Source organism: Electrona antarctica (genome assembly GCF_951216825.1).
Source record: "Electrona antarctica genome assembly, chromosome: 4".
Classification (NCBI taxonomy): domain Eukaryota; kingdom Metazoa; phylum Chordata; class Actinopteri; order Myctophiformes; family Myctophidae; genus Electrona; species Electrona antarctica.
The window spans coordinates 25,015,537-25,087,625 of NC_136809.1; the positions used below are offsets into that span (position 1 = coordinate 25,015,537).

At 42.7% G+C, this 72,089-nt stretch overlaps 4 protein-coding genes across 6 annotated transcripts in view; 1 reads left to right on the plus strand and 3 right to left on the minus strand.

Moving 5' to 3' along the window:
* elmod2 (ELMO/CED-12 domain containing 2) overlaps nucleotides 1–479 on the plus strand; it is a 6,450-nt gene extending 5,971 nt beyond the window's left edge. For both annotated transcript variants that reach the window (XM_079500222.1, XM_079500223.1), the window contains exon 9: nucleotides 1–479. This exon is cut by the window's left edge and continues 654 nt beyond it. The gene's annotated coding sequence lies outside the window, so the exon portion shown is untranslated.
* Nucleotides 480–1,771: 1,292 nt separating this feature from the next.
* Nucleotides 1,772–5,806, minus strand: ucp1 (uncoupling protein 1; the record flags this gene model as incomplete). Its single annotated transcript, XM_079499747.1, has 7 exons — nucleotides 5,666–5,806; nucleotides 5,307–5,444; nucleotides 4,824–5,028; nucleotides 4,114–4,311; nucleotides 3,434–3,535; nucleotides 2,568–2,748; nucleotides 1,772–1,886 (listed from the first exon to the last, which is right to left on the minus strand). Exons 2-7 carry the CDS (start codon nucleotides 5,430–5,432, stop codon nucleotides 1,772–1,774), a joined length of 927 nt encoding a protein of 308 aa, XP_079355873.1. The 5' UTR covers nucleotides 5,433–5,444; nucleotides 5,666–5,806.
* Nucleotides 5,807–8,680: 2,874 nt separating this feature from the next.
* tbc1d9 (TBC1 domain family, member 9 (with GRAM domain)) lies at nucleotides 8,681–50,647 on the minus strand. Its single transcript, XM_079499776.1, has 21 exons — nucleotides 49,823–50,647; nucleotides 43,492–43,602; nucleotides 38,343–38,461; nucleotides 37,024–37,252; nucleotides 35,795–36,056; nucleotides 34,170–34,386; nucleotides 33,733–33,939; nucleotides 33,185–33,349; nucleotides 31,826–31,976; nucleotides 21,273–21,487; nucleotides 20,282–20,399; nucleotides 18,279–18,564; nucleotides 16,461–16,590; nucleotides 15,975–16,073; nucleotides 14,761–14,829; nucleotides 14,175–14,415; nucleotides 13,296–13,361; nucleotides 12,195–12,281; nucleotides 12,007–12,075; nucleotides 11,630–11,733; nucleotides 8,681–10,718 (listed from the first exon to the last, which is right to left on the minus strand). Exons 1-21 carry the CDS (start codon nucleotides 49,941–49,943, stop codon nucleotides 9,867–9,869), a joined length of 3,918 nt encoding a protein of 1,305 aa, XP_079355902.1. The 5' UTR covers nucleotides 49,944–50,647; the 3' UTR covers nucleotides 8,681–9,866.
* Nucleotides 50,648–59,631: 8,984 nt separating this feature from the next.
* Nucleotides 59,632–72,089, minus strand: part of rnf150a (ring finger protein 150a) — a 21,940-nt gene continuing 9,482 nt past the window's right edge. Inside the window, exons 3-8 of one of the 2 annotated variants that reach the window (XM_079500015.1) lie at nucleotides 71,154–71,225; nucleotides 70,833–70,915; nucleotides 70,521–70,617; nucleotides 69,495–69,711; nucleotides 68,913–68,994; nucleotides 64,714–64,813 (exon numbers count right to left, since the gene is read on the minus strand). In XM_079500015.1, coding sequence (XP_079356141.1) covers nucleotides 64,810–64,813; nucleotides 68,913–68,994; nucleotides 69,495–69,711; nucleotides 70,521–70,617; nucleotides 70,833–70,915; nucleotides 71,154–71,225 — 555 coding nt within the window. In that variant the 3' untranslated portion in view covers nucleotides 64,714–64,809. Of the gene's footprint in view, nucleotides 64,814–68,912; nucleotides 68,995–69,494; nucleotides 69,712–70,520; nucleotides 70,618–70,832; nucleotides 70,916–71,153; nucleotides 71,226–72,089 lie in introns of both variants that reach the window. The other variant, XM_079500014.1, reaches the window with a different exon arrangement.

Genomic DNA, 72,089 nt, shown 5'->3' on the forward strand with positions numbered 1-72,089 from the left:
TGGCATTCTTGAAGTTAGACAACAGGACTGAAAAAAGTTAATGTAGCTTTGAATTTTATTTAATCTTATATTGAGATGTCTCATATTTATATAAACAATGCACGTGTGTTGTCTTCTTTGTTCTACTCAGGAGGTCAGTATGTCTGTAACAAGAGTAGTAAAGCAATGAAAAATATTAGAATTTCTTATTTGGTGCCCTATTGCTTTAGTGCCCTCCCTTGACACCTGTGCATTATTAAATGTGTCTCAACTGATACCATTAATACCATGTGTTGTACAAGGTGGTGCTGGGTTCATCAAATTGTCTTCCATTTCACACATTTGTATGTGAGTCGTGACCCAGGACATGGTGTTTTTGCCTTTTTTTATTCTGTTTGTATTTGAGGATACTTTTTTTAATATTTCTAGACCAAAACATGAATTACTTTGTAATGTCTGACACCTCTTTGTTCAATGTTAATAAATACGTTTTCATGTTATGCTAGACTGTGTGTTGAGAGAGAGAACCACTGAACAAATGGTTATAAAACCCACAAAGCAAACATGTTTTATTTGTAAAACAAGTCAAATATTATTTAAGCTTTACATTGTGGTATGGGCATCAATAACATTGATTTATGTAGTATGTGAGTGATGGCTGCATGCCTGCATCTCAGTGAAAGGTGCACTAAGCTGTCCTGTTTGTGTGGATAGTTGACGTTGCACGTTTAGACCAATACTGCCAAATCACTCTGCAAAGTAAGCTTAACCCACTGCACAGAACATTTACGCTTTGAAAGGGCTATGACATGTCACAATAAATATAAAGAGGGTAGAACACTTACCTAAAGATAACATGTGATCTACAGTAGTCTAAATTACGTATATGTGATATTGTGTGCGTGTATATACAGTGATTTATATATGGATATATAAAAATATGTCAGTGTTAGGCAGAACCCTTGTAAAGTATCTGCAAAAGGGAATTGAAAATAACCTGTGTTCCAAAGGATCCAGTGTAGTTATTTAGTTACAGGCTCTTTCATTGGTTAAACATTTATAAAACCCACAGACAGACTTAACCACTTTCAACCATGGCATCCCTATTTTGGGATTTTTTTCCAAGCTCACAATGTGTTGCACTGCCGCGATGCAGCACTAATTTATGAAAGAAAAAACATTCCTAATTGTATACATCAGAATATAATCCCAAAAGGGCCCCACATCTTTCCACATACAAGGTTTCTACCTGACAGTGACAATATATTACTTTGTATTTAGCCTATAGCCACATACATAGCCTGTCTGTTATTCCTTTTTGAACAAAGGAATTTAAATGTGGTGTAGTGATTTGCACTTTAAAATCCCAGATACAAGCAGCCAGAATGAGTTTTTTCAGACAGGTGGCTGGAATCTCCCTTAGGGATAGATATGGTGAGACTATGAGTAGAAGAACCACTGCTCCTTTATGTGGAAATGAGCCATTTATGGTGGTTTGGTCATTTAGCACAGATACTTGCTGAATGTCTCCCATGGGAAGCTCCTTTGGTCACATCCCACTGGGAGGAGGCCCTGGGGCCCCAATGGTAGACCGAGGAGGGTGGATTATATCCATACTGACCAGCATGAAGTGGCTAATGTTGCCCGGGAAAGGGAAGTCTGGAGCTCTCTCCTAGAACCTTTGCGCCTGCGATCCGGCTCTGCATAAGCGGTTGAAGATGGATGGATGGAATTTAAATGTATTTAGGTTAAAATGTGCCGGGTCAAGCAGACTTCAGCTGAAACAGGATTGTCAGTTGGTATGCTCAAGGTTCTTCTTTGTGACCATCATTGCCCTCTTGATCTGCTCAAATGACACGAACATCACTACGTTCCAAGACCCCAGCCTCAGAAATGACGGTACAAATCTGCACATGACAGGGACAAGTACAGAAGTCGGTCAGTGGTTCACTATTTACACCTGTGAACTGTGGAACCAGAATGGTGCTTTTATAAACTTGCCTCACAAGTTGTAGAGAGAATGTTATAGTCCAGCAGCCAACAGGCTTCTTTTGTTAAAAGTGGGAAATTTGGTATATAGTCTTTTTTATTGACCTAAAATATTGTCTATATACATACATTCATGAATCCACTTGCTGACCGGCTGTCAATATTGGGCCATATTTTTTACATTAACATCCTATGGCAGGCAAAATTGTCAAATGTCAAACTTTCACATTTCACAAAAGTTTCACATTTTTGACATGTTTGCCTGCCTCACAATATGTCACATTATGACACATTGTGAGCTTGTAGCAGAGAACAGTTTTGATTAATAATGTGTCTAATTAAGTAACTACTATAGGCTGTCAAATGTAGTGGAGTAAAAAGTACAGTATTTGCCTCTGAGATGTACTAGAATGGGAGTATAAAGCATCAAGTAAAGTAGAAGTGCCTCGAAATTGTACTGCAGTAGGTCTACTTGAGTAAATGCACTTAGGCCTATGTAGTTACTTTACAGTTTACACCACTGGTGGAGAGGGAGAGAGCATAAAAGAGTGTAAGACAGTTACAGTAGCAGACTGGGAGAGGAGAGAGAAAATATTTACCCTTTGTAGAAAGCTGTTGGCCCCTCTTTGGTCAACATGGTCCATGAACAGTTGATGGCGCTGCGGTACTGCCCGGGTGGGGAATTCATGTAGCGTGTCTTCACCACGTCAACCGGTGAAGCAATCACTGTGGTCACAAAGCCAGCACCGAACGCAGACACAAAATGACACGGAAGAGTGTCTGCAGAGAGATCATTTAAAGATGTTAGTAACTTCTTTTTCTTATTATTACATATTGAAAAGTAGTTGACAGACTTTCCAATAGAGGTCAGTATGGACTGGAGATTCATTAATATGGGGTCTTTGTTCTCAGCTGATCTACCTGTATACAGCAAAACAAGGTCATTATGTAACACTGATAGGGCAATATTCTCCCAGGAGATAGGCCTAAATGTTTATTAACTATTTACAACACTACTGTACCAGGCCGTGTTCTGTTATCAGCTCAGGGGATACAATAGTCAAAAGGACAAGAGGGTGTGTATAATGTGGACCAATCAGCTGTCTCACTTGGGGTTGCCAACCGTCCCTTGAAATAAGGAATCGTCCCTTATTTGGAAACTAAAAGACTGTATCGCTTATTGAACTGATAACAAGGAAACACTTTGTTCCTTATTTTTGGCGATCAATCAGTGTCTCAGAAGTTCAAACAGCTCATATAGTATACGTATAGGCTACGATAATACAGGGAGTTAATATAATAAATAAATAAAACTACATATAGTGAGATTTGATCTTTTTCTGAGTGTCCCTTATTTTATCTTGTAATAAGAGACACCCCTTTAAATTTCAGGTAGTTGGTAAACTTGTGTGTGCGCATGCGCATGTGCGTGTGTGTGTGTGTGTGTGTGTGCATGCACACTAACCAGACATAAGTTTATGGTTCAGGAGGGCCTCCTTGATGAGGTCGTAGGTGACCAGTTCTGTGCAGTTGACCAGAGCATTTCTTGTGATGTTGGGTAGTGTGCCTGGAGAAGCAGTATGGCATAAACACCAATCATTCGACATCTGATGTAGTATACATACTACTTCCTCTGTAGTCACCTACTCCTGTAACAATCACTAAGCAATGGGCATGCCACTGCTGCACTAAACCAGTACTATGTGGGATTATTGATATGCTTCACTATAGCTGAAATCTGAAAATCTCCTTTTCCCCCCTTGTGTACACAAATGCTGAGAGGGAGAGTCCACTTTCGTGGCTACAAAAGTGGAGAGATAAGAGGAGAGATCACTTGTAATGCAGAGTACGTCTTAATTATCCATAACAAACAACATCTGGCACCAGTAGAAAACAGCCCCTTTGTCTTTTATGTGAAGTTAGGTTTTTAGTTTTTACACATTGTCTGCTCCTTTGACTGTTTTAGTGCATTTGATTTCAATACATGACATTTTAAATGTGTGAAAATAAAGAACAAGTAAGCAGGCAAAGGTTTCACTGGTTCATGTACATTGTAAAATGAAATACACATTGACACTACGCTACATCCTATCAGTCGTGTGCTGCCTCTCCAATGTTCTGTGTGACCTCAAGAGCTTGCAGTACCTTTCCAGAGCCCGCGCATGCCCTCGTTCTGGAAGATGTGTTTGTAGGCCTGCATGGTGCCGTTGTAGCGCCGGGCCACTCCGTCCAGGTTCATTTGGGCCTGGAATCGAACCTTCACCACATCAGTGGGCTGGGCGAATGACACGGCCATGGCTCCCGTGGTGCAACCAGCCAGGATACGTATCAGTATGTTTGCATCTTCGGAAGTGGAAACATAGATTGAGTCCCTCATGTCATGACACGTGAAGTTTCTTTGCAAGTCAACAAAGGTTGCAGACCCCTGTATCCTGTATTAGCTCCCTCTCATGATTGGATGAAATTGGTATCCCAAACTGAATTTTATTTTGGGGAGACTCGTTGCTGACCAAACACTCTATAGCAGGGGTTTTCAACTGATTGTGAACCAGGGACCACCACCATCTTTATAAGACTGTTTCTCAACCAATTGTTCATGGACACATATTCTTAAATAATAACTGAAATATTATGCTAGTGAGCAGAGCATTTTTTGAGTGAGCGAGTGTTGGAATTTCTTGTACTTTATCCAGCCTCTGTTTGATGACACTTTTCTGTCATCAAACAGAGTCATGATATTCACGATTATCCGGATAATCGAAATTCACCACAACAAAATAATTGTAATGTTTTTATCACAATAAAATATGAAATATTATACTCCCATACCTAATGCTTACTGTGTTGTCACTTACTGTCTTTGCCACCAGTGTAGAAATCCTTGACGTTGTCATAAAGGCCGATTCTGATGGAGGCGAAGCACACTTGTCTCTGTAGCCCAGCAACCAGGCCATTATAGAGAGACCTGGGGCCCTCCGTCTTTATCATGGTACTAAGTGTCCCAAACACCCCTCTGTAGCGGATGTTTTTGGCCGCTTCCACACTTTTCTCTCCCTGAATCTGGAGGTAATGATCAGTATTAGACAGAGGAGTAGTGATTGAAATTATACAACATTTGTAGTGTATGACAGCAGAGTAATCTGTGACAACTGTATTGTCAGCTTGCCATTACCGAGTACAATAATTAGTCAAGGGCTTTATATGAAAATGGACTGTTCTCTAAAAGTAAACAGTTTTTCAGTCAGTCTGATAAAAAAAAATTGCTTATAAGATGGATGGACAAATATTTCCTCCTTCCTAAGGGAGGGTATACTGACTGAGCAGATAATGTAGCCTACCTGTAATCTGACTTTGGCTGTGTCAAGAGGGAAGGTGACCAGGTCCCCTATGCAGGCAGCTAACCCAGCACTCGCCATCTTCACCCCCAGGGGAGGGGGCACATCTGAGGGCTTAAATCCCACCATGGTTCCCTGTAACTAGGAGGGGGACATGCACATTCATACATACAGCATATGGGGTTCTCTAGGGTTGTTACAAAACACACATCATATACAAGTTCTTAGCTTATAAAACGGTCGTAATTCTGAGTCAAAAGCTAGTATTACTTTAATAGTCTCTAATTTGTTGTAGTATACTGTAGTTTCAACATCAAAGTTCAAAGCCATGTCATAAAATAATAAAACAGAAACACACTTACACGTTAAAGTTTCTCTTAAGGTGTTAAATCCTTAAAATCCTTCCTTGTGTTTTACTGGGAGGATTCCATACAGCAGAACATAATCCAAAAAGGGCCCATCATCTTTCCAATCTGTATTTATCCGGTCTAGCTCACTTTTTTATGACATACTCAGAGAGGCGGTACTGTGTACAAGACCTGGACAAAATCAAAGTCCATCTTCTGTCAGAAAGTCAATGTTCAGTTTAAACCCACAGTGCCGCACACTACAACCTTTTTCCTTTTATCAGAGTACACCCTCTGTAAATGATGCTAGTATGGCCCAAGTACTTACTCCAATCCAAGTGCTAAGCAGGGACACATTGGGGATTGAACACCAATATTGTACCGATGTCAGGGCGGACACTAACCACAACCAAGGAGCAAATGAGACAAGGTTCACTTGCTTCATTTATACAAAAAAACAGTTCAACACCTCACCCCTGCTCTATTATAGCAATGAGTATCATGGGAATATAGAACTACATAATAACAGTTATTAAAAAAGAATGAATAAATCACTCATCACTGTAAATACATTACCGGTGATTACTTCACATTCCCATTGTGCTCAACATTACAAATTAATATAAAGTATATAGGCTACACTGAAAACTGACTTATGTTATGATACATGCACTATTGATGTAGAACTAGGTAAAATCCCAAATAAAAGAAGTTTAAAAGTGAGCTTGCAATAAATGCCAGGAGGTAGAGTCTATTTATTATACTAGACCAGATATAGATCTATATGTTTGTAATGAGGGTATGCGCATGCTTAAAGTGAATGGCACATCGAGTGGCAAAACGAGTGGCAAAGCAACAGGCAAAGTGAGTTTAATATTGTTTAACGTTGTTTAATGCAATCAGATAGGACTTTTCTGTTTGGATGCATGGGCTGTCAAGGCCAGAACGTAGTTTTTTGCCACTCAGTAGGCGTTCTTGCATAACTTCCGGGTTTGATGATGATGTCACACGCATACCCTCTATTGACAACCAATAAAATGTTGTCGCTTTACTCACTTCAGTTACTCTTATCCTGAGTGTCTTGCAACACGTGAGCGGGTAGGGGTTCAGTGTCTTGCAACACGTGAGAGGGTAGGGGTTCCGTTTCTTGCAACATGTAGGTTCTTGAAATATATGAAGGGTTCAGTGTCTTGCTCAAGTACAATGAACAGTACATATAGACCATAGCAGGGGTCGAACTGGTGACCTTTCTGTCTTCGTGCAACAGTAGCTTAACTTAAGCTACAATCTACTGTAGTAGCACCGATTTGCACAAAAAACACAGGTAAAAAAAAGAATAAGCGTACAAAATTGACAGAGGAAAAACATTGGTCAACAGAGAGCTATGACGTGAATATGCGTCTGAAGTTCATTCAGAAGCAGATAAGAAGCCTTGCATCATAGTGTTACTTTCACTTAGCAGCTCAGCTGTCTGTGCAGCACAGATAGTACTAAACCGTTAAAGAGGGAATTTGTGGCTGAAGATGAAAGGGGAGATTGTACATGGTAAAAACCTGAGTACTACAAATGGATAAATGAACACTGAGCATTTTACTGTGTAACGTAGAGGGGGGGGGCAGATGAATAAGTACAAATAAAAAGCAACCATGAGGAAAATATTGATAAAAGACCATATTAATATTAGCTGACATAAATCTTAGAAAAGGGGAGTGGTGAGGCTGAGGCCTGATCTTTCGCAGGTTGAAGGGGTTTAAGTGAAAGAGGATGATTGAACAAGAAATTATAGCACAAATGGCTGCACAAATGATATACACTATAGGTCATAGTTATAGACAAATATATAAATAACAGAATAGAAAAACACTTTGTTGTCTTACTATTCCAATCAGTTGCATTAACAACTTTGTACTTATCCTTTAAGCTTCTTTTGATCATATTATGAACTTCTTTGACCCTCAGATAAGAGGCATCTTATGACCTGTGGAAGGAGAGGTCAATTCATGACATAACAGACTGGTCTAAACAAATGACATCAACACTCAAACTTGTTTCTGAACATTTAGGTTGCAGCTGGTGTTTCTGATGAACCATTTTCAAAAATACCCCATCGATAAGCTCACAACACGCCACGATGTGTCATGTTGTGACACATCGTGTCACAACAGAATTATCCTTTTTATCCTTTTATTCGAGCCCATGTTGAAAGTGGTTAATGATTGCCAACCACGATCTCGGAGGGTCATACCTAGAACTGGGCAGAATCAACAGATAGTCAGCTGTGATTGGTCAACGTCAGCCACATCCCCAGATGTTTGGCACAGAGATAGACTCGGAATGAGAAGAGAAAGGGAGAAACACATAGTGGGGGAGAAAGTATAACTTTGTAATTATCAGCTCTGCATGGCTAACTCTCTCATTGTCACTTACTGTATAGTGTAACAATAACAGGCACATGCATTAAACTGTTGACAGAATACCTCACCTCCATCTTCTAATAATATGAGCTGCGAAGAGGTGAAAATTATATTTACACAAGACACATTTCAACATCATTTTTAAGCAGGTGGTAAGCCATGGTAAATGCACCTGCCACTAGAAGTAAAACGTGCAACATTCATTTTGCTTCTGATCAGCATTATGCTTGTGATAAATGACTATTGGAAATGAGCATAGATAAATGTACAAAAACTAAAAGATTTCTAAGTATGCATACACTCATGATAGGCTTCTTGTCCCTCCATACAGGAAATAATCCTGTGGCTTGGACATACCTTACAGTATACAGTACTTTGTTGTCTGGGGTCCATCAGGGGGTCATCCTTGGTGCGACATATTGTGAGCTTGTAAATTGGCTATTTTCACAGACTGTTTGCCCATTGTGACATTCCCAGAAGAGCAAGGGCTAGGGTTGATGGTTAATCTTACTGCATGTTACAGGGGATATAAATTAAATTCCAAATTCTACCACCAGACGGCACTGGTGGTTTAACGCTGCCACTTTACCCATGAAAAAAATGCTTTGAGGCAGTGTTATCATGTAGCATAGAATCAATCCTACTATACTTTTAATAAGTGGTACAGGATGCTTCAGAATTATGAGCATGTACAATTGGACAGTTAACACACACAACATAAAAAAAACCAGCAGTGTAAAAATGTACAAATAAAAAAAAAGGGTACAAATATGTTTCAAAACAAAAAGAAATAAAGGGGGAGCCACCTTTGCAGTGCAGTCAACATCAATAGTGTGGCACAAGGCAAGCAGGATACAGTACATATTCGTGGAACTCCTGTGTTGTAAACATTTCTTTTCCTTACAATTACAGAAAGTGCAGGTGCTGGTTAAAGCAATATTTCTCTTTAGTATCATATTTTATTTCTTGGCATGTATAGTAGTATAACTAGGCTCCATATGAGCTCCTGAAATGCCATTAATATCTGGCCAGCGTAGCCTCCATTATTGACAGTCATACATGTGTTAACGTATACTAGTAATGTGAATTATGGTGAACATTGTATTATTTCAGTGGATCAGCTTTTTATATCAGTTACACAATTACAGAAATTCAGGAACTCGTGTGACGGTATTACGGTGTACTTTTAACCACGGCGAAATATCAATTTAAGAAGAGGTTTAAAATTTTATTGTGATAGTCCACTGAACTTTCACAGCATCATTCATATTTCTGTATTGTCATCTAGTGACAGCCAAAACTTAAGCTGATAAATAGTGAACAAAACCTTAATGACAGAAAAACATTAAAAATAATAATAAAACAGTTGACGTTAGCACTGATTGTGAGCAAACTAAATCAAACATTTAGAAGTGTACTGGACTCTGGACATTTTTCTCTAGCCTAAGTGTACACGAGATTACAATATTAATGTTATCAATTACGACTAGCTCGGCTACAATATGCACACCAAGATTTAAATTGGAGCAAAACCCATAGTCTTTTACTGCTTCCCTTGCAGCTGCATTAAGAATCCACAAGTTAATAGTCTTTCTACGTGATGTCTGGCAAAATACACTTCCAAGAGTTTTTCCTTCACATTCATACGGGTATCATACACATAAACTTTATAGATTTAATTTCCCCAAAGGCCTCCTCTAGAACTGATGGGACATTTTCACACCAACAACAGATTGATTGATTCATGTTTCCATAGATGGAAACGGAGTCTTGCATTGTCCAAACAGTCTTGTCAAGAGCGCTCAGCCGGACAGAGAAATCTCATAGTCGCTAGTGGACAGCAGGGGGCGCCCTACCTTCCTAACGTTTTTGGCATTTGTTATGCAGGCTCCAATCTCCACAGGCTTCTCAAAGTACTGCACCAGGGCATGCTCCGTGAGCACAGAGGCGAGGAACTGCTCAAAGGTTATGGCCCAGTCCTTGTCGATGCTGGTGCTGTGCGGCAGCCCGGGTCTCTCGTTGGGTCCGCCCCTACCGTGAGGCCTGCCGCCAGAGCCCGTTCCACCGGCATGGGGGCCGAGCCCGCCGCTGCGCACCAGCACAGTATCCTCGGCGATGTCCTCGCAGTGCAGTTTGTCGTCCAGCTCATGGGATCCGGCGCTGAGCACCGAGTAGGACGACATGGACGTGTCGTCCTTGGTCTCGTCATCCGAGATGAGCATGGCCGACGACGTCCCCGTGTCTTTCAAAGACGAGTCCTCCAGCTTGATGTCTTGCATGGTGGATGTGGCGGGCAGCTGCTCGCAGCCTTCGCCTGACACGTTCCCCCCACTGCCACAGATAGGCATTGGCTTGCTCTCCTCCACGCCCCCGGGGAGGAAGCGGTCCCTTTGGATGCTCTGCGGCAACACTCCAGTCTCCTGGCGGAGAATGGAACCCTCCGTGGCATCGCTCATGTCAAGCTGTCGGTTCAGGTCCAGGTTGCCCTCGTGGTCATGGTGGTCCTTGCCGGTGGAGCTGCAGAACAGCTTGCCCACCTCGCCCATCTCCAGCAGCAGGCTGGTGACAGTGGCTGTGGCATGGTACAGCTGCTGCTCAGCCATGTCCTCGCTGAACATGCTGTACAGCGTCTTGCACAGCTCGATGAACTGGGTCTGAGGGAGAGAGAGGGAGAGAAAGAAAAGTTCACTTCATGACGCACAGAAGTGGGCTCACCAATTACAGGCGCATTATAAGTGGCAGGGAATACAGAAATATGACTGCTAGCTAGTAGGGATGTTAACAATTAATTGATAAGAAGAATGAGATGCATCTTAATAAAGTGTAATTTTTTACCCTTTTATTTTAAAACGATGTTTAAATCTATTTCAAGTGTGCCCTGCTTCATACTCAAGCATTTACACACATTCACACCTGGGAGCTGTTCAGCACAACCACAGTTGTATATTTTTAGCCATTGAGCAGCTCCACTGGAGCGGTTTGGGGGTTAGGTTACTTGCTCAAGGGCAGTTTTACTGTTTGTTGCCATTCCCATTTCACAATGGATTATGTTATGTGTTTTTCCTGTCAAGGTAGCCTACATATACACAAAAATTACTGTTTCTCAAATGGTACAATAAATCTTTGATTAAGGACTATAACATGCATTTAGCATCCTGTCATTTTCATGTTATAGATAGACCTTAATTGATCCAGAGGGAAATTCAGATTCTCAGGAAAATCACCTATTATCAATTAATCAATGGTTAATAACTACGAATTAATGGAATTCCCTGATATTTGCATTCATAGTAGCTAGCGAATTATGTATTGGTAAAAACACTAGCAGGTGAGATTACCCACTCAAACCTATACAATACTCGACCAGGCCCCTTACCCTCCTTTTCCCCTCTACACTGAAGTTCTTCACCAAAAATAGCCAATCTACAAGCTCACATCGCATTGCACAATGCACTGTGAGCTTGTACATTTACCATCTTCGTAGAATGTTCACATATTATTTATGACATGCTTAGAAAAGAGACGTTATACTGTATCATAGAGTGGTACAGCAGACAAGGCTTACCTGGTTCAATTTCGGGAGGTCTTTTGAGTTTTCTAGTTTAGGCTTGGTCTCTTGGTTCCACAGTTTGAGATAATGGCGGTAATCAGGGGTGTGTAGTTTTTTCACTGTAACATGTATACAGGACATGGTATTCACAATGGGTGTTAAATTAATTGTCATTTCATGTACCGGTAATGAAGACATCTGTAGTCTGCTTGTTTTTGTTGCACTGGCGAAACTGTTGGCTAACAGGCACATTTCTGGGAAAACATGGACTTGTTCCCCAAGAACTAAATTCACCTATCCATTTCATGACTGACGTTAATTAAATGGATGACGATGGTACTGCTCCATAGGCTACACTGCATCGCAAATGTCTGTTTTAACACCCGTCTCACCTTTTTCATTCTTAAATGTAACTCTGACAAAGCCGTCATCCTTCTCATTTTTGCACTTTGGGTCATGACCTGTGGACAGTGGACATAAGGGTAAACATGACAGTTAGCCCAGACAGGATAAACATACTATCATAAACGTGTTTGTTTTCCCATTGAGCTGATCATATTGTGTTTCATGGCATCCTTACCAAGAGAGGTTTCTGGGGTGATGTCTTCAAAGAAGTACTGGGTTGCCTCAAAGGCAGAGTCAGGCTCCCCGTGTTCATGGCTGACCTCTGGTAGAACAGAGCATGGAGTCACATTGATTGATTTTCACGACTGAAAAATTGTGTCCCAACGTGTGACAGTGTGAAAGGAGCTAGCGCTGTTTACCAAAAGATTAACACAATCTATCTATAAATGCACCAAGTCTCTGTCTGTACGTATGTACGTACGTGTGTAATCCACGTAACTCGAGAACCGTTCGCCCCACCGTCTTCCCACGGTTGTCCAGAACCGCCCCAAAAAGGCCTTTGCCCTGGTCAGACGCATTGAGGGCTTGTACTGTATCTGCTACTTTTGCTGCGCAACATGCTTCCATTGAAGACATGCTGGCTTCTATGGAATCCACAAGACTGAGAACTTTATTCCATGGCTGCAGTCATTGTTTTTATGATCATTTTCGGGAGTTTCAGCTTTCTACTGGACAACACAGTGAAGAATGATGCAAGATGTGAATGTTAAGTGTGTTCAGAATGTGTTTTGTTGTGTGTCTGTGTGGTAACTTAAGGATGCTAACCTTCCAAAACACCCTGTACTGGAGAATGTCACACTGTTAAAAGTTGAATAGGGAAAACACAGGTGGTCACTGAATGACAGCAAAGTTATCAGACTATCAAAACCTTAATGGAGAGGAAGCCACAAGGGTGTGTTTGATTTAGAGATAAATTTGAGGCATACTGTGCTCAGTGAAGCGTATTAAATGTGTGAGCATGTGTGCGTGCATGCATGTGTGCACATTTCACAGGACATGGTGCTGACTACAGAAGTGGAAGTGCTGTGGAAGTCCTTTTAAATGTGTGAGCATGTGTGCGTGCATGCATGTGTGCACATTTCACAGGACATGGTGCTGACTACAGAAGTGGAAGTCCTTTTAAGCAAGTCAGCGACTCATTTCTCTCTCTCTCTCAGATAAACATCTTTCTCTGCTGTGACGGTGTTATAGCAAGTACTTATTATGCGCACACGCACACACCCACACCCCCACCCCCACCCCCACCCCCCCACACACACACACACACACACCTCACCAGGTAACACATGCATCTTGTACAGCAGCTTGAGTTTCTCAGTCAGGTCTCCATGGTACAGAACACCTAGGGAACACGCAGACACTCAGTAAGGAAGGGATGTTTTCGCAAGGCTTCAGAGTCGAGTTGAGTTTATTTGCATGATGATAAAATATAATAAATACAAGTAAAGTATGAAACCCTATATACAATACTTTAGGTCAGAAAGATAGGTAGATATACAGTAGACATCAAAATGTCAAACAAAATGTTCACATGGCGACTAGTCTTAGTTACTATAGAAGGTATGTGCATGCATAAAATGAGTGGCAAAGTGAGTTTAACATCGTTTAGATAGGACCGTTTGGATGGTATGGGCTGTCAGGGCAGAAAGTAGTTTTTTGCCACTCAGTACAGTAGGCGTTCCCGCATAACTTCCGGGTATGATGATGATGTCAATAAAACAGTTCTTGGTCCACATTTCAAGGACATAGATGATAAATACTGTACAAACAGTACATATTGTTCTCTCTTTAGAAGCGTTAATATTCTAAACGAGATGCAAATTAGGACAGAACATCAGCGTTATGATCAATGAGGTAGATTCAGAGTAAATAACGAAATTTGTCGGCCCGTAAAGAAGGAAGTGAGTGGCTGCATGCACACGCAAAACATTTCCGGGAGCGCTGGGCAAAGCATTGCCTAGCAACAGCCGCTGTCAGAAAAAAATATTTTAGCGATTTAGCGTTTGATATTGATAAAAAAGACCACACATCCCAGGCAGGTACCCCACGGTTTAATTTGATAGGACATGTGGACACGTCCTGGGCATCATAAGCGAAAATTGACCTGTTCAGTGTACGTAATATCAAAAACTGTGATGATTTTAGAACCACTCACCCAGGCCGTTGATGAACTCGCGGAAGTTGATGAGACCATCTCCGTTGTGGTCCAGCAGACGGAAGAAGTGCAGGGCCAGGGGGTCGGAGTGGGCCCCGTTGGCCCAGGGGAACAGCAGGACGAACAGGCCCTTGAACTGCTCCAGGTCAATGCGGTACTGTTCCAAGTATGGCAAACTTGGGTCATGGCGCTCTGTGGGGTTGCTGCTGCCTCCCCAGTAACAGCTGGTCAGGTGTTCAGCCTAGAGAGAGAGAGAGAGAGAGAGAGAGAGAGATGTGAACCATCTGAATTGAGCAGACTGGGTGTGGAATTGGAAATGTATCTTAAGGTGTATTTTTGCACCGACTAATTTGTTTACTGTAATAACCTGCATCAAGCCATTCGGCAGAGAGGTACTGGTGATGTTTCCATCTTTAAATATGTTGTCACCTTGTGACAATTTCAAATGTGAAAAAGCACACAATCTCGGCTGAACAAATTAACATTATGTCCTGGCATCTCATGTTCTGTCCTGTTATGTACACGGCATCAGCATTGTGACCAACAGTTCACACAAGAAAAACAAAGATTGATGGAGAATCCTCACCTTGAAGAGGACATATAGCTCCTCCAGTTCATCGATGCTGAAAGCAGTCTCTGTAACAATAGTTCTGACCTGAGACACGGAAATATTACAATATAAGATCATGTAAGAATTGAAAAGGGGACATTGGTAACAACAAACAACATTAGTAACAACATGTTTCTATATTTTACTGTAGCTTTGGGTTTTTTACGCCAAAGCCCATAACAGCCTATGCATGTATATGCACCAACTACATTGGCCTGGCTGGAAACAAGTTCTTGAGCTTAGCCCAGATACCCTGGGTAAATATAGATTTCATTTCATTTCATTTCATTTCATTTCACATGGCAGCCTACTGTACATGTACAGTGTACATGCACCAACTACATACGTTTTCATGTCAAGGACCCTCAAATGAATATGTATTTGGCTGCGGACAGACATCTGAATTATTTTGTGCTAGGGACACCCATAGAAGACTTCATGTTATCCAGATTGTTCAAATTCTTTCAAGTTTATAAGCTTGTAGATCAGCTATTTTCAAATAGCCGATGCATATACGCTTAAAGTTATTATTTCTATCAATTACACACCCATTTATGGAGATTTTGTTTTTGTCGCATTCCTGAGCCAATAATCTATCACATTATTGGTTTAGCAAAAAAAAATCTAAAATCGCCATTGATCATTGAACTACTCCTTTAAACAGATTTTGATGCTATATAATCTTTTTCTGGTGGCTCACCCTAACAAAACTATGGCAGGTACTCTGATTGTTAGTTAATCCAAGGCCATGTCATCGTGACCTGTGAGTCCGTGACTCTGTGACCATAAATAATTGGCCTTTACATCAGGGGTCTTCAATGTTTTTCAGTCCAAGGACCACCTAGCTGAGAGCAGGGACCCCTCACTACATATTGTATCAAATTGTGTTGCAGATTAGCTTGTAGATCCACTATTTTTGGCAAAAAAATCCCCTCAGAATAGGGACGCTAGGGTTCAAGTGGTTAATGTACAAAAAAATAAATATCCTATCACACAGAGATTTGGCGGCCCCCCTGCAGAACCTCTGTGGACCCCCTAGGGGTCATGGACCCCCTATTGAAGACCCCTGCTTTACATGAAGGCAAACAGCAGGTCTTGAGCATTTTCACAAATGTTTGCCGTGAGTCTGTATTAATGTGAGATGATAATATGACATGACATGTCACATGCCAGTGAGATGAGGTGTTTACCACGTTGCGTTTGATCGTATCCTCAATGGTCTGGATCACCTTCAGTCTTTGTTTGAAACGCATTTGTTCGATCACATCTGCACGGATAGATCCGAACTTCTGATAGAGACAGAATGGGAAGGGGATGTCAGAAAGGTTGTTTGGTGCTGTCACTTGGACATTTAGCCATCAATGGGAACAGTCAGAAAGCAAGCAACATCAACACGTGAGTAGTAGGTGATGTGTGTTTGGCACACACAAAGAAACCAATAGTTATATATATAAACTTTATTACAGGCTCGTAATACCCACAAGGTAAGACAGTACATCACATATACAATCGCCAGGGCTATGATACATCTGCATAGAGAATCATTTGAGTACACACACCATGTTAGTACTTTTATTCAAAATATTTTGATCTGGGTTGGATCTACATCAGATCAGAAACTGGACACATACATACATATTGACTTACATTCATTCCATATCCACAATTTAACTTACATCGTAGGAGCTGCGGACCAGTTTAAAGATGTCCACCTCAGCATGTGGTTCTCCGTTGTCAGTCAGGAGGGAGTGGAGGTGGGGAATGGGAGGCAGGGTGCTGTCCTTATTGGTCACACTGTCCAAGTACCTACAATACAACCAACAGTCAGGAGGGAGTGGAGGTGGGGAATGGGAGGCAGGGTGCTGTCCTTATTGGTCACACTGTCCAAGTACCTACAATACAACCAACAGTCAGGAGGGAGTGGAGGTGGGGTATGGGAGGCAGGGTGCTGTCCTTATTGGTCACACTGTCCAAGTACCTACAATACAACCAACAGTCAGGAGGGAGTGGAGGTGGGGAATGGGAGGCAGGGTGCTGTCCTTATTGGTCACACTGTCCAAGTACCTACAATACAACCAACAGGGAACTTACCACATGCTTAATACAGAATTTACACACATCTTCTTCTCTGAATCTTTTATGCTATCCTTTTGCCTTAATGTATTATTTTTGTATGTAAACAGCACAGCACCTCTGTGCTGTTTACATTTGTGACTAATAAAGTATTCAATAAATAAAATAAAATGAAGAAACATCCCCACTCAGCGGCGTCGAGTCCGGGGTTGCTTGAGGGCTGAAGCCCCCACTGACACAATGGGCGCGTTCGGAAATAGCGCACTGAGCGCACTGTGCAATGCAAACGAATAGGTGAGTGCGCTCCCGCAATGGGGGGCAGGGCGGGAGGGCACCCACTGCCGTTATAAGAACTTTCCACGCCTGTCCCCACTGCTTTTACCCATCTATGACACATTGAAATGTCTGCTTAGGTGTATCCAATTTGAAAACTGAATGCTGTGTATTACGTCTGAGTTTTTATCTATAGTCAAAAGTATCTTGTGTATCCCCATGTTGAAGTACCAGTAACAGTACAATCAGGTCAACCGTAGAATTATGTCACCACCAGAGGGCGACTGTCACTAAGATTTGTCATACAGTAGAAGCCAGTGGGATTCAACATAATAGGTTAAGATATTCTGGTCATATGGTTTTGTCTTTTGGAGATCATTAATACCTACCGGTATGTAAGGGGAAATTGATACAGACAAGCTTTAGGAAGAAGACACCTAATGAAAACTGTAACTCTGTTTAAGTACATCAGCAGAACCCCTGAAATATAAACAATTTAAAAGAATCCTCTCTCACTCTAGGACAGTGGTTCTCAAACATTTTTGGATCAGGTCAAGGTCACCCCTGTAAATAACCTTCTCATCTACGGCACCCCTGAATTACGTTGTTACTTAGTGTATAGCACCGTATGTCACGGTACGTAAATATGTAAATCTAACCTCCAAAATACATACAGTATGTCATGAGGAAAACATGAGAGAATATGAATATCCATATCCATTAGGACAGATTGAAAATAATTGTTATACTTGGCGTTAAGCCCTTCCATATTCTGTCGCGAGGTCGGGGACAACATTCACCAAAAACAGCCGATCTGTAAGCTCACAACGCCTTGCAAATCTGCTATATTTGGTGAAGAGATTTGGTGTACTTCCTTGTGTATGTATGTTTTTAATGCTTTGTTTTCTAATGTAAGGTACTGTTTGTTTTGTTTTATGTTTTTATGTGGGGACAGTGGATGAGAATTGGCATTTTTGCTAAATCCGGTGTATTTACATTGCATTTATATATATGCATTGTCCCATCTAAATAAACAAATAAAGTAAGGTAAACCGTAAAAGTATGTACTGTAGACTGAAAAAGAACGCACCAAGTACAGTGCACATGACATTGATTCATAAGTATTCTGAGGTCTTCACCCTCCTCACCTGCCCAGTACGGTCATGGCCTCGCCGTCATCCTTGCAGCCCAGCAGCTGGTGGATGTTGGCGTGGAGCACAGACAGAGCCAGCTGGAAGATGACCTTGATTCCCTCGTAGAAGAAGCAGTCCACCACCACCACGGCGCTCTCGAAAGGCATCACGGACAGGAAGAGCGTGAGGAACCACGACAGGGAGATGGTGGAGATCACGCCCAGGTCCTGCATGCAGTCGTACAGCTGGGGGACGTACTCCCTAGCCAACTCCTCAAACACGCCCTGGTCTACAAGGGCTCCTAAAGGGATGGGATGTGGGTTAGTACACCCCCTGGTCTACCAGGGCTCCTAAAGGAATGGGATGTGGGTTAGCACACCCCCTGGTCTACCAGGGCTCCTAAAGGGAAGGGACACAGGTTAGTACACCCCCTGGTCTACCAGGGCTCCTAAAGGGATGTGATGTGGGTTAATACACCCCCTGGTCTACCAGGGCTCCTAAAGGGAAGGGACACAGGTTAGTACACCCCCTGGTCTACCAGGGCTCCTAAAGGGATGTGATGTGGGTTAGTACACCCCCTGGTCTACCAGGGCTCCTAAAGGGATGGGACGCAGGTTAGTACACCCCCTGGTCTACCAGGGCTCCTAAAGGGATGGGACGCAGGTTAGTACACCCCCTGGTCTACCAGGGCTCCTAAAGGGATGGGACGCAGGTTAGTACACCCCCTGGTCTACCAGGGCTCCTAAAGGGATGGGACGCAGGTTAGTACACCCCCTGGTCTACCAGGGCTCCTAAAGGGATGGGACGCAGGTTAGTACACCCCCTGGTCTACCAGGGCTCCTAAAGGGATGGGACGCAGGTTAGTACACCCCCTGGTCTACCAGGGCTCCTAAAGGGATGGGACGCAGGTTAGTACACCCCCTGGTCTACCAGGGCTCCTAAAGGGATGGGACACAGGCTGTCACGATCAAAAATGTAAGTTGATGATGAATTGTCACACAACTAATTGCGATTAACGATTTGCGATTAACGTGTTTTTTGCATTGAACCACTGGGTTAGTATATCGTTGCCGTCGGGCGGAAACCTTATAGGCTATGTTCACTGTCCAGAATGGTTACTTTTCACCAATGTAGTCATTATTTAGTCACCAGGTCTTGTTAATACTGTTCCTTAGTTTAAATAGGCCTATTGATATAACCAAAAAACAGACAGACTTTCTGTACATCTTTGTGACACTGTCTCCAGCGTTCTTTTCTATGCTGTGGTGTGTTGGGGAGGGAACGCCAGACAGAGGGACACAGCCAGACTAGACAGACTGATTAAGCGAGCAGGCAAGGTGACAGGGACCAAGCCTGACTCTGTGGCGGTGATGGCAGAGAAGAGGACTCTGGCCAAGACACTAGCCATCCTGGACGATGTTAGTCACCCACTGCACACAGCACTTTATTCTCAGAAGAGCAAATTCAGATTACATTTTCTATCCCAGACATGCAGCACAGATAGACTTAAGAACTCCTTCATCCCAAGGGCCATTAGACTAGACTATAATGAATCAATGGGGGGGGGAGACGAGGAGGGAGTGGGTTGGTCAGTTAACGTATTTGCTTTGCTTCTTCTTTATTTACTGATGTAATGTATTTGTTCATCATGCTCTTTTTATTCTGTATGTATGTTTTACACTGGAGCAAATTTCCTTTGGGATCAATAATGTATATCTATCTATCTATCTATCTATCTATCTATCTATCTATCTATCTTACAACAAAGTTTTAAATAGGGCATCAATTTATGAAATCTTAGTTTTTCTTGCCCTACAGCGCAAACATGAAGCATGTGAGATATAAAAAAAAGGAACATGCCCAAAGTCATTTCTATTGAAAATAACATCTCATGGAACATGTCATTGTGGGAAAAAGACCCTTTTCACCATCAACACGCACTGGCTGGCAGGCAGGCAGGCAGGCAGGCAGGCAGGCAGGCAGGCACACACACACACACACACACACACACTACTGACCTACAACTCTGGTGTTGTAGTAGTCAGGCAGCATTCTCTCACAAAGTGCCACCAACAGCCAGAAAGCCTCCTCTTCTTTGGCGTAGAGCAACAAGACTGATGTGACGATATTCATAGCCTGGTGAGGAGAAGCACAGCGTTAGACAATGGGACACAAACACAATGTTACCAATGTTATCTAAATGTGCGTTCTTTTGGATGCAGAATATCCATTTGCCTTATGTTTACCTGCAGAGTTTTCAAAACACTACAACTATTATCATTTGCACGGTAATCTTTCAAGGTAGCTGAGCTTTTCAATGCAAAGAAAATCTGTCAGACTCATCAGTGGATATTTGGATAGAAGCTCTCCTAGGTGGCAGATCAGTTTCTTCTAGGGATGCGCCGATATATCGTCAACATATCGGTATCGGCCGATATTTGCCGTTATCGTTATATTTGTCAATATCGGTATCGGCAAATGAAGCATATTTTAACCGATGGCATTAGCCGATATGTATCTATTGTTGATAAGCATCAATTTTGCGCTGGCTATGTTGTTGTGTTGTTTACTTGTAGTCAACCAAGCTGCAGATTCTGAACAGTTATTTCTTATAATGAAGATTGATTTGTTTTCCTGGCACAAAAGGGGGACATAATAACACTAAACATTAAATAAACAAATATTGGATATCAGCTAAATTGTTATTTTAAACATTAGTAAGGGCCACAAATTTCCATACCGGTGCACCCCTACTTTCGTCCTGCTATAGCCTATAGCAGTTAGAAAGCTAAAAATGTACATTTGCCAGGGGTGCAGCTAAGCCCTGGTTTCCTGTTATTCAGGTATTGAAACAATCTTGCCTCCAGAGGTTATTTTTGAATGCAAATTGTGTGTGTATGCGCGTGTGTGTATGTGTGCCTGCATGTGTGAGTGCGTGTGTGTATGTGTGTATGTGTGAGTGTGTGCACGTGTGTGTGCGCGCGTGCGTGCGTGCGTGTATACGCGTACCTGACAGTATCCTATGTTGGGGTTCCTGAAGGCATACGCAGTAAGCACTCTCCGGAGGGCGGCGATTCCCATCTCGTTCTGGAAGGCCGGGTGCTCGGGCAGAGAGCGATGGAGGTCCCTCTCGATCTCCTCGGTTGCCAGGTTGTACTTGCCCATCGACTTCTCCACGAGGTCCTCGTAGTAACCTGGATGGGTGGCCATCTCATTGATCGCCCCTTAGGAAACACAGTGGAATGGTTTGTTAGATTGTTTTTAGTGCCTCTTGTTTAGCATTTTATTTTTAGATTGCATTTATGAAACGTGCCATAATTCTCTTCACATCCCTCTGGCTGCTTCAGTTTATACTGAACGTGAAAAGAGCATTGTACCGGTAACACTACATCTGACTCACATTGGAAGCTGTTTTTGTAACTTTTTCCATTCATTGTCTTTAAATATTGTATCTGAAACTGAAGGATGATCAAATAAACTAAACTAAACTAAACAGAACACTACAGTAAAATCCTCAGTGTTAATGCATCCATTTGTAACTCAGAGAATGTACGAGTGTAAGTAAAGTAAATGAACACAGAGGACTGTACTGTGTTAAGTGTTCTCCTGAGAGCAGGGCAACAGACGTCTGTGAACATCTCTCTTGGACAAGGATTAAAAGAGCTGCTGGAACAAGCACAGGGGCCCGTTGAACCGGTCCCTGACATTCCACCCACCACACCTTTTCCCACACTCTTTTCCCCCAAAGGGACAATGAGTCTCAGTACCTTGATCGTAAGCTTTAAACCTGACCAGGCGGTACAAGCATAATGCAACATTATGGGTTTGCATGACTGACCACAATCAAAGTGGATTATTCTATTGCTATTTATAACGATCACAATTCCTTTTTTTAGGTCACAAATTCACAATAACACCATGCAGTCACTATGGGCAACCTTTGAAAGACAGTACAGACTTTGCAAATAAAAAAAAATAGATCATTGTATTTTTTATAATACATTTTTTATAATACTATCCTCAAAAACATTATCTGAATAAATATTATTCTGACCAATCCCTATACGGTATTCATTCCTGGAGAAGATTCAGAGTGGAGGTGTCAAGCCTTTCACTTGTTTCATGATATTTCATGTTCGATCGCATGCTTGAACGAGGTTAGCAAAGTATGCACTGTACGCTCTCACTTGAGGACGCTAGGGTTCATGTGGTTAAGGTGAAACACCCTGCATCTATGGCAACCGCAGATGTCAGTGCAACAGGAACAATAAACAACTCATAAAGCTTACCTGGTCAAAACAGGTTACACAACTTAAAACTGAGATAAACACTGCCCGTAAGCGCCATGACACAACGCACGTAAACAGGAAGAAGAGAGGTTTTCATTCAATAAACCAACTAAATCTGTTTAGTATATTGCTGCAGTATTAAAGCCTTTTATCTCCATATTTGATATGACGAACAGTAGCCAAGTAGCCGATCTATTGAGGTAAAGTGAGAAGTGGTTAAGTCTGTGTGTGTGTGTGTGTGTGTGTGTGTGTGTGTGTGTGTGTGTGTGTGTGACTGTATGTGTGTGTGTGCGCACATCCCCATTTGTGACGGTTTTAGTTACCTGTACTTTGAGTCAACAAAAGGCAAGGATGGTTCTGTGATTATAATGCAATTTCAACATCTTTGACATGTATGCTGTTGACATGGACAGCATAAACGATGTGATAAATGACAAAGTTTACTCTCATGTTGATCCATTTAACCGTAGAACAATAAACACAATTATATTTTTTGTAATTTTCATAATGTTGCTGATGTCTGATGTGGGTGGGTCTTTCAGTACCTTCATGATGCTCAGTGACATCATAGAAGGTAGTTTGTTTCCCTGCAAACATCCCCGTTGTTTTCTACAGGCAGGTGTTCGGGTGAATTTCACACGTGTTTAGTGATAGTGTGACCTTTATTTTATTCCTTTTCTTCACTGGACCATTCTCACATGTCTTAGGAATGGGTGGACCAAAGGAGAAGTTCCCAACTTCATTTCTCTTTTTTTTTTAGGAATATCACCGATTTTGCCCCCCTATGATAGTTCCCCCCATGATGTCTATTTTTATGTGACAAGTCATGATGAAATATTAAAGAAGAGTAGCTCAAGTTTCCATGTATGCTGTATTTCAATATATTTTGATGAGCAATATTTTTTATGGAATATTTTACATTGGGTAAAATATAACCGTGTTTAGTGATGGTGTAACAAAAAATATGTTTAGTGTTTAGGGTAAAGCCAATGCTTTAATCCCATTAAAGGACTTATTTCAGTGTATTAACATACTGTATGAAGGACTGCACTACAGTAGCAAAACCTTATTACATCATATAATGTAATTATAAGGTGCAACAGAATTGGCAGAAACAAAAAAGATAGTTGCAAACTTGAGATGTATTGTTCATAGTATGACAAATTTAGGAGTTACTTCCCTGTAGATTAATTGCGTGTAGCTTAAAGGACCACTTTTCAACCTATGTTCATATAATTGGTCTTTAGTAATGTTCATGATAAAATACCACCATTTTTTCACCAATGACATCATCGTTAGGCAGATTTCTTTTTTAAACAAGATTTTTTTAAATATATTTCGATTTTTATTATCGTGAGAACGACGGCTTCTATTACCGCATTTCAACTTTTCAGGAATAGAAAGCCTGCAGTTTTTATTAGCTTGGATTCCCTGTCATGTTCTATTTCAGAACATACTGAACTTTTCTGTGTTTTTGCGCCCTCTGGTGGACACTATTTAACTTTGGGGTTTGGGTAAAATATAACCGTGTTTAGTGATGGTGTAACAAAAAATATGTTTAGTGTTTAGGGTAAAGCCAATGCTTTAATCCCATTAAAGGACTTATTTCAGTGTATTAACATACTGTATGAAGGACTGCACTACAGTAGCAAAACCTTATTACATCATATAATGTAATTATAAGGTGCAACAGAATTGGCAGAAACAAAAAAGATAGTTGCAAACTTGAGATGTATTGTTCATAGTATGACAAATTTAGGAGTTACTTCCCTGTAGATTAATTGCGTGTAGCTTAAAGGACCACTTTTCAACCTATGTTCATATAATTGGTCTTTAGTAATGTTCATGATAAAATACCACCATTTTTTCACCAATGACATCATCGTTAGGCAGATTTCTTTTTTAAACAAGATTTTTTTAAATATATTTCGATTTTTATTATCGTGAGAACGACGGCTTCTATTACCGCATTTCAACTTTTCAGGAATAGAAAGCCTGCAGTTTTTATTAGCTTGGATTCCCTGTCATGTTCTATTTCAGAACATACTGAACTTTTCTGTGTTTTTGCGCCCTCTGGTGGACACTATTTAACTTTGGGGTTCCTTGCATTTACCTTCATTCACAAGCAAGACGCTAGTCGATGCGGTCACACAGTTCAACTGCTTATACAGTATTCTTATACATTTTCTGTTCATGTCCTGGAAAGTATCGTCTGTGAGTACTATGACTGCAATCAGTTCTGAGGTGTATTGTACATTCTGTAGCCTTGTGCTTTGTTTGGATTTCCCCATTGTATTTGTGTTTGGTGCTGAGCATAGATTGCCTGCTCATGCTAAGCTAGCGCTAGCTTCCATTCATTCCTGTACATTGACATGTGGTGCTAGTTTCACAGTTTGGCTAACACTAGCTTTATGCAAACTAGAAGCATTCCAGCATTGTTTCATTCTGACATTGTGTCAATTCATGTACATGTGGTACAGCAATTCATATATGTTTTATGATACAGTTCATGGTTCAATTCATTCCAATTCACATTTCAGTTATGTGCAGTGTTATAAAAATGGGTTAAACTATTTACATATATCTACAAGCCATTTACATTATATATGCAGTCATTTCATTTAAAAGTGATATACTGTAGCCTACTCTGTAATGTATGTTTGCAGACATTGTAGCTGTATGTTTTATGCTGTTTATTATTTCATTAGATGTTTGTACAATTAGGCATTATTTAATTGGTGCTTCTTTTGTGTCATATTTTTCAGTTTTACAAATTTGCCTTGATTCCTGGTTTGGAGAAGAAGTAAAAACATCTTCAAACTTTACTCTGCCTCTGACCGTCTCTTCAAGTCAAGTGTTAGCTGTCTGTTAATTTGTGTACCCTCCACACACATTGAGAACAGAACAGTAAAAAGACGTCTTCACGGCGGGCACGGCTGGAAAGGAAAACAGGATACTACAGCATCACTCTGACCTGCATCTTCTCTCAACCACCCGCGAGAGACATTCATCATGTCGACTGCAGGAGACGCAGTCAAGACCACACCTTCCCAGGCTAGTGAGCACGCCTCTTCCAAAGGAAGCAAATCTTCCACTCCCAGTGCAGCAGCCGCCAAGGCACGAGCTAAGGCTGAGGCTGCCAAAGTACGTGCTGCCTTCTCTAAGAGAGAAACGGAATTAATGGTTCAAGGAGCTGAAATGGCACTCAGAGAGGCTCGTATAGCTGCTGAGTTATCTTCATTACAGTATCAACGAGACGCTGCAGCAGCTGAAGCAGAGGCGGAGGTTCTAGAGGCGGCAGTGGATTCTGGAAGTGGAGAAGGCAGCAAGAGAGACATGGAGGACACAACGCAAACTGCCATAGAACGCACACAAGCTTATGTCCAACGTCACTCTCAGCTGCCTCATAGTCACACAGAGCGTCCACAGCAGTCTCCTGGTGAGGAGGAACCCCCGCAGCTCCAACCTTACACACCATCACTTCCTTTCATCCATCCCATTGTAGACTCCCATTCAAATGGAGACCATGACTCGACATCTCCAAGCAGACGGAGACAGCATGACGACTCTAGAGCTGAACGGGACGGCAACGGCCATGGTCATGGTGCGGCACAGCAGCTGAGCATGCCACCACCCGCAGATCACCAACAGGCCACCGTGAGCAACGTCCTCCCAGATGTGGGGCGGCATGCAGGCCGTCCCTCGTTTGCAAAGCCAACCTTCCCTGGTCCTCGCGCCTCACATCACACATATCACACACCCAAGGATGTACAGCACTCTAGAGGCTTCATATACACTCATCATTCTTCTGCTGCTCGGACCCCATCCCCTAATTCACATGCTTCCCAACACAGACCTATGGATGACAGGTCTGGTCTGAGTGACATTGCAAGGTACTTGGTGCGCCGGGAGCTTGTGAACACAGGGCTCATCAAGTTCAACGATCACCCAGAATACTACTTGGCGTGGAAGTCCTCATTCATGAACGCCACAGGAGGACTGGACTTAACTGCAAGTGAAGAGCTCGATCTCTTGTCTAAATGGTTGGGGAGCGAGTCTTCTGAACACATCATGAGAATCCGTTCTGTGAATGTAAACGACCCTGCCGCAGGGCTAGAAATGGCCTGGGATCGCCTTGAAGAATGTTACGGCGCCTCTGAGGTGATTGAAAGGGCTCTCTTTGAGAGGTTGGATAGGATGCCTAAAATCAATCAAAAGGATCCACAAAAGCTCAGGGAACTGGGAGACCTACTGAGAGAGCTGAATGCTGCAAAAAAGGATGGCTACCTGACAGGGCTTGCATGTCTGGACAGCGCTAGGGGCATCCAGCCTATCGTTGAAAAATTACCTTTCAACCTACAGGAGAGGTGGATGGCTCAAGGCTCACAGTACAAGGAAATGCACCACGTACAGTTTCCCCCTTTTTCATATTTCACTACCTTTGTCTGCAGTGAGGCACGCAGAAGGAATGATCCAAGTTTCACCCTCTCAGCAGCCTCTACGGGTCCAAGCTGTTCCTACAGGCCCATCACAGGCTCATCAAAGCCAGAAGCAGTAAATAGACCAGGGAATGTCAAAACCCACATCTCCACTTACAAGGCAGAGCTTGCAACCAACCACTCTGCTCCTGAGTCAGATGAAATAAGGGACATAAACCATCACTGCCCCATTCACAGGAAGCCACATGCGCTTAAAAAGTGTAGAGGTTTCCGGATCATGTCACACAACGAGCGCATCACCTTCCTTAGAGAAAATGGAATCTGCTTCAGGTGTTGCGCCTCTAACACTCACTTGGCGAAGGAGTGCAAAGCGGAGGTGAAATGCAGGGAATGCAACAGCGACAGACACGTTGCAGCTCTGCATCCTGGACCACCACCTTGGAACGCAGAAGGCCCTACAGAGAATGGCGGGGAGAGTGATGGAGAGACGGATCCGCCAACAGTCACCTCAGCATGTACCAAAGTCGGGGACCAGAGCTCCAGGTCCTGTTCCAAAGTTTGCCTGGTGAAGGTCTATCCCAAAGCTCACCCAGACAAAGCAGTAAAGATCTACGCTATTCTGGATGACCAGAGCAATAGGTCAATGGCCAGGTCAGAATTCTTCAACCTTTTCAAACTCACCGGATCCAACTCTCCATACACCCTCCGCACATGTTCTGGGGTTACGGAGACATCTGGGAGAAGAGCTACAGGGTTCACAGCGGAGTCCTTGGACGGAGCAGTAAGTGTGATGCTCCCCACACTCATCGAGTGCAATCACATGCCAGATGACCGGTCTGACATTCCAACCCCAGAGTCCGCACAGCATCACACTCATCTAAAACCCATCGCTCACAAAATACCACGCCTGGACCCAGAGGCCCAGATACTCCTCCTTCTGGGACGTGACATCCTCCAAGTACATAAAGTACGAGAGCAACGCAACGGCCCACACAGCGACCCCTACGCCCAAAGACTGGACCTGGGCTGGGTCGTTATAGGCAACGTTCACACGGGTTCAGACCACAGCCCAGCAGTTGTTACCTCTTATCACACTAATGTGCAAGAAAACGGATGTCCATCCTTCTTAACTCCATGCTCAACCCAGCTTCAGGTCAAGGAGACATTCAGTGCCATGGCACATGTCAAGGTCCAGACGGCCGCAACCTTCAGCTCCACAGTGGACAGACAACAAGCAGACGCCACGTCGACCATCACAACTTCCAGCCAAGCAAGCTACACTTCAGGCCTACTTGTCAACCCGGTCAGCAGCCACATGGAACCAACGGTCACTACAGTCTGCAGCACATCTAGATCACCGTCCACAACATCAGTCACCCCTCCAAATGTGACAGCCCATGTTCAGCCTCTCTGTAGCCCCTTGTCACACTCTGCGTCTGCCCTTCGAAACGACACAGAGTCATTCCTGGAGCTACCACCTCAGGCTCCCACACTACTTCACGAAAGGTCAGCATCAGTCCGTATCAACCCTTTCTCAAAGACAAGCTCTCACTATGATGCCTCGACACAGAGAAGTATTGCCACACAGCCTTCTGATCATCTCTTCCACCCTACAGTCCCACCACCTGCAGACAGGAATCTCCTGCAGCTCTCTGGGAAGGTTGCCGACCAAGAGTATCTGTCTGCCATTAGGACAGCATCCCCTACTCCCCACTCAATACACAGTCCCTCACACCTCACTGATGAGACCCAGGACACCCCCTTTCTCATGTCACTTGTCACCATACTGGCGCACCAGTTGTATGCCCCCCTGCCCCCTCCAGAGACATTCGACGGCGGAGGTTTCCACCGCCAGCGGTGGAGACAGGTACATTGTCTCGCCAACGTCTTTTAGAATAGACTGTCGCAAGAGTACCTTCCAAAGCCCTACTGCCCTGGTCAAAAGGCCTGTCTTTGAGACAGTCCTCCTTATGTCAGTTATGGTTCTGGACTCACTTTAGTCACCTATCTTTGGACAGTACTGCAATGTTTCATTTGTTTTGTTTGTTTAGTGGCATTTGATAACAAATACCAGGCGAGGAGTGTCATGTTCTATTTCAGAACATACTGAACTTTTCTGTGTTTTTGCGCCCTCTGGTGGACACTATTTAACTTTGGGGTTCCTTGCATTTACCTTCATTCACAAGCAAGACGCTAGTCGATGCGGTCACACAGTTCAACTGCTTATACAGTATTCTTATACATTTTCTGTTCATGTCCTGGAAAGTATCGTCTGTGAGTACTATGACTGCAATCAGTTCTGAGGTGTATTGTACATTCTGTAGCCTTGTGCTTTGTTTGGATTTCCCCATTGTATTTGTGTTTGGTGCTGAGCATAGATTGCCTGCTCATGCTAAGCTAGCGCTAGCTTCCATTCATTCCTGTACATTGACATGTGGTGCTAGTTTCACAGTTTGGCTAACACTAGCTTTATGCAAACTAGAAGCATTCCAGCATTGTTTCATTCTGACATTGTGTCAATTCATGTACATGTGGTACAGCAATTCATATATGTTTTATGATACAGTTCATGGTTCAATTCATTCCAATTCACATTTCAGTTATGTGCAGTGTTATAAAAATGGGTTAAACTATTTACATATATCTACAAGCCATTTACATTATATATGCAGTCATTTCATTTAAAAGTGATATACTGTAGCCTACTCTGTAATGTATGTTTGCAGACATTGTAGCTGTATGTTTTATGCTGTTTATTATTTCATTAGATGTTTGTACAATTAGGCATTATTTAATTGGTGCTTCTTTTGTGTCATATTTTTCAGTTTTACAAATTTGCCTTGATTCCTGGTTTGGAGAAGAAGTAAAAACATCTTCAAACTTTACTCTGCTTCTGACCGTCTCTTCAAGTCAAGTGTTAGCTGTCTGTTCATTTGTGTACCCTCCACACACATTGAGAACAGAACATTCCCCATCGACTATGTCAATGGTGGACGGGTTTCTGAACTGCCCACAGCCCTCCTATGAGACACAGACAAATATAACTGATTCTTTTAAATTACGCAGTGTGGCTTGAGCAACACTTCAGTGGTGACTGCAGCAATGTAGCTGGCCACACTTAGTCGTGTCATGTACTGTAGCTTTTGTCACATCCATAACTCTTGCTGTGCTTTTTACCTTTGCTTGTGGTGTGATCACATCGGACAGTACGGTACAAACAGTGTGGCTTCCACCACACGGCTGTGTGCTAGCGTTGGTGGAGACTTTATGACTGAATGCGAGCGTCTGTGTGGCCTGTGGTTTCCATAGGTGCGTGTGGGTGCAACATGTGCAGCACTGCACCGAATGGGAGGCGACTAGGCCTTCTTGTAGTCATGAATAGATAAGACCTCTGCCTACAGACCCCAGATCAGGTCTTCCCACCAGACGTTGCCCTTCTCATCAGGTGGTGAGAACGGCAGGGGTAACTGCACCAATGTCTGACATTGTCTTGGACAAGAGAAGGAGAATGGCTGTAGCCGGGGAGCCACAGGCCCAAAAGCTCAACGGCTAAGAATTAACCTGTGATGTCATGACATACTTTTCATTTGTGTTTTTTCTATTCACTTGGTCATTAAGGTCCACAGAATGAGAGGTCTGCTCTGCCGGTAACATCGCTTAAGAAAGTTATGGCCATTCCTCCATTTTTGTATACCACACCATCATTCATAGGCATCCGTCCGTCAGTGATGATGATGGGTTGCGCCTGGGTGGTCAGGTTTTTTTGCAGCGGCGGCTGTGGCTAGACAGCCCCGCTCCGGAGTGGCAGTCTTTAGCGCAGTTGGCGCAGACAAAGCGAGAGGGGCAACCAATATAAGGCAACATTTCATCATATACTTTAAGTAGCATGTGACATGTCAAACTAGGGGTTTTTCATGATTCTGAATCTATTCCGAGCATTAGTTTTGCACAAAAAACATTCCTTGGCCTAGAAACGGTGATAGCCGTCGTCACAAATGTGATGAGGTCTGAGGTCAGCAAGTGGATATGGCCGAATTTAGGCCAAGGGGTGTTTTTTCGTGCAAAACTAATGCTTGGAATGGATTCAGAATCATGAAAACCCCCTAGTTTGACATGTCACATGCTACTTAAACCATGATGAAATTTTGGTGGGGTATACAAAAATGGCCATCACTTTTTTTTGCGATATTTCCGGCAGGGCAGACCTCTCATTCTGTGGACCTTAATGACCAAATGAATAGAAAAAATACAAATAAAAAGTATGTCATGACATCACAGGTCCTCTCAAATTTCGGATGGCTGGCTCCCCGGCTACTGGGTGGGCACGTACTCCGACTGCCAAGAGAGAGACCAGCAAGTGTGGCAATGGACTGGATGCCAGAAGGCGGAAAGAGGAAGGCCAAAGAAGATATGGAGACAGCCAAGGAAGACCTAAGCGAGATGGGTGTCAGTTGGCATGGAACAAGAAGGGTCGCCAGAGACTGGAGCAAATGGAGGGGACTAGTCGTCCAATGTTCCAATAGGAACTAAGTCTAAGTAAGACAGACCCCAGGTTGAAAGTGGTTCAAATCAGGGCACATTGGCTGCATAATTGCTGATACCAATGTCGTTAAAGTCAATTAAGTACACAGTGTGAGCTTGTATAGACAAAGTATAAATTATGGATAAAGTTGTTAAAGTGATTGGGATGCTATAATAACTAGGGTGTCCCCAGACCCCACTTTGAGAACCACTACATTAATCTGACATTGCAACGCCATCGGTTGAAAGAAAGCACAATAACAAGTTACGCTGGCAGCACACCATGTTTCAATTCCCCAGAATGCTTGCTCACCGGAAAAGAGAAGCCAGAGCTCTCCTCTCATGTTCTCAGGGATGCCCTTGAGCACCAGCTCCTTGGTCTTCTCTGTGCGGTACATGCACACCCCCTGGCCAAACTCTGTGAAGTGGTTCTTCCATGCCTGCTCCTTCAGGAACTCCTTAGCCTGAGGGAGGACAGAAAAAGAGATGGAGCTCAATGTAATGGCATTTTGCAGCTATTGTTTGTTAGTGTGGTTACTGTAAGCAACACACTATTGTTCTAGGTCTGAGAACTGTTATGTCACCTAAAGTAAACCCTTTTTTTTAACCTCGTTTGTTAACCCGAGTTCAACGGACGTTTTTTGAAACCTTTTCTGTAACCCCAAAAGGCAATTGTAATGTCCAATCAGACAGGGGTGACATCACAATATGTAATCTAAATGGCAAGACAGAATTCATCAAGAACAGAACATTCTAGAATGTATAAACCCATGAATTAAAAGTGTGCAGATGGCTTCCCACACAAAGACACACAAAGAAGGTGCAATTTCCCAGAATTGCACCTTTCTAGTTTGTTTTCTTGCAGGTTTCCACAGAGGCCTGTCAAGGAATGTTTGGTGAATAATATTTACCAGCACCATTTCTTCTTCTAATGTATGAAGAAAAAATATCCTAGGCACTCTTCAAGATGCCTTTATTACTGTCATTGTCATTATTGTTAGTAGTAGTATGTTACCATTAAGCCCTGAATTAAGAGTGGACATTCAACAACAGGAGTAATCATCAACGGTTGATCTCAATAATTTCTCCCATGTTTTTAGTTCAACACCATATTTCATAAATGGCATGGCATGGCTCTCATGAATACAGTACATGTAACAATAACCATAAAGTCCCCACACATTTTGTGCCAGGCTTCTCATTGTTCACCACCTGTCTGATGAAATACATTTTCTGTGTTCTAATGTCCTCTCTCTAGCTTCATGTATTCTCTATTGAGTGTGAGTCCAGCAGTGATTTACTGTCCTTCCTTGGGCAGAGTGACACTTTACTGAGGTTAAAGACTGACCACTCTTTGTTTATAGGCACTGCCTGGAAGAAATCAATATTTCTTTCCATGTAGCTTTTATTTACAGGAACAGAAATGCGCCCCAATGAATCTCCTATATCCGCTTACACATGGATATACACTTACGCATGCATACACACATTTAATTTAACCTCTTCTTGAGTTCATGTAAATTAACCTTCAGGGTTTTCAGCACAAGACACCAGAGAAGTGCAAAGTGTAATTATTTCAAATGAAGTCACACTACATTAGATTGCGTCTCATCATAATTGACCGTATTACACGCCTTTGACCGTTTCGACGCAAACATAATCCTGAACTCACCAGTTTGGGGTTGAACTCTTCTGGCGAGCGGCGGCGGTACATGGTCATGAGAGCCTGTGTGGCAGTCGGCACACTGTTGTCATTAAGGTTGAACTGGCGCTCGCACTCTGACCCCACACTGCGCTGGGGGCTGGAGGAGAGCAGAGAGCCCGACTGGGAGTACATCTGAGGGGAGACACAGCTCATTACGTTCATCATCAAATGCACCGGTACAGATTGGTATTTGGTACTCACTGACGACCGATACGCAAGTTTAGGTATCAGAATCGGTATCATAAAGAAATTAATTATTATGTTGTTTTATTTTCAATTGAGGTAGAAGAAAAAAGTCCTTATGCACAATTGCACACCTACGGGGGACAGGTGCGTTGTATAAATGAACTGGAAGAGTAGGAAAAGACTGGAAAGTCTTCACTTACAGAATTTAATTTAAATACAATTCTGTAGGTGAAGACATTGTGCGGGATTCCAGTCTCTTCCTACATTTTCAATTGAGGTCCCAAGAACAACCCAAATTTCCTTTCAGGGACAATAGAGATTGTACTTGCCTCGTCATCGGAGCTGGTGAGACTGCCGGTGAGCTCTCTCTCCAGATAGATCTTGGAGGTGGTTTGCTGCAGGAAGTCGGAGATTCTCTGCACGAGGAAGTCACGATCCTTCAGGTTGGCGAACAGGAAGGTCATGCGGTTCTTTGTGCTGATGGACAATGGGCTTGGAAGAACATTGGAGCTGTCCGCCTTCTCCACGATGGTGACCTAGAAGATAATGGAGACATACCAATTAGTAGTTACTGTACCATCTCTGCCATGGTTTGGACATTTCTGCTCTCTCAGCTCTAGAGAGCAGTATAAGGGAGAGAAAGACCACTTTATTTAAAGAATTTACTTCTGACAGACAGGTGGGCAGGAAGACAGACAGGCAAGGCATGCAGATCAATTAATAGAGACAGATAAAATAAAAGAGACAGACAGGAAGACTGCTTTACCTCACGTAGCGGGATGATGAGGCTACACACTCTGTGTAAACCTTCTTCCTTACTGGTGAAGCAGATGTAGTTGGTCGATACAAACATCTGGCCCAGGATGTGCATCTTGTTGAAGGGGGTCCAAAGGGTGCAGTCCGTGTGCCCATCCAGTTTCTCATCTTTGGGTAGACGGAACAGGGCTCGGTACCGTTCACTCTTAGCTCTAGCATCCAGATCCCTGAGGTAAATAAGTGGTAGAAGTACAGTCAAATACAGCTGTGCCTCTGTAACTCGGCCACTGCCCGACCGCTCAACTTCAACCATGGAGTGCTCACTGATGACCTGGGTATATGCTATATAGTCGGACAGGTGGTTGTTCAGAACGGATATACACCCTCCCATATATATCAAGATCCCGATGTTATCATCATAATATACGGACATCTTAGACTAGCATCTATTTTACATAATATGGTAATGGAAAAGGTAAGGGTACCACACCGAGTACTCCGACAACTTGCAACGTTCCTTTGCACCACGTTTGGGTGCGTGGACTTAAGTGCAATTCCACACATACACATCACATCATGCAACACAACATAATTTGCACATACATGAAAGGACCACAATGGAAATACGCCAGTGGCTTTTTCTGCGTCCATCCTTTTGATAATGGTGTGACAACATGTCAATTTACATATGTTTTGTTATCAATAAAGATGTCAAAGTCCTGATTAAGAAAAAAATATAAGTAATAGTCTGGTATGAGATACAGTGCCTATAGGCATCTTCACCACCATTTGTTATCCGGAGAGAAAAATGTATGCAATGCACCCTGAGATAACATGCAGGAAAATGATTATACCGCCACATGGGAATGATGTTCCTTTACAGTGAAGCTAAAACATGCTTGCAGAAAGAGTGCTGCATATGCTAAACTGGAACCACACAGCTGAAACCGCAGTGTTCCTGTTTTCCATAATGTATTCAGCTATAGCTGAACTTTAAGTGGGCAGTTATGTTTTAAGACTTTACCAGCTGATGAGTAACTACTCTACCATCTGCAGTACTTGTCATTTATTGCCACTCTATAATTCAAATCTGTTCTCACTGCGGGTTTTCTTTGATCTGGAGGTCAGATCTTTTGAAAAGCCCTTAATATATCTCTTTATTATATATGAAATCCCATGGTGCCAGGAACGCCTTTAACGTGTTTTGTGCCTTTCTATTAATTCATAATCGTCTCGCTAATATTTACCGTAAAGCGGAGATCCTGGTCGCTAGGCAACGCTCAGCTCACTGCGTTTTGCCCTCACCAAGATGGCGGCCCGCACAGAATGCTGGGGCCGTTGAAATTTATAGCCGTTTTCCCTCTGAATTACAGCTCAGATTGAGCTGGATTGAACAACGCACCGATGTTAGCGGCTCAATACTAAATCATCGTTACCGTGCGGTTAAAATATGAATGCTTCTGAAGACGATGATCACATTAGCTATAGCCGATTCTCGCCAACTGTTTTTGGGGGACCGGAAACGGTCTTGTTTTCCAAGTGAAATAGAGCACTGTCTATGGTGGCGGTAGCCGACAGCACCAGGGGTTAGTGGCAGTAATGAGTTAATCTCTGAAGCAGGCATAAGACCCTCACCTCTTGAGTGCAGACACCTTCTTGGGGGACTTCCTCTTGAGTTTGGGCAGCGAGCGGTCCTGCTCGAAGCCCTTGTTGTCCAGGAGCTGCCGCATGGCTATGTTGGCCAGCTGCTCGGCCAGCTTGAAGGTCTCGTTGATGTTCAGGAAGACAGAGAAGACGTGCTCGCTGGAGCGCGTGCTCACCTTGATGACATCGGGCAGCACCAGGGTGGAGCTCTTCTCCAGCTGGGTGATGTCTGCCCAGCGCACCACCAGTTTGGCTGAGAAAGAGAGAGAGAATGTGAGAGATGTGGCAGTGGGTGGGGTGGTGTTACAGACAAAGACATGTGGAAAGGGGGACGGAAAATACAGAACGACGAGAGGGACACACAGACACACAGACACACACAGACGGACAGGTGTGAAAACATATCTCCAGCCTTTGCCCGTCTGGCCTGGAGGAGATAATAATTGTGTGGATCTGTTATTATACGCTGTCAGACACAGATAAAATACAGAGAACAACTTAATTCCGTCTCTCCTTGCTAGCCCATTGACACAAATTGACTGGCTCATAAATATGTCCCAATACACTGATCTCACTCCAGTTTACTAATTGGTGTTTTATTGAAGTGATCGTGTGAGAAAACCATATGGTCACAGTGGAGGCAAAACAGAAATTTCTCTTAAAACACAGCAATTATTTTGCACAATGGCCAAATGCCATGTTTTTAGAATGCATTGTTCAACTCGAATTTCATTTGGTGTGCCTGCAGCTCGGCAGGTTTCTTGTGCAGTTTCTTTCTCAGGGCCAGGGGCCTCTGGCCATGAGGTGCTATAGTGTTATGTGTTCTCTCACCTTCTCCCTATTATCACTCAACAAGAGGGCCCTCAGGGGCTAAATCAGCACAAACAAAAGGACTAATATTTAATTAATTTACATCTAGCAAATTGACATGAATACTTTTCTAACTATAACATCTAACTACACAAATTTGCCACAGAGGCTTGTTCCTAAAGTACTACAACAACCTCAAACAGAAGAAGAATGGGGAGGGGCTATTAGATGTACACGTATGTGCATGCACACACTTGAAATTATATTGACTTTAATTCATATCCTAGGGACTAACATCAGACATTGTCACTGCAGATATTTGATATGATTAGTGGAGATATGCTGACCTGGTCTGCAATTCATGCATGGGAGACTGGTATCATAATAGGATAATTTGCAGTGTGTCCTACCCTCTTTCCCTAGCAGGTAGGAGTAGAAGCAGACGTGGTTGATGCTCAGGTAAAGCCAGCCCTGCCGCGGCACCTTGCCCTTCCAATAGCTACAGGAGTAGTAGTTCACCAGCTTCTCCTCTTCAGGCATTCCAAACAGCTTACGGAACTTAGCCATGGCCTCCTTGAACTTGTCTGTGTCATCGTCCTCTTTAACATCGTGGTTCTTGTTGTACTCTGCTATGATGCCCTGAAGAGAAGCAGAGAGGGTGTGAAAGGTTAAGTACTACTGTAGGTGAGGGATGCACAGCTGTTTTAGATGTACAGTAAGTAGGTGGTTCACACTAGACAAGAGGTTCAGCAAATTATGGGTAATTGTTTAACAGTTTTATCACCGGGATTGTGGGATTGTGTTTCAGGCTTCACTGCATATGTTTTAAGTTACCTTTGAACTGCCACTGCGCCGACCGCCGAGTTGCTTCTCATGAAAATCCACTTTAAAAAACGGTCTAATTGCTTGTTGTAGTGTTGAAAAATATTCCAAAGTGGCGATCACAACAACAGCGCGGATGAGGAAGCGCACCGCTCCACCCCCTCCATTGTAATGAATAGGGACTCAATTTCCCATAAGCCATAACCCTTTGCACGCCAGAGCGACGGACCTTTTTGTGATGATGTCATCAAAACGCGTCTCCTATCTCACTCTGTCCGGTGGATTGCCTGTATGACTTAAAAACTGATTAAAAACGCGGATTAAACAATGAAAACATAACTCGGGCAACTCGTGAACCGCAGGAAAACTTAAGTAACTCGGGTTCTGTAGTCTTAAGGAATGTGTACAAGAGGTCTTTGATCCAGCAAATCTTTACGTTTACACATGAATCTTTACCAATGTTCCATTGGAAATTGCACATGGTAAGATGAATGTGCTGTGAACACTGAAATATTTTCCTTGTTTATTACAGTGTTTTTAATTCTGAAGTTAAAGTACAATTTTAGTTTAGTAACTGACTAGCCTGGCCCAGCCTGTATGATTTCTGGTCTAGAGGGGCAGGTGCCGGTCGAAAACAGGCGGTGGATCTTATTGGTTCACTGATCTGAGCACCCGTCCCCGCCCCCCTCCTCCCCGGTAGAAAACAGCGGAGAACACTGACGTCACCAAATTTGGAGCGATGCGCCTCTGCACTGTTATTGGTTAGCAAAAAACGAGGAAGTGGGCTTCCTATGCCAGAAAAACCTGGGTATCGAGGCTACCAACTGACTGATAAAGCAACTTCTGGATGGAAAACAAGCTTAAAAGTGAATAATAACATCCAAGTCAACATGTATTCAACAGTCACCTGAACTTTGCCCTTGACAAAGGTCGTGATGTCATTCTCATTCTCAAAGATGGAGAGCGTCTGCAGGAGGTTGTGCTCCAGCCACTCCCAGTGCTCAGTGATCTCTTTACGGGACGTCCCTGCAGGGACAGGTGGAGGGGAAGGAAGTGAACCATTTACCATCTCTTTTATAATTTATGCATTTAGCTCAGCTGGTGTTCCTAACCCAGAGTGACATTATAGTACAAAAATACATGTTAAACCAGCTTGCTAGCATAGTAGTTTGCATGATCTATAACACAGGCTCTCTCTCCTGCATAGTTTTCCACTGGGTAACGCACAGTAATTTCGTGCTTGAAGCAATGATTGAATCTTTTAAATTACGCACAGTAAACACGGTATCACAAACATTTGATTGGCCAACAAATGTCATCTTGTTTTCAGCCATGAACCCCTGAGAACATCTGATGAACCATTTTGGGGTTTTGTCTCACTGGTTGAGAAACACTATATCTACAATGCAAAGTAGCTCCGTCCCTCAACCTTGACCTCTGTTGTCTGCCATGTCTAGCAGTTGGCAGCAAAGACCTCTATAAACAGGCTAATGAAGATCAATTCAGACCGTCTCCCAGGGTGACTTATAAAGTGCAACGAAAACAAACATGAAACCGGCAGCCGACAGACTTATTTTGTTTAAAGTGGGAAATTTGGTATATAGTCTTTTTTATTGGCCTAAAATATTATCTATATACATACATTCATGACTCCACTTGCTGACCAGCTGTCAGTATTGAGCATTTGTTTTTATACGGGTTTCTTGTGACCCTACCATTAACATCCTATGGCAGGCAAAATTGTCAAACTTTCCTTATGCTTTAAGTAGCATGATTCTGAATCTATTCTATTCCAAGCAGTAGTTTTGCACTAAAAACACTCCTAGACATCATGACAATTGTGATGAGGTCAGCACAAATGCACATTTTGGGCACATTTGGGCAAGTGGCTATGGCTGTTTTTAGCCCAAGGAGTGTATTTTGTATTTGGAATGGATTCAGAATCATGAAAACCCCCTAGTTTGACATGTCACATGCTACTTAAAGCAAAAGAAAAGTTTGACATTTTTGCCAGCCATAGGATGTTAATGGTAGGGTCACAAGAAACCCCTATAAAATAAATTGCTCAATACTGACAGCCGGTCAGCAAGTGGATTCATGAATGTATGTATATAGACAATATTTTAGGCCAATAAAAAAAGACTATATACCAAATGTAGGCACCCGAGGTGGGTTTTCAGACTGAAGCAGAAACTGTAGTTGAGGCCAAGACGGAGAATAGTCTGGGACGCTCTGAGCATTGTGGTGTCGTAGGGAACGGAGGGACAGACATTAGAATAGTCTGGGACACTCTGAGCATTGTGGTGTCGTAGGGAACGGAGGGACAGACATTAGAATAGTCTGGGACGCTCTGAGCATTGTGGTGTCGTAGGGAACGGAGGGACAGACATTAGAATAGTCTGGGACGCTCTGAGCATTGTGGTGTCGTAGGGAACGGAGAATAGTCTGGGACGCTCTGAGCATTGTGGTGTCGTAGGGAACGGAGAATAGTCTGGGACGCTCTGAGCATTGTGGTGTCGTAGGGAACGGAGAATAGTCTGGGACGCTCTGAGCATTGTGGTGTCGTAGGGAACGGAGAATAGTCTGGGACGCTCTGAGCATTGTGGTGTCGTAGGGAACGGAGGGACAGACATTAGAGAATAGTCTGGGACGCTCTGAGCATTCTGGTGTCGTAGGGAACGGAGGGGTGTCGTAGGGAACGGAGGGGTGTCGTAGGGAACGGAGGGGTGTCGTAGGGAACGGAGGGACATACATTAGAATAGTCTGGGACGCTCTGAGCATTGTGGTGTCGTAGGGAACGGAGAATAGTCTGGGACGCTCTGAGCATTGTGGTGTCGTAGGGAACGGAGGGACAGACATTAGAATAGTCTGGGACGCTCTGAGCATTGTGGTGTCGTAGGGAACGGAGAATAGTCTGGGACGCTCTGAGCATTGTGGTGTCGTAGGGAACGGAGAATAGTCTGGGACGCTCTGAGCATTGTGGTGTCGTAGGGAACGGAGAATAGTCTGGGACGCTCTGAGCATTGTGGTGTCGTAGGGAACGGAGAATAGTCTGGGACGCTCTGAGCATTGTGGTGTCGTAGGGAACGGAGGGACAGACATTAGAGAATAGTCTGGGACGCTCTGAGCATTCTGGTGTCGTAGGGAACGGAGGGGTGTCGTAGGGAACGGAGGGGTGTCGTAGGGAACGGAGGGGTGTCGTAGGGAACGGAGGGGTGTCGTAGGGAACGGAGGGGTGTCGTAGGGAACGGAGGGGTGTCGTAGGGAACGGAGGGGTGTCGTAGGGAACGGAGGGACAGACATTAGAATAGTCTGGGACGCTCTGAGCATTGTGGTGTCGTAGGGAACGGAGAATAGTCTGGGACGCTCTGAGCATTGTGGTGTCGTAGGGAACGGAGGGACAGACATTAGAATAGTCTGGGACGCTCTGAGCATTGTGGTGTCGTAGGGAACGGAGGGACGCTCTGAGCATTGTGGTGTCGTAGGGAACGGAGGGACGCTCTGAGCATTGTGGTGTCGTAGGGAACGGAGGGACGCTCTGAGCATTGTGGTGTCGTAGGGAACGGAGGGACGCTCTGAGCATTGTGGTGTCGTAGGGAACGGAGGGACGCTCTGAGCATTGTGGTGTCGTAGGGAACGGAGGGACGCTCTGAGCATTGTGGTGTCGTAGGGAACGGAGGGACGCTCTGAGCATTGTGGTGTCGTAGGGAACAGAGGGACAGACATTAGAATAGTCTGGGACGCTCCGAGCATTGTGCATGGTGTCGTAGGGAACGGAGGGACAGACATTAGAATAGTCTGGGACGCTCCGAGCATTGTGCATGGTGTCGTAGGGAACGGAGGGACAGACATTCTGTGTTAGCCGGTGTGGAAAGGGGTGCAAGGGTGGATCATGTACTGAAGATAATGTGGAGTGTCATGCCCATGACTGCTTTGTAGGTCATCACCAGTGTTTTAAAATGGTAAATGGTGCATTTATATAGCGCCTTTATCCAAGGCGCTTTACATAGATTGTGCATTACATTCACCCATTCACACACACATTCATACACCGATTGCTGCGGAAGCCATGCAAGGTACCAACCAGCACATCGGGAGCAATTTGGGGTTCAGTGTCTTGCCCAAGGACACTTCGACATGTAGACAGGAGGAGCCGGGATTCGAACCGCCGACCCATGGATCATTGGACGACCTGCTCTACCTCTTGAGCCACAGTCGTGTTTTGAATTGGATACGGGCAGCAACCAGAAGCATCAATATGCTTTGCACTCAATGCAGAACATTTAAGTAAGACTTAACCACTTGGGTATGCTGCTAACAGCTTCTATGGCACAGGAGGTTTTAGGTGTAGATTGAATCTGATGATCCTTTCAATACAGTATGTGAAACAACGTGGCGTTTGTATTTGTCAATATGGTAAAGTATAGAAGTTACTGTGATTCCATTATGAGTTTTATAACGAGTTAAAATGGAAACAATAACTGATAATTCTTAGTGGTTAGCAACGGTTTAAAGTGGGGGATAACAACAGGAACCGATTAAATTAAGGCAGGCTGCTGTGAGTCATCATCCTTCCCATTCCCTGCACCAGCCCTGACTGACAGACTACTCCCCTCTCTCTCATTTTGTCTCTCTGGGCTCAGGGTGTTATGGGCTGTGAAGGTTGGGTAGCGAGAGGGATGGAGAGAGGGATAGAGGAAGGGGAGAAAGGAATGTAGTGAGTGAAAGACAGCAAGGAAAGGAGGAGAAACAGAGGAAGTGAGCTACTACCATTTTAGGACCAGGCAGCACTTATGTAGGCTAGCTTCCATTTCAGACGTAGAGGTAATGAAAACCATGTTTTTATTTGGTACAGTTGGCACAGCGGGGAACCAATTAAATGCAATATTGTACATTGTGATTGAAATGTGGATTTGTTGATGCTGAATGAACATGATGAATGACATATACGTATACGTACAGTCCAATTTAACAATTTGCCCTGAAATTGCGCTAAATAATATGTCCTGTCCTGTACTGCTGTGGTCCCTTATACCAGGGGTTTACAACGTTTTTGGCTGGGGACCCCCGCATGCTTTGGCCATGTCTGCGCGACCCTCACATCTACCAGCATGCCTTGCACTGCGTTGACGCGTGTGTCATCATGTGATCGGCCAGAGCCAATAACACATTTTGTAAGGCTGTTTTCTCTGAATCAAGGCTGCATCCGCCGGGATTGAACACAACGCGGACGTTCTGGCTTCCCATCATGCACCTGTAAACCAGGATGCCTTGTAGTGCATCGACGTGCGTGTCACGCGATCGGCCGTAGTCAATGGGAAGAAGTAAACAAAGGACTCCAATTCCTGTTTGTGGCACGTTTTAAAAGGATGTTTTCTAGTTGTTTCTTTCTGTTGTAATCTAGGCGTGATGACTGAACACAACGTGGATGTTATGGGATCATTTCCGAAGTTATGCTGTGTCGAGGTTACAATATAAACACTTCGGAAGACAAATACATATTTAAGGCGCTCACAGTGTGCACACTGTGACTAATGGCGGATTTGAGAAACAGAAGCTCCAAGTGCAGCATGGAAAGAGTAGAGAGAGGCATGGGACGAGCGATAGCAACACAATACTTTGTTTTCCCTTATTCAGCAAAAGTCTGATCGGACAGGTGCGATATATTCAGTCCATTTAGTCCAAATCCAGAAGAACTTTTCTTCCTGGGATCTGAGTGAGTATGTCAATTTTTCCATCTTGGACTACCATCTTTCTTACACATCGGCTCTTAGGAAAGGCAAATGGATGCTTGAAAACAGGCAGTTACATCGGACATAATCAGTGGTACTGCATTCAATGACTATATTTAACAACCAAAATCAGGAAGCATACAAGGACCAGAGCTAGTACAGCATGCCCAGACAATATTCCTGTGATCCTAACCTGATTTACTATCTGATTCAAGCCTGAATTATACTTTGTCATATGATTGTGTCGCACAATGCTCACAATATGTCGATAATAGTGACATTAGAGCTATAACTTAGAGGAGAAGAAAAAGTGGGGTTTCATACCATGAGCAATGATCCAGTAACCTAAGGAGTCTGGTGTCTGGTACAGGATCCTATATGGAGCAACTCGAGCGCTGGAGTCTAGGACCACGTCCAGGGTCCCCACCAGCAGACCTGTGGGAAGAACCCAGAATAGAATGAGTGAACTGGTTTGACTGAGACGGTGGTGTCACAGACAAAGACTGAAGTATATTATATGCAGTTATTATTCACAAAACCAGACAGAATTGAATTACTCCATTATGTAGAGCACAAGTACAAAATAGTATCCAGAGAGAAACTGATTAGTATGAGTTGCCTATAAAGCTTGATGAATAGTATATCATTATATTAATGTCCATGTCCGTGATGTATTAAAGAATGTGCCACCCCAATCAATATTCCTCCTCTGTGTTCTCTGAAATGTTCCCGAAACCTCTAAATGTTTTTATAAGCCATCACATAGCACGGGCTCTCTGTCATTCATGATAATTCTCAGTACAGAGACATTTTCCTCTGTCATGTTGGAAAACAATATCAACAAAAAGTGGGAAACTTCAACGGCATTGTGCAAGTTAAACATCCAGAACTCAAATAACACCAATCAGACATCTAGCAGTGGTGTACCTCCTTACTCAGTGCTCTGCTCAACACTCAACAGTGTGCTGATGTTGTTCGCATACATACAGTGTGTGACTGATCGATGTGCTGCGAAGGTGAGTGAGGATGAAGTCACCTGAGATAAGCAACAGCAGCCTCTATCTAATCTAATGGACCAGACAGAGAGATAATGGAGTGCCATAATGCATTGGAAGGGTTTTTCCCGGCTGCTGTTGTGAATAACTGCTGTATGCTAGAAAGCAAAACAGATACTGGCTGGCTGGCTGGCTGGCTGGCTGGCACAGACGGACAGACAGACAGACAAATAGATAAATCAAAACGTTGTGTTCAACATGCAGTCAGGACTCAGGACAGTACTGTATAGGCTACCCTCTGAACCAGTAATTAATTTATGCAATAATATATGCAAATCAGTCACACAATTATAGTTGATGAACCCACAACCTATGTCCACAACAGAAAATCACACCCGTGTGAACTGAGGGTGCAAATCCCCCCCCTCCCCCCAAAGTAAAGCTACATTATAAATAGACTGTCGCTGACAGTTCCTTCACAGCTGTGAATATGCCTGTGGGTTAGTCGCAAATAGTTAATCAAGAAACAAAAAATACATTATACGTGTGCGTGTGTGTGCATGTGTGCGTGTGTTACAGTAAAATCAATAAACCAATATAACAATAAAACGTAAACAAAATGTTCTTTTGGAACAGAGTTGTCAAACAAATTTAGATCGCACAATGATTTCAATTTGTCAAAGGAGAAAAAACTCCTGTGACACAGCATTGGTTTTCAAACAAAGCCTGTTCATGTTTATGTGCACATGTCAGACGCAGACCTGAGTTGGCCTTCATAAAGCCAGACTGGTTTCTTCAAGGGAAAAACTCTACAATCAATTTCCTACAATCAATTTCCTACCATACAGAATCGTCAATGCACAAGTTAATGATTTCCTTTCCATAGATGATGTATGAGTTGGGTGCACTGCCTACTGCACATGTCAAATGAAATAAACGACAGAAACTAAACTAGGCAGTCTTAGCAAGCATACAGTACAAACAGCAGTCTCCAGGCAAAGAGAGGAGGGAGCCTCCAACTCATGTGATGCCTTGTGCTTTTCTAAAACAGGAAAACAAGACCAGAGGCAGGGCTGCTAGTGCCTAGTGCCTATTGTTATGGCAAAGCAAAACACTGTTGTAAACAGCATCTTTAAAAGAGTATAGTTATTCGTCCATTTAATAACAGAATAAAAAACTGCAAATGAGAAAATTGTACATTGACGTGTTATAACTTGTTTGCTATGTTATCCAATCCTGTTTTTATAGTAAATATAGTGTTATAGTAAATGTTCTTCTCTCACAGCCTATATTCTTCTTGTGAGACAGCATTTGGTGATATAGGATGTTTCCATCCATGGAGCACACAAAGGTCCATATTCTGTCCCCTGATACAAAAGAAAAATCAATATGGTTTCAAATAACAGCAAGCTGATCTCTTCTTGAATCATCACGTGTCCATTTTGTTCACGTTTCGCTGCATCCACAGCTGCAGTGTGTTTACCACTTTAACATCACACTGCCATAAGTAATTTGATAAAATACACCAGTTGTGTAGTAGATAATAACAATGTTGTCCCCACTGTGAAAAGTATGAACAGTTAAAGAGAGAAAGCAATACCTGAGATGAGCATTGATTATATGGAAAAAATGTAGTTCAGTTACAGCCAGACAAACAAGATTGCTCTCTGCATTGTGAAATGTCAGATAAGAAAATTACTGTCATGATGGTGACATTTTTAACTCTGAGCACTTGACCATTTGAAGAGGTGTCACGCAGAATTTTTAATTATGCTTATGCCTAGGTCGAAGCTCAATATCAAGATGCAATTTTACTTCATCTCTCGAGTATTCCAAACCCAATCACATGCATGTGTCCGGTGACAGACAACACCAAATAACCAATAACATTTTCAGAAGAAAATTAGAATTCTTTGCAAGAACCAAATCCTTGTCATTGTGGAATGTACTATATTAAATGTTCAGGTAAATTGGCATGCTTAAACATTATGAGGCTGCTGAAGTGTGAACCATGAATTCTTAACAGCTTCTATTTGGCACTGCATTCAGTTGGTGTTTGTTTATTTTAATTAACACAGAATATATTTATAACACATTTGAAAAGTATGGAATGGCACGTTAGGTGGTAAATTCAAATTGTATCACACATACGTGTTAAGAAGCTAAGTGTCTGCCTGAGCTGTGCATCAGAAATAAATGTCATGGGCCCTTAGTTAACTTGGACACCCACACAACTTATTTAAAGCTTGGCCTTATTAGTTGACCTATTATAAGCTCTTCCCTCTGTATCATCCCCTGGAAGAAGTGTTTCTGGGCAGTGCCAGTGCCAACTGGCACACAGAGAGAGTCCGCTCCTCCATTTACATAACAATGACATCACCCCGTCGCACCACTCAGTGGATTTTGTATTGCTACAGTCGCATCTTCAACGGAGGGAGGCAGGCAACATGTGAGGGATAGTTATGGAGCTATTGTGATTGCCAGTGTGAGAAGGGGTAATTTTAGCCAGTGACAAAGCGGGACATTTATTATTCTATTTGGTTCAGTTGACAAAGTCGATTTCAAGATTTCAGCTCATCCTCGGTTTATTTAAAAGTAAAACAGATTGGTTCATCGACTGTACCACTAAATGACTGAACATGTAACAATACTTTTCTAAAAGTGACATCATTGTGTATGGTTCATATAGTGCATACTAAACTTTGCCAGTATCTTCATAAACGAGCACTATCCTTACTTTTTTATCACATATTCTGAATCTAGAGTATTCTTAAAACCTCATAGACATCACATCTTGAGGCAATCTAATATTGGAATTGTCTATCGGCCGTCTCTGCACCATGAATTAAACAGACAGACTGAATACGGGTCAAGGTGTACAAGACAAATCTCACTGGATTAATTGATTCCCATAACCTTTTTGTTCTCTTCTTTTTTTTTAAACTTTTGGATGCATTATGCCCAAGGCGAAGGCGGAGATAAGTGCAAGAAAGGAAGGGGATGATTCAGCATGAGCAGCAACAAACAGAGTAGCAGAAGTACTAGCAGAAGTGCAGAATAGATAGTGTTCCAAATGTATGAACTTGCCATGCATAGGCTTACAGGGCAGCCTCAAGGACATCAAGTTATGATAATAGATTATGTTAAAACTACATTAGTAGTTACAGGTCAAATGCACTCTCTGACTCTAACGCCTATACAATCCCTACCTAGCACTTATCTTTAATTGTTTTATAAAACTTGTGAAAGGGGGCATAACCTTGGAGTACAGCTGGGTTGCCAACACCAGGGCATATATATAGATAGATATACACACAGTCGCATGCACCGCATCGGCATCCCAGATTATGAAAATTCTTGATCAAATGAATGCACACAGTGCACAGGTAATGTGTACCAATTTTGTAGTAGTACTAACAAAAAGTAAGGTTTTGAAGAAAATGAGAAATGGCTGAAAATCGAATCAGGCACACATGGCTGGGGCCGGCCTGGGCCGCCGGCATGGTTTTTCTGAGCACCTTAAACTGCAATGTCAGGTTGACAGCATGTCGCGGGTTCGGGTCACGACGACCTATTCTGCGTGTCACACCCCATCACAATCCCAATTTCCTGTAGCCTCGTTCCCAGCTTTACTCATCTGTGAAGAGAAAAGCCTGGTAACGACTAACGACATAAGAAGAGTGTTCTGCCAGAAGTGTCGGGCCGGGAACCGGAACATCTGTTGGGAGGTAATTTCCCCTGGATATGTAATTCTTCGACCAATCACAACACTTCATTCACGAAGAATGTAAACAGATTTGTAAAGCATCAACATGATTTCCATGGGCGGTAATTCCACCCAAATTCAGCTTTCCGTTAAACCACTCAATTGGCTAGGTCTTGCCCAGTGTGCATTTCTTGTCAATCTACTGTCCTATCAATACAGGCATAGGCCTACTGCAGGTTGAAAAGGCCCTCAGCTCTGAACTCAGTAGAATCTGCACCTGGCTCGCTGATAACAAACTATCTTTACACCTGGGAAAAACTGAATCAATTCTCTTTGGATCTAATAGTAATCTCAGCAAGGCAGATGGCTTCCTGGTTAGAGTGGGTGAGAATATTATCACACGAAAAGATGAAATGACCTATACCTAGGTTCCATCCTGGAGGCAAATTTTTCCGGTGATAAAATGGCCACCAACGTAATCAAAAAAGTCAACCAAAGAACAAGATTCCTTTACAGGATCTCCTCACTGGTCAACAAAAACACCCTCGTACAAGGTTTCTTCGACTATGCATGCACCTCTTGGTACCACAGCACCTCAAAGGCCCTTAAAACAAGGCTCCAGACTTCCCAAAACAAACGTGTCAGGCTCCTACTTGGCCTCACCCCCTGAACCCACCTCACCCCTGCCCACTTTGACAGGCTGGAATGGCTTAGGGTTGAAGACAGAGTACAGCATCTTGCAATGGGTCTGGTCCACAAGATTCGATACACCACCAAGATACCCATGGGCCATGTACCTGTCCAAATACTTCCTTAATGTTAACGAAGTCCACACCCACAACACCAGAGGGAGTGCAACAAACCATGTGCAACCCAGATTCGGCTCAAACAAGGGACTAAATTATTTTCGCTCCTATGCCACCAAAATGTGGAACGCCCTACCAACAGTCATTAAGACATGCGAATCCCTTGACTCCTTCAAATCCGCTCTCAAAGGGCACCTACCGACGGCTGCAATTCGAAACTGGCCCCCGTAAAATCTGAATCTCTAAATGTTTTGATGAATTGAACAAGGTGGACCCTCTTGTAAACAAGTATAATGCTTTATTGGGTCGTCCACTCACAGTTAACAGTCTTTGTATTGAGTTGTGCTTGAATTGTACTGTAATTCTGCAAACTGTTAATACATTTTTCAATCAATCAATCACCCTCCCCCAAAAAACAAACATAAAAAAACAATGGCTGAAGTGACCTGTTATAGCTCAACCACAAGGCCAATTTCGAAAAATTGTGAATAGCGACAGACAGACAGACAGACACACACACAAGTTAAAACCTATAGGGGCTACATGGCAATGTAATCTGTTTAAGAAATCTTTGTTGGTGAAGCACTAGCTCTGGTCCATAGCTCTAATGCCGGCAGCAAAGGGCATTAGGGCTATGGACCAGAGCTAGTGAAGCACTACTACTACTTTGAATATAATGTGAGAACTAAATTAGTATTTTGCTCAGCAAACTGTCACATGACAAATAGGCCAATAATTGTCATTCCAATAACAGGAATCAGACTCTTGAAGGGGACACTATACTGTTCACTATAAAAGCACACCTGGTACTGTTGTAGGCCTACACGTGATTGACGTGATTCTCCAGAAGTCAATCTTCTGGACTGGACACAAGAGTAACTATAAGTAAGTAGTAGTACCAGTGTCACTCAATGATCTCAATCTCCTGCAATGCATGGTTGCGTGTGCATCCGTACACTGCAAAATCCTCAGTGATGTGATGATGACCGACAGCATAGGCCTACAAATGGAACCAAATGAACAAAAGAGGAGGCTATATTTAACTAAACTGAGACTGGAATTGGAACCAAACGGACCCTTAAAATAGCAGCATAGACTAGAGAAGGGCGGGTATAGGAGAAGAAGAGGGATGATAAGATATAACTCACCCGCCAGTCCTCCACCACCATCTCCATGGCCCTTACGCTTCTGCAGTATGAAATAAGGGTTGGCTCGTTCTGTGATCCACAGCGCTCCGGCCAGTAGCACGTCTTCTGGATTGACCCACATTATTCTCGTTAATTAAGATAAGGGCACATTGATTTCTAACTCCCGACCGCAGAATTGACCTATTGGAATTTCAGGTTTAGTTGTAGATACATAATGGCACTGGCACGCATATAGTCCGCTGTAGCACACGTCTAAAGGCCCCGATATTTTGTGTGCAAAGTCCGAGCGTACAAAAAAAAGACGCACAACTGAACGTCGATATATTATAATTAAACCGTTCCACTTCCAAGGTAAGCTACCTATATTTAAGCACACAGATCGATTGGCGTGCGGAAGATTGGTCTCAGATGATAGATTTCAGCACAGCGCAGCGAAAGCTTTTAAATAAACAACATTCCGTGTTATTAGTAGGCTAAGTGTAGGTAGTAGAGATAAGATAATATAATGCGTGGTCTCCGGGTAATCATTCGAGCAGCGCAAACGATCAGTCTTTGTTGTCCACCACCATCATCATCCTCCTCCTCTGTATGGCAGGTGCGTGTGACGATTCAACACGCATAGTGCTGTGCTCTCCCACAACGCGCCGCAGCAGCTATCGACAACAACCAAATACAATCTAACCTACTGTGCTCTCCAGAGAGTCCACACACACACACACACACACACACACACACACACGCCGCCCGTCCGTTTTCCTTTCGAAAATATGACATTACGTACGCCACAGCCAAACAACAAACAAGTAATACAGCGTAGCCTACGTCGCTGCCACACACTCTAGGCGTCACAGCCTGGCCACCTTACGTCACCGTGTGGGAGGTGGTGGAGGCACAGTACAGTACAGTAGCCTATGGCGCACAGATAGAGGTGTCAAAGAAAGAAAGCATGAATGAACCTATGGAATGAACAGACAGTTATAGCTCCAATCCAAATGTCAACAGCAAAACGATGGACAATCTGCACGGGGGGTGGGGGGACATGAACAGGTTTATTTTAATCTACACAGACAGACAGCTCTCAGACGTTTTGCATTCAGTAGGCTAGACTATTGTTGTGATCCTTCCTAGGATGGAGAGTGCAGGGAGAGCATGCATAAGATTAGATTAGATTAGATTAGATTTATTGTCACTGCACATAGTATAGAAATACTTTGACAATGAAATGAATAGTGGCGTCTATCCAGAGTGCAATACAGTAATGCAGTAATGGAAATAAATACACTTGTTGATGAATGTACAGAATGTACAGTATGTACAGTAGTATATAATAAATAGGAAATAAATAGAAAAAAAATATCACACCCGTGTGAACTGAGTGGTGTCAGGTCTTATATAGCCTGATCAGCTGTGGTCTGACGTAATGTCTGACGTAATGAAATCACACCCGGGTGAACTGGGTGACCGTAGCAACCATGCTCATTTTTTGAGCACAGACAGACACATAAACTAACAAAGCCAGTCGTAGGAGTGGTTTACACCACTCAATAAGCAATGAAGTATAAATAAGGAGTATGCATATATATATGCACACCCACCCACACAAGCCATAAGATGCTACAGGAAATAAGCTGTTCCTGAGCCTACTAGTGCGGGAACCAATAGTCCTATAGCGCCTCCCGGATGGAAGAAGGGCAAAGAGTCTGTGGTTTGGGTGAGAGGGGTCTTTCAGGATGCCTCTCGCCCTACGCAGACATCTTTGGCGCTGTAGATCCTCAATGGACGGGAGTTGGGTGACAATGATGTACTGGGCAGTTTTTACTACCCGTTGCAGGGCCTTCCGATCAGACACTGTGCAGCTGTTGTACCACACTGAGATGCAATTTGTCAAGATGCTCTCAATGGTGCAGCGGTAAAAGTTCACCAAAATCCGGGGATCAAGGTGAGCCTTCCTCAGTCTCCTTAGGAAATATAGACGCTGCTGCGCCTTCTTGAACAGGGTGGAGCAGTTGAGAGCCCATGAGAGGTCCTCAGAGAGGTGAACACCCAGGAACTTGAAACTGGATACCCGCTCCACCACCGCCCCGTTGATGTGGATCGGGGTGTGGTCACAGCGGTTCGTTCTCCTATAGTCCACAATTAGCTCCTTGGTCTTCGTGGTGTTGAGAGCCAGATTATTGTCAGCGCCCCACGCCGCCAAGTGCTGGACCTCCTCCCTGTAGGCCGACTCGTTGTTGTTCCTAATCAGGCCTACCACCGTGGTGTCATCCGCGAACTTGATAATGGTGTTGGAACCATGCACCGGAACGCAGTCAAAGGTGAAGAGGGAGTAGTAGCACACAGCCTTGTGGTACACCGGTGTTCAGTGTCAGGGTGGAGGAGGTGTGATTATCCAACCTAACAGACTGGGGTCTGTTGGTCAGAAAGTCCAGAATCCAGTTGCAGAGTGTGGTGCTGATGCCAAGGTGGTGAAGTTTGGTCCGTTAGAGGGGATGATGGTGTTGAATGCGGAGCTGAAATCGATGAACAGCATCCTTACATAGGTGTTGGTGAGTTCCAGGTGAGTCAGGGCAGTGTGTATTGCAGTGGAGATGGCATCCTCAGTTGACCTGTGACGGTAGGCATACTGATGAGGGTCCAGGGTCGGGGGTAGGCAGGTTTTCAGGTGAGCCAGTACCAGCCTCTCGAGGCACTTGGTGATGATGGGGGTGAGTGCCACAGGGCGGAAGTCATTCAAGCATGTTTCTGTAGAATGCTTTGGTACTGGACGATGGTAGCCGTTTTGAGACAGACTTGAATGATTGCCTGGGACAGAGAGAGGTTGAATATATTACAGAAAACTCCTGCCAGCTGCTCAGCGCATGCCCTCAATACACGACCAGGAATGCCGTCAGGGCCCGCAGCCTTCCGTGCATTCACCCTACTCAGTGTGGTGTACACCTCACTGGTGGAGAGTGTGAGAGGATGGTCACCTGGTGGAACTCTGGTTTTGGTGGCAGTCTCCTTGTTGTCCCGGTCAAAGCGAGCGTAGAAATGGTTCAGCTCGTCGGGCAGAGAGGAGCTGCTGGGAGAAGGGGTGGAGTTATGGGGTTTGTAAGCTATGAGTGCCTGAATGCCTTGCCACATGCGCCGAGAGTCAGAGTTGTTGAAGTGCTCCTCTATCCGCAGTTTATGGGCATATTTGGCCCTCCAGATGCCCTTCTTCAGGTTAGCCCTGGCAGAGCTGTAGGCCTCTGTGTCACCAGCCCTAAAAGCAGCATCTCGTGCCTTTAGCAGAAGGCGGACCTCAGCATTCATCCAAGGCTTCTGATTGGGGAATGTTTTTATTTTCTTGTGTGAAGTGACATTGTTTATACATCTGTTGATGTAATCCAAAACAGAGCCAGTGTATAGATCAATGTCCGTGAGGGAGTCCTGGGTGGCCTGGGTAGAAAATATACTCCAACTAGATAAAGTGCCCCTCGGGGCACAGGTCTCCACCAGGGCAGGTCAGGTTGTGGCCTCCTTGTGGCGCTATAATAGGCCAATGTGAAAAGGGTGCCATTTCTCTTACGCATGGCAATTGGATGATTTGAGGCATTTGGTTCCAAAATGTGTTTTGCAAAAATCCACCTGTTGGTGGCGCTATAACAGGCCAATGTGAAAAGAGTGGGATATGTTCCTCAGCCTAGTAGGAAAGTCTGTGAAAGATTTCACGTAAATTGCATGCTGCGTTCATGATTTGAGGGTTTTTTGTTCAAAACGGGCCAATCCTGCAAAATTTGAAAGCCAATGTTAGCCAATTAGGATGGAATATGAAATATCGGACAGATCCGTCTTGAACACATGATTATAGAGATAGTGTGTAACGATTTGCGTAATATTAAAAAATGTGTTTTTCAAAAGTCGGCCTCCTGGTGGCGCTATAACAGGCCGTTCTGAAAAACACACGGACGGACGGAGTGCAAAACATACTCTCTCCCCATGCCTTCGGCCTGGTGGAGACAATCAGTGTTCTTGAACTGCTGCTGGAGTGAGCATTCAGCTCCCTCTGGCCATATTTTTACTGACCTTACTGTGGGTTTTGTTTAATGAGAGGTAAATATGAAGGGAGGAGGAACAGTGAAATGTGGTCTGATTGACCCAGATGGGGTAGGGGAATGGCTTTGTAAGCCTTGGCAATGTTTGTGTAAACATGGTCCAGTGTATTGTCTCCTCTCGTGGCACAGGAGACATGTTGATGGAATTTGGGTAGCACTGTTTTCAAGTTTGAGCGGTTGAAAATTTGAAATCCCCGGCCACGACAAAAGCCGTGTCCGGTTGAGCAGTTTGCAGCTGCATGGCTGCATGAAGCTCTTTCAGTGCTACTTTAACATTGGCATCCGGAGGAATGTACACAGCGACAATAATGGTGGATGACAATAGGTAGAAGGGCCTGCACTTAATCAGCAGGTATTCTATGCTAACAGAGCAATAACTCCCAGCCAAGGTAGCGTCCGTGCACCATGTTTTATTTACATAAATGCAAAGTCCGCCCCCCTTGCTCTTACCGGAGTCTGCTGTTCTGTCAGCTCTGAAAACGCAGCGTCCTTCAAGGTCTATCACACTGCTGGGGATACTGTCACTGAGCCATGTTTCTGTGAAAATCAAAATATTGCAGTCCATAATCTTATGATAACCTAAGCCTATACACAATATTTATTTCTATGTAGGTTGATGTTCTCAGTTTGGAATGTCTCCCTGTGGTTAAGGTTTATAACATGTAACACACAAACTCTATAGCCTTTGTCAAAACATCCCCTACCCATATCTTATCTTTTTATTTTCATTTTATCTCATGATTTTTGTAACCCATTTTTTTCACCCGGTGACAGTTGCCTATAAACTGTAATCCTCATGTTTTTTTTCCGGGGACAACATGCAAACTCCACACATAAAGGCCCATTTTTCCAACCCCACCTAGGGCATGGGCGCTGATGACACGGAAGAGAGAACACAGTCCCAGCGGGAATCAAACCTAGGACCTTCTATAGCTATCTGCACTTTGTATTCTTTCAAATACAAACACAAAGTATTATTAGACCAGCAGAAAATAAGTTTCAATAGCCTACATAAAATGGTCTGTCAGTGTCACTGAACTAAATGACTCATGCCCTGAACTATCTGTTCCACAAGTTACTTTATGAATCACATCCTCATTTAGGCCTATATGCTAAAGGTCTTCCTCTAAAATAACAAGGAAAGCAGAACAGAGCATTCTGGAATGTACAGTATATTGGTATTTTCACAATTTAGGACGTTTTTTTTCTCTTTGTCTATTTTCCAAGGACAAGGCTTTATAAATACTTATACAACTAAGTCGGCCGTAGCCTACCACCCAAGAGGCCAAGAATGTGAGACACCAGAGGGTTAAATACAATCGGAGACAGAAAAGAGAACTACTAAGTCAAACTGAAACAGAACCTAGCATAATGCATGGGTTAACAATCCATAAGAGTTGGTAAATAAATAATGACATCATTTGTTTAAAATGCATTATCCCCTGCCAAAACTGAAAGCTGAGTGGCATGAAGAAATCTGAGAAATAGTAGGCCTTAATAATCTCATGTTATGAGGTGCTTTTGCTCAGTCTCAGCCATATCATCAAGCACCAAAGTCTCACTCAAAAAATTGTACTAGTTTTAAACTGAGGCACCTAGTACAGCTATTCAACAACAATGTTGCTGTTAGAACATTTCCCTTAGACCACATGTAGGCTAAAGGTTGAGTTATAGGCTACTTATTGTGCATGGGTGTCATGTGCCAAGCTTGTAGATCTACTATTTTCTGGTGTGCAACACTGGCAGAATGCATGGTAACATATCACTGTGTGTTAGCATGTGTTCTCCGCGCCTGCGACTCGATGGATTACCACTCACCACCCCAAAGTTTATTACACACACACAGAGTAGGCCTAATACAGTATAGGACAGTAGATCTATGACATGCCTAGTAGATTATGGAAACCATGATGAGAACAGAATGATCAGGAACACGCTTGCATCTCATATTGTACATAGTCAGTCCCTCTGATACAGTAGTAGACATGCTTATCAATATGCTTATGCAGCTATATGTGTCATCTTAGTCAAGCAGCTGAGGCCTTATGCATATGTGTCATCTGAGTCAAGCAGCTGAGGCCGGAAACCATTACAGTTACAATGTCTCGGACAAAAGATGAAACAATACAAATATTTAACGTTAACACACATGCAGTAGTAGTTGTGAATGGATATTCAACACTAGTGTCTGCCTAATCTCACAACGCACGTATGCACGTGCACACACGCGCGCACACACACACATAATGGAAAGCAGACAAACTCACAACACATGCACGCACACGCACACACACACACACACACACACACACACACACACGCAGTGATGATAAGATATACCCAGCAGAGGGCGGTATATTCACAGTACTCATTCAGTTATTTTTTTGTAGCCGGTTTCATAATGTATTTTGACAAAACTGGCAATCACACATAGAAAGACATGTCATTATGACAATATGACATGATTAATTGGTAGTCACACAAGCTTGTCCCACCAGGGCGTCCCCATTAAGTCAGAGGAGTTGTAAAGTACAGCGTAACATAAGGGTGTCTATTATTGTTGCCCATGCAGGAAAATGACACAATGATACCAAACATCAGAGTAAAGGTGTCTGCACACTGCTGCGTTTGACAGATTATATATATATATATATATATATATATATATATATATAGGCCTATATATACAGTATATAAATTACCTACCCCACCCCACTGCCATAAATTGAGAATGGTTTTTACGCATTTAGCAACAAAAGACTATAATTTTAGCCTACTGCTGCATGAAATTACACTTGTTTTTAAACCTTTTTCTCCAGCGTCAAAGCCAAATCTCCCCTGGCATATCAATAGGCACGAGGCAGAGAGCTCTGGAGAAACCCTCCTCAGCAGATGTCTGTACCTCTTGGTATAAACATAATGAGCTGTACACAAACCACCAGCTGTAACACTCTTCCTTCTGTCCCTTAGGACGGTAGAAAGGGTCCTTTTTGTGTGCATGAGTAAAACCAGCAGGGCTGTTAAAGTTGGGAAAACTTTAATTAAATGTATTACACCTCACAATCATTGACACTCTTGACACGTGCGACATTGTATAAGAAAGGTATATCAACATTTCCCCACATATTTACAACTTTGTCTAATACAAAGCACATGGACCCCAGGAAAAGTAGCTGCTGTAGTTAGTAGCAACGGGGATCAAAAAAAAGAAGAAAAGTCAACTCCCTTATAGTACAAAAAATAATGGTTAAAAAAAACTACTGGTTTGATAGAGATCATAATATTACATATAAAGCAACAATTAAATCATGTGCTATGTTCCAATACTGTAGCCCTCGTCTCCGGAAAGCTAAAAAGACTTGGTTTGAAGTCATTCAGCATCCCTCTTTCCCCTGGAATGATAAAGTGCATTCTAGGAAGGCTTGGTATAAACAGGTTGGGGAAAGATGCACTCCATTACTTTAGACCTAAAAAGGTAACATTGTAAGCACCAAGGGGGGAAAATGGTCCACAATGAAATTATGACACTGCATTAACTTCCATTACATTACGTTTTCTTATTCCACAAAAATGTCTTAATTTACAACTGATGTATTAAAGTGTAATAACTTGTGTATATAAAAATGTGTTGAACCCTACCAAATTAATTAAAAGGCTGTAGTAAACAATGCAAGTATTAAATAACTGTTTGTACAATGAACATGCATTGTGTATTCACAGATTTCACACCCCAACATACATGTATTGGGGTGGAGAGTTTAATTAAACACAAACATAAGTATAACTATTCCTTTTGATTTGGTCTGATTCAGGGTTGTTGCCTTAACTGGTAAAACCAACCATCCCGGAAGTGAAGTTAATTTAACTGTGCTCCCTCCTTACAGGAAGCTATCATTATGTTTATGTAAACTCCAATGTCACATAATGAAGTTTCATCAAGCACTGCAGCCAGGATTTATCAAAACCATCAGGGCATGAAAATGGGTCAGAGTGACCAGTTGGAAGAGGGCTACTTTTCATGGTACAGTCTTCAAACCAACCCTACATGTCATTTAGGCTCATAGTGGGACATTTACATTCATGCCATTCATGAAACCATACAAAATACAACCAAGAAACCTTAGACATAGCACCTCGAAAACTAGGATATGCAACCGGAGTGCAATAGTAGCTTATCTTTGCCAGTTTTCAATATGAGATATGAGTCTGTGTATTTTCGTATTTTCAGCCTAGCCTTTTCTAGTAAACTCAATTTGTAGTTCTGTAGTATAGACCATGCAGTTCAGAGAAAAAGCCCCACATAAAAAACCTTTTATGAACCGATAATGTACGGAATGTCATGTTTCTACAGTATGACAACTTTATGTACAACATTTATAAAATAAAGCCAATATACTGTAACTAAATTGCACGGCTTTGGTAACAGATTGGTAACACCGTACTTTGCAAAATATGTATTGTATTAAAGGATGACATCACCCATTTTCAAACTATCTTCCTCCTAATCGTAATATCATACCATTTTTGTCTACTCAGTCTGTGTCTCATAGGATATTTAAAAAAAATCTGTGAATAAATTCCTTACCAAGACATTTCTTCACCAATGTGTTTGTAAAGGTGTCTAGTAACACAAAGACTGATATTCAGTTTCCCTATAGGGGAATCTGTGTGACAGACAGCTGCTGAAAGTTGGGGTACCATTAAAACCTTTGCAGGCAATGTATACAAAATGTAATTCTGTTTTAAGTAGCATGAGTAGTCAAACTAGGGGTTTTTCATGATCATGATTTTGAATCCATTTTAAGCATTTGTTTTGCGAAAACGGCCACTTTTCTAGGTCATCCCACCTGTTAGGCGGGTTTCTGAAGTGTTTACAGCCCTATGAGACACAGACCGAGTGAAAATAATTGTACCATTTTATCATGAGCATTCTTAAGGACCAGTTATATGAAGATAGGTTTGAAAATGGGTGAGGTCGTCCTTTAACTTGTTATAAAAGTACAGTGAGTACACCAAGTGTTTGTATTAATTAAATGACATAATGAAAATGAAAACATGTGTAACATAACTATGTACAAGTAGGCCTACAACATACCCTCACTGCATTATGATACCCTCACAACCACATTATGCATTAGAGAGAAATCATTATGTTCTAACAGCACTTTTCCAATAGCTAATAAACCAGAATTAAGGCCATTGTGGAGTAGGGCGTTACCAAAACATTTGCCCATACAGCATCTTGTGCAATCATTCACTGATACACGAGGAATGGAGGGCGGTCATATGGTAAGGCTGGGCAATATGACTCCAAATCAATATCACGATCATTTTTTACTTTAGCCTCAATTACGATGTATGAACAATAGCCAAACTACAAGCTCATTGTGAGCTTATAGATTGTCTACTTTCGCTACTTTCGCATGCGATCACTGTCCCACAAAGTATAACCAAGCCCCCAGAACGGCTGGCCAACGTTGAAGCTGCCACTACCCTACTGGCCAAAACTGGAACTGCAGCATGTTCCGGGACATTCATGGAGGTGGACGGACGTTCCGGGACCTCATGTGCGTCAACCATGACCTCAAATTTGAGACCTCTCTCAACATCCGCTCGCTTGAGCCATTGAGTTATAATGCTACTTCCGGGTGCTTCAAACGCCACTGAGCAACTTCCATTGAAATGAATATCGGGGGGGGGGGGGGGGGGGGGGGCAGGACTGTCGCTCCCGGTCTGCTCTCTATCCTTTATAACTCTATGAGTATAATATAGGGCTTAAGTGGTTAATCATATTAGTCAATTTAGTTGGTTATAAAAAAACGATTAGAATTTGTTCGTTCCGATTCATTGATATAATAAATAATAAAGATTATTATTGGATTAACCTACCATTAACCATAAGATTTCGGTTAATTGCCCAGCCCTAGCATATGGACATCAGGACATGTGCTTGTTATGTATCAGAGTCCCAGGTGGCAGCACAGTCACACAGAATACATAATCATTATAAAACGAAACCACCAGTGACTGCTGGTTCAATAGGTCATCTGTGCTTCTCAAATGTACACACAGTTTCAAAACTCAATATGTTGGGGTAAATTTGAGTGAGAAATGTATTGGATCAAATCAAATCACACAAAACAAGTGTTTGATAGCAATATGACAGAACATGAGGAAATAATTTATGTTGCCGAATAAATACTCAGTTTCAACATGCAACCCTAAAACCAAGCTTCTACATACAATTGCGCTTCTACTGTGAAAATGTATTGTCCTTTAGTCGTTTTATTACAAAAATACAATTCTCATACTAGAAAATAAGTGCCATTCCACCGGCATAGAGTTCCTCAAGAAAAAGGCAATAATCCCCCTGCCCCAATTCCATTTAAATCTAGGTCTGCTTGTATTCCTTAAATGCCATGTCAAGCACAGATTCCATAGAAGATTCCATCAAAACAGCTCCTTTTTAGATTCAATAACATGCAACTGTAATCTGTGATGTGGTGTCTAAGGCAGTGGAATTTTGTTTAGTGCCATTGAAGTCTGTATATTCAGGCTTTAATTTGAACTCAATGCTATTCATGTGATTTTGCTTATTAATGTCGCTCCTCCCTCTCAGGTGTGATAATGAGTTACAGGTATATCACCTGGTGTACTGTTGGACTAGAACTAAAATCGGAGTAAATTCCAACCTCCATGGCACATGATTGAATACTACTAATCCACAAGTTAACAGTCAGTTATTAATCAGCCAACCCCAACCCAGAGCCATAGAGTAAGACAGAGTTACGATACTGAGGGGGCAGAAAACGGAGTGCTCAAGCGCTGTTCATGCAGCCTGAAGTGACAAGCTGGAGTTTGAAATACATCGTTTTCAACGGGGGCGGCGCAAATATCAGCAATTTTAGGCATGTGTGCAACATGACAACTGTTTTAAAGTATTGCACAGTGACAACTAAAGTCTCTGTAATGTCTAAAATAATGGGATTTAAGAGTGGGCTGTTGCCCACTCTGTCTTACTCTATGGCTCTGAAGAATGTTCACCCCAGAATAGGGATGCTTGGGTGGTAATCGAACTAACTTGTAAAACTGAAAACTTGCAGTAGTCCCCAGGAGTTGAGATTCACTGGCTTTGAAAAAACGAAACAATGAAAATGTACTGTACAAATATGCTAAAATACAAACTTGGAAAATAAAACTTGGCACAGACAACGGGCAACTTGTTGACACAAACATGTGCTAATTGTTCATCTTTTTTTCACCCGGTTAAATTGGGTGGCTACCGGACACGCATACAGCATTATGTCAATATTTCTTGCTCCCACAACTGTCCCCTGTTAACTTAACAGTAAGGATATTGTTACTGTAAGGAGTTGTGCTAGTACATGTGCAGCAGTTTGTAAAGAGGGCAGTGGGGTACTTCTTCGTCGCTGTCTGGTAGAAAACGTGTTATCTTCGTATCTCAGCTTTTTTCGTAAAATGAATGTCCTGTACTTCGTCAAACTACAGTCACACAAAAGTAGCAAAAATAAACAAGCTCATGACACGTTGTGAGCTTATAGATTGGCTATATTTGCTATTTTTATTATTATAAAAAAGATAAAGTGAACGTGGTCAAGTCTAGTTTGATAAATATTGTATATTGTAACAAGACTTAATAATAACTAAATTGGATCTATTTGAACACAGGTTATTTTCTCTTTTTTTTAACATTTCCTGAAAAGTAACCGTTTTGGACATACAAGGTTTCCACCCGACAGCGACGCTTTGGAGGTTGGGGTGTGTGACATAATTTCAAAAGCTGCATCACCACATGGTGAGCTATGATTGTCACCACTTGGAGCACAGGTGAGAACAGCCTGTGTACATTGGTCTTTTTCAACTCAACCTCACGGGACGCACCTTAAGAACTTCTGAAGGATTTGTTTTAGAGAGGATAAAGAACTACAGTACAGTTGATACGACCTCACCGTCTAAGTAACAATACATCGTTTTTTTAAGACATTCAGAGGTCATTGTGTACGATGTGGACATATATTTAAATGTCTCTGTATACTATAAACACTCTAAGACTACTGTGAAAACACTTCAACAGATATTAGTGTAAAACGAAAAGGATCACGTTTTTCAAAGGGCATGGTTACACTGACCCGAGTATGGAGTTTAAAAAGCTGGTGGAAATACACACCAATCATTTTGACATTCAAAAGTAAAATGCAGCTATAGGTTGTGCATTTACCACATGTAAAGTATTCATATTATATAAGAAGGTGTAACGACTATTCTGAAATATGTTGGCAGTGATCTCATACAAAGAAACGTAACGAGATATCAGTCACAGGATCCAGATAAGGAACACTGGAGTCTGGAGTCTGCTACTCCTATTCATATTAATCCATGGCAGATTTTGGTGGAATACAACAGGTGTTAATCATTAAATGACGATGGACAATGAACATTGTGCCAATGTGCCATGTCATTCTCATGCATTGAGAATGATGTAACGCCTATGGTAGAGTACATTAATGCAATTTAAACTGGCAGTTGTTGGTTTGTTCTACTCTTCCATTGAGAAATTTAAACCCTGATGTCAGGTAGCCCTGCCTGAGGCCCATAGATATCCCAGCAAGCACAGTCAGGACATGGATGAATTAGTGGTGTCTCGATTGGGGCCAGATCAAGTCAAACCAAGTCTAGCCAGATCTGGCCCAGAATATCACCTGATTTCAACCAACATACATTCTGCCCACTAAGACTGACATCCCTGGATGAATCAGAGTGTCCGATCGAGGCCAGATCAACTTAAGTCATAATATCATAACTAGTCAGATCTGGCCCAGAATAAGCTATATTATTTCAACTGGTGAAGACGTCCTGGAAATGACGTAAAGATCATCCTCATATGAGCTGGGATCTGGCCTAGTCCTGAACGTCACCGGAGGAGTTGGAGGACATCATCATATCATTATGACATGATTTGGCTTGCTGGGATGGTTATGAGAAGTAGAATGTACTGTACGTGGAATGCCCAGGTTTGAATCCTGGGTTGCAATTATCTAGCCTGGCATGGCCAGGTTTCCAGGCTAGCACTACCTCTCTTTGTTCGGGAGAGGACTCAAAACCTACGGATTGCAGCTTTAAGGACTTCAGGGTATTATATGGCCCTATATTATCTTTTACCCTATGATTATCCTAGCAGGGGTGTCAAACTCATTGTAAGTCACATGCTTGACTGCACAAAATGTGACTTAATGTTGGCTGGACCAGTTGTCCACATACACATACTGTGTACACATACATATGTGTACACATACTGTACATACTGTATGCGCACAAACACGTCTGTGTTCTGTATCTCTGTCTCCTCTAGCCTATACATAATTTATTTTTTAGAAATGTTGTTTCCTTATGAAGAAGACTTCCTAGCAATCATTTACATTCATTATTGGCATTATTTACACTTATAGTCTACAAGAATATTGTGATGTGAGATTAAAAAACTGTTTTGGTTGTAACATAAACAGATCACGTGCACTCACAGATCCATCATCTTTTTAGTGGGCAAAGCTGAAAGTGTTTCAGCTATGATGCATTTGTTTTTTTCATCCAGTGAAGATTTACTTAGAAACAATTCCACAATGGCAGAGTTCTCTAACAGCACGAGAGCAGCTTAACAAAACAACGTATTAAGACTTTGTTTCCTTGTACCGGTCATCCCATTAGTGACACACGCACGCACAGGTCTGAGAGACATGCAATTTGAGCAGCCCGGCTCATTTCCCCTCTGCAGTCTATTTTAATTCGAAAGGCACAAATATTATTTGTCATAGTATTCGGCAAGATGTTTGTTGCGGCCTTGGATTTTTAACATTAACCACCTTGTCGAGGACCTGGACAGACTGGGGGTTGACAACGAGTCGTGCACAGTGGGTGGTAAAATAACCATCTATCATTTTCCTACAGTTGCCAGCAGCAGGCTATTTAAAGTGCTAGGGAGAGATAGAGGCAAGAGAGTGGCCTAAGAAGAACTGCCATACAGATACAGATACATAAGAAATTGTTGTGAAAAGAAAGGAAGAAAAGTTATTCCCAAAATCATCCCAAAGGATGGATCCCTCTTGGGTCGGGTGTGGCACACGTGGTGATTTACACCCCTGTCCTAGGAGAACCTCATTTGACACATCCAAATTAACCTTGTCATATTAATTAATCTACAGCCAACCCCCAATGCTTTTGGGGCCCTTGGAGGCCTGGGCCCCCAAGACATAGGGAAACCACAGTACCACTGCTTTAGAGCTTGCCAAAATGCCAAAGCATGGTAAGCTTTCTTTTTGTTTCCAAAAACATCTGTGTGATATGTTGTGATTAATTGGTGACCTGGTGAAGATGGTTTGTTCTAGGATTAGTTTTGCTTTGTTTTATTGCATGATATAATTTGTATTGTGATCAATTATTGGTGAAGCTTAAATTCATTTTGTTTGAAAACTAAGATTACTTTCTTTGGTAGACAGACACACTCTACCTGGCACCCCTAATAATAACAATACCAACTGCTGCAACGCATGAGAAACCTTTCTTTTGTCTGTTCAGTCAGTCAGAACAGATAGAAACGGATGTTGTGCTGCTAAGTGAAGTCATATTTCCAAACTCTCTTTTTTGTGAAGCCACTTCCAGACTGAAGCCAAAGACACACTGAGCCTCCGGAGGTCCCCGAGTGTCCGTTCCACCCTGTTCTGATCCTCGTCTCTATGGCAACATGCCATTATGTAATTCTTTTCAACTGCTTGGCTGTGATTGACTCAGGACTTCAACTCGCCACAATCCTGAACCACAGACAGATCGATGCTGGATATACCCACCTCCACGGTCATGATGGGAGAGGTGTCGGAGTCGCTGCTCAGAGAGTGGTGCTCACCTGACATAGAGAGAGCAAAAAGACAGGTGTTTAAAATAATATATTTTATGAAACAGTTTCAACAATACATTTACTTTGTCACGACAAGCCCTCCAATGACGATGACAGATCTCACAACACAATGTTAAATTGCTAGCATTGAGATACTGTATTGGTTAAAGGACCACTTCACCACTTTTCAACATCTCTTCATATAATTGGTCCTCACTAATGTTCATGATAAAACACCACCATTTTTTCCTACTCAGACTGTGTCTCATAGGAGGGCTTTGGGCAGTTCGGACACCCGTCCACCAGTGACATCATCATTAGGCAGATCTTTTTTAAAACAAGGTTTTAAAATATATTTAGGTTTTTATTATCGTGAGAACGATGGCTTCAACTTTTGCATTGCAACTTCTCAGGAAAAGAAAGCCTGCCGTTTCTATTAGCTTGGATTCACCATCGATGATGTCACTGGTGGACAGGTTTCTGAACTGCCCACAGCCTTCCTATGAGACACAGACTGAGTAGGAAAAAATGGTGATGATTTTATCATGAACATTAGTTAGGACCAATTATAGGAAGAGAAGTTGAAAAGTGGTGAAGTGGTCCTTTAAGATCAAACATAAGTGAGACAAAAGTAGCAGTAGTAGTTGTGAATGGATTTTCAACACTAGTGTCTGCCTAACACCAAGGTCACACACACACACACACACACACACACACACACACACACACACACACACACACACACACACACACACACACACACACACACACACACACACACACACACACACACACACACACACACACACACACACACACACACACACACACACACACACACACACACACACACACACACACACCTCATTCCTAGCGCTTTCAGCTCTATTCCAGCCTCTAGGGTACAGTATAAAACTGATATAAATCCTCGGCTGAGACAAACCAGACTTCTGGCACTAGGGCTTGGCCGGTGGACAGCAAGAACAATAATAAAATCAGCAGGGAGCTCATTCAATGACATCAGGTTGAAGAAAGCAGTGGTAATACAGTATGCAGCTATGACTAAGTGGCTCTATACTGTTCTACAACGTCCATGAAAAACAGACTGCCTGGCCTGGGCCGGCCAAGCGACACAGCGTGTCACAGGTTCGAGTCCCGATCCCGATCATTCTCCAACGTATTTGCGACCAAACACAAACACATTCCACATTATATTAGACATCTGCAATTTGAAATTGGTGATGTGTAACTGTTGAATATTGATGAGACAAAGTTTAAAACAAATTATGATACTTCATACAGTGACATTCATAAGATACATATTCTTCCATAAGTCTCTATTTGACTAAACAGAAGCATTTTGCTCCGATGTGTTTTATATTCCTCCCCGTGGATGTTACTCCAGTAACTCCCGCCAGTAGCAGTCTACAAACAGGGAGGTTAAGGTGCTTTGTGACTAACGGCCACAGTTCTGTGACTGTGACTCAGCAGGACTGAAGCCTGTGTTCAGTGCAACCCCACAAGTCATTCCTCCTGACATGGTTTGTTTGGTTTTCGCATCAGGAACTTAAAACACAAACTAAAAATCACACCCGTGTGAACTGAGTGGTGTAAGGTCTGTCTGACGTAATGAAATCATGTCTGACGTAATGAAATCACACCTGGGTGTGATTTCATTACCTGGCTTTTTTTGTGCAGAAAAAATGAGCATGGTTGCTATGTTCACCCTGTTCACCCGGGTGTGATTTCATTACGTCATTACAACAGGGTGAACATAGCAACCATGCTCATTTTTTCTGCACAAAAAAGCCAGTTGTAGGAGTGGTTTACACCACTCAAAAAAGCCAGTTGTAGGAGTGGTTTACACCACTCAAAAAGCTGTTAGAAATGTGCAGTATGGTTTTGGTCTAACATTTCATGTTTAAGGCCAACTGATGGTTTTAATCAGAGTGGCATACAGAAAATAAAAGACGGTGACCTTGCTCAGTGACAGGGAATTTAATCACTATAAATATAAAAATCACACCTGTGTGAACTGAGTGGTGCAAGGTCTTATATAGCCTGATCAGCTGTGGTCTGACGTAATGTCAGTGACCATGGTAACCATGCTCACCTGTGCACGGACACGTACACAGGTACACAAACATACAGACAAAGCTGGTTGTTGGAGTGGTTTGCACCACTCAAAAATAATATAAAAAATCACACCCGTGTGAACTGAGTGGTGCAAGGTCTTATATAGCCTGATCAGCTGTGGTCTGACGTCACATACTAACCATAGCAACCATGCTCGTTTTTTTGGTACGAACACGGGTACAAAGCCAGTTGTTGGAGTGGTTTGCACCACTCAAAAACACCCGTGTGAAGTGAGGGGCACTAATATATCAAAGTCTAACGCATGTTGATTAGGTGATGTAATGGATGGTGATGTAAAACAAACATTGAACTAAAGACAAACATTAAACCTGTGTATAGGAGGGGCTAGCGCCCCTCAAAAATAATAAAATATAGATACTTGCTCACTGACTATAAATTGCCCTTAAAGGGGAATACCACTAGCCGGGGAGCCACAGGCCCACAATTGGACAGGACCTGTGATGTCACACCATACTTTTTATGTGTTTTTTCTATTAATTTGGCCATTAAGGTCCACAGAATGAGAGGCCTGCTCTGCCGGAAACATCGCGAACAAAAGTTATGGGCATTTTTTGTATACCACACCATAGACAATCAATACAAGGCAACATTTCCCAAATTGCATCATGCTTTAAGTAGCATGTGACAATTGTGACATGTCAAACTAGGGGGTTTTCATGATTCTGAATCCATTCCAAGCATCAGTTTTGCACGAAAAACACTCTTTGGCCAAAATTCGGCCATAGCCACTTGCCAAAATGTGCCCAAATGTGCTGCACATTTGTGCTGACCTCATCACATTTGTGATGACGGCTATGACAGTTTTTATGCCAAGGAGTGTTTTTCGTGCAAAACAAATACTTGGAATGGATTCAGAATCATGAAAACCCCCTAGTTTGACATGTCACAATTGTCACATGCGACTTAAAGCATGATGAAATTTAGGACATTTTGCCTTATATTGGTTGTCTATGGTGTGGTATACAAAAATGGCCATAACTTTTTTTCGCGATGTTTCTGGCAGAGCAGACCTCTCATTCTATGGACCTTAATGACCAAGTGAATAGAGAAAACAAAAATAAAATGTACAGCATGACATCACAGGTTAATCCTTTTCAACATTTTTTCAACATTTTCAACATTTTACTATTTCATTAATATACCTTAGAGCTGTTTCAGACCTCCAGAATGGGGTGACTTTTTTATTATTTCCACACAACAGCTCTAAGGTATATTAATGACATAGTAAAATGTTGAAAATGAGTGGAATTCCCATTAAGAAGAGTGACAGCTAAAGGTCTCCTAGGGCGATAGTTTCTAGTTTCTAGGTTTTGTAGAACCTTTGTGATAAAGGGCATTGGTAACTAACTGTGCAACAGGTTGTTTAGGGTAGGTCTTGTGCAAGCTAATAGGGTATCATTACAAAGGAAGCATTAAGCTGTTCCTGGACACTGACATTAAGGTATAATGTTTTGGTTCATAGCTCCACCAGCTGCAGCTGGAATTTCAGCTGGGGCAGACAGGAAATGGGCTGCACCAGTGTAAACACACGCCTGTGGCACTCTGAGGCGGAGAGGCTAAGGGGCCAATATGTGCTGGCAAACATATGGCACGCACACACTTAAAACGTGTCAACATGCATTGTATACATGCATGCACATGTGCGCACAGACACATACGCATGCATGCACGCACGTGCTAATAAGGTGGGAAGCAGCTGCATGTCTACAAGACATACAGTGCTTTAGTTGTTGGCATATGGTGGTGCCATATGAAACAGAACTTTCTCACCTCTCTTTATATAAACTGTACCATTGTATTTGGGCTAGCTTGTGACTTTTAGTGAAAGAGAACACTATTCCTTCTGTCCTGTATTGCCCAAGAGGATCTAGGGAACTGATTGAGGAGCACTCAGACAGGTGACGTCTGGCCTAGTTTAAGGCCACAGGCTAAACCATTCGGGCCCACTCACAATAATGTGTGCAGTGAAGAAGCAGGACATTGTTTGAGAGGAACTGTGCCCTTTTTCTGGCAAAGACAGAGCCGCTGATGTGCTAGAATGGAGAGAGAGAGAGAGAGAGAGAGAGAGAGAGAGAGAATTATACTAGTTCCAAGTATAGTGCCCGCAAGAGATGCATTGTTGTAGATAGATGTGCTACAAGGCACTCCAGAGACAGAAAATATTGCTTTATCTTATGTTAGAGAGAGAGAGAGCAGAGAGAGAGAGAGGGGGGTGGGAGACGGGAAGTTAAGGGGAGTGTTTAATTAAAGGTGAATTTATGTTGAGCTAATGGTATTTACTATAGCAAATCAGTAATTATACTGACACCACATTTCCTATTTATGCAGGACTCCTGCCACAATGCATTACTTATATACACCATGGGGTGTTAGGTAGCATGTCTTAATAAAGCAGTACTGATTTTCATTGCAGTTTTTTCCACCAACTTTGTCCTGCAAGACTTGAGCTATGTAAAACCTCAGAAAAACTACAAAGCTGCATTGTACCTGAGATTGTATAGGTATTAGGTGTTCTGTCCTCCACCATACTTACTGCTGGCAGTGTTGGTTAAGCTTTCACCGTCTTGTGGTGGCATTCCTGGGTCATGGTAGAGAGGCTGCAGCCCTATTGTCCTCCCTGCCGTGTCCTGCAGCACCACCGAGCTCTCGTTTAATGTGATGTCACTGGCGCCAGTGATGGGGTTGCTGGGCGGACCCCCCACTGAGGCCTCATAGTCGGGTGGGATGTCATCCAAGCAGTCTGCATGGGGCTAGTAGAGAGTCATTGCATAAGGGGACTTGAGGGATGACACCAAGGGACATGGTACCTCATGTGTTTCCATGGGAACTTTCACGCAGTATATTTTCTTTTTAATTTAATTTTGTTTTATAATTTATTAGATACGTAAGTAAGTCGGTCGGAGAGGCTTATTGTCGGTATCAGCCAGAGCATGGGAGTCTGTCCCCGTTTCGCAATGTGCTAGACACATGAAATGCTGGTGGAGTGCAACACCTACCATCAGCTCAAGCCGTACTCATACGCTGAGTTGATTGAACCCATGACGCCGAGTGCTCCACTGACTGAGCTACCCAGACACAATGTTTGGCATTGTAATGCTTTATTTCAGATAGTTCAGTGTACAGTACAGTGCAATTAAATCACAGGCAATCAGACTCAGAGAAGAGACATAAGTGACAAGATGAGGGTCAGATTAGAACCCAGATCCTCGCATTCCCAAGGAGTTTTTGATGAATTGAACAAGGTGGACCCTCTTGTAAACAAGTGTAATGCTGTATTGTGTCGTCCACTCACAGTTAACAGTCTTTGTATTGAGTTGTGCTTGAAATGTACTGTAATTCTGACCGATTAATAAATATTTCAATCACACACACACACACACACACACACACACACACACACACACACACACACACACACACACACACACACACACACACACACACACACACACACACACACACACACACACACACACACACACACACACACACACACACACACACACACACACACACACACACACACACACACACACACACACCATTAAAAATGTCTTACCGGTATGCCCAAGGCTTTGAGGATGTTCACTTTACACATGGGACAGGTACGGTGATCTTGTAGCCAGGGGTCCACACAGTGCTTATGGAAGACATGCCTGAAAACAGCCATCCAAACCAAAAACTGACATGTCATGGTGGACTCTACTGATTAACTGATATAGGATAGTGATAGGTGTAAAATATGCATTAATTCTATACCTATAACAAGGTTAGAATGAATGCATCATTATTGGTAATGACAATGTTTTGTTGCTACTACTTAACTTCTATGAACTGATGGATAATAAATGTTCTAGCTTGGTTGTGTTACCTGCAGGGTAATATCCTCACAACATCATTGGGCTTATAGCCCTCGATGCACACGGCACAGTTGTCAAAGTCTGACTCCGTTTCCTAGAATAGAAGACAAGAAGAAGACTCTCTCTGTTTCTTATCTCATAAATCAAAACAAGGAGGAGGCTCCAAGTACAAATGAGATACATTTGAGCCACTCTTTACAACCTTTTCTATAAACGATATAGGAACACAAAGTTGATCTGCCTTGCCTTCAGATAAAACATAAGACCATAATGTTAATTTAGGGTTAGGGTAAATCAGTTGAATTCCAATGTTACTGAAACCAAGACTTTACCTTGTCTCCTTTCTTGATGGTCCGCACTTGAAGCTTGCTGATGGCCTTCTTGGCTGCATCTCCTAAGCGTCTCTGTAGGACAACAGCAGGAAAATCATTAAGATAAGTCATAAAAAGACGCTTACTCGCTCAGGTGGCGCAATGGTAAAGTGCCTGCCCACCACCGCGGAGGTGATGGTGTTGGAAAGATGGCGAGAAAGGCCATTTTGTTATGTATTTACTGATACATATTTACCAATATGAATATGAAAAGCCCAATACCATAGTGTCAAAGGAGGCAGCATCCTAAAGCTGCTTTTAGAAACTAAGTGGTTAAAGTGGACATACTGAGACCCTTTCGGCATGAAAAGCCATAAACTATTAAGATAACCTTTGAATTAGAACATATAAATCATCTGGACTCTGGAAGAGTCCCGTTGAGGAGAATTGGAAGAATGTAATCGAGTAAAAGTACTCAAGTCAGAAGGACTGTAAAACCTTATTAAACAAGTGAATATTAACTTTATCTTTAATGTTAATATGTTAAACTGTAAATCTATATTAATACCTTTTAAGGATAAATACTTTGGAGGAAAACTACAATACTAAAATGAGAGAATTAGGCAGAGTAAAAGTATCAGAGTATACCAGAATACCTTAGAATGAGTTTGACACAGACACGAAGGAAGAAGTCCACACACCAGAGCTATAAGGATTTTCCATTTGATATATATTACCAATTACATCGGGAGAGAAATGGCAGGTCCGTACAGCGTTAAAAAGATCTCTCCCTGACACATCATCAGTGACCATATTTTATACTGTTATGATAACAAAACAAACTCTGACATAGGAAGTATTCAATTTGAGTTCAGAGGGTAGACAAAAAGTGAATAATGGCGACACCTATTGTCGGGAGGCCTACTTGGGATACGTGGCAAATTATACTTCCGGTAA

Bases quoted from the DNA above. Each gene is read 5' to 3' on its own strand.
- tbc1d9 (XM_079499776.1), bottom strand. From the start codon at position 49,943: ATGTGGGTCAATCCAGAAGACGTGCTACTGGCCGGAGCGCTGTGGATC. The intron at 12,282-13,295 runs GTGAGGTGTGTG...CTGTTCTACCAG, and splicing joins CAAGATGCATGTGTTACCTG to AGGTCAGCCATGAACACGGG. The intron at 10,719-11,629 runs GTAAGCCTTGTC...TCTCTCCCTCAG, and splicing joins ACCTCCCGAAATTGAACCAG to ACCCAGTTCATCGAGCTGTG.